The following is a 72,089-nucleotide window of genomic DNA, read 5'->3' as shown; positions in this document are numbered from 1 at the left end:
CTTTATTTCTCAACTACAACATTGTCCTTTATGAACTGGAATAGCAGTGATAGCAAACAAACAAACAAGTGAAAACAAAAGAAACCAAAAATTATTTTTCCTTGGATCAAAGCACTCCGTACATATGAATTGGTGGATAATACTGACCAGGTACAGTGCAACAGGGATCTCAGGTGTTTTCTGCTGAAAACAAAATAGGGAAAATAGGATAGTGTTAAACCTCGATCTATGTGAAGGTATAATGGCTACCTACTCACCTAATGTTTGGCTGGCACGTACTGGACCTTTAGTGTAAATTAGAAAATTTCTCTATCTGGGTGGGTGATTCACAAAAAGATATCCCTCTAGGTATTTGATGCACCAGAAGTTGATCTAATTTTAACAAACAAAGCTCCAACTACCCTGCCCCACGCTAAGCCAAGTACTTTCTCATTATAGTTTAACCATAGGGTAGTATCTAGAAATTCAGAATCCAGTAGAATAACGTTGTTCTTAAGTACAGTAAATGTTACAGAATATGTTTGTGTGTGGAGCAGGCGTCCTAAGCCCCTCACCCTCCCGCTTAAATTCTGATTACCAATTTCTCCTTATGGTAGGCTATTTTTGGAAAAGGCACAAAAATTGCCCCATATTTAAATCTGCAAAGGGATGGTGGAATGTTGGTTTAAATCTTTATTGTTCTTGTTTTGATCATCTCAGTCCTAACAAAAGACAGGCATGGCTGCAAAATTGCATGGAAGATGCAGACGGACACACAGGGATGAAATGTGCATGCTGTGGACTTCGACATGTCTACCTAAGCATTTCCAGATGCAAAAAGAAAAAGAGATGGCCGACTAATCAGAGAGACTTGCTTTATTTTACACATTTATAGTTGCTGCGTGTTTCTCTCCTCAAATTGGAAGAAAACCCTCACCATTGAGAAGTAGGAGGTTGAGAGAGGAGTGATGTAAAAATTCTGGATAACCGACTTCAATTTTTCAATTTTATAGTTTTCCAAACTGTTTGGAATATATCGTCCTTTTTAGATAGAGAACACAGAAGACTCTGATTTCCATCCAAATTTTAAAAAATAAAGTTTACTCTTCAAACTGATGAGAGAAGAGAGGAAATCGTTGTTTGATAAATCAAAAGCCATGTGACAATTGGAACAACTCCAAGCAAACACGCAATCTGGCTCTATTTCATATTTAAAATTAGAATTTGTAAGCGTCTTGTGCTTCACCTACAACTATTGCCTTGGAAAAGGTGCTTTGCAAACTGCTTACATTCCGTTCTTTGAAGGGTCTCAAGACAAAGTAACCCTCGTGACCTATTTTACATGGCTGAGAAAAATAACACTGTTCAAAGTGTAAATCTTCCCTAGAAAATATAACGATTATTGACAGAAGGAAAAAAAAAACCCTAAGATCAAATATCATGGTGACTGTGAACAAAGAAGTATACAATTTATATATAATTCATCACTTAATTACACAAATAATTACCATTTTTCATTGCTTCCATGGTTAGTTTCCACACTCGAGTACACTAACGCCCATCTTCTTTTTCCTGAATGTGATTTTTTTTCTGCAAGGCAACATAATCTTTGTTTCAACTGCATACTATGTATCCCATTTATATGAGCTCATAAGAATATTACTCAGCCCTGCTACTCCAAGGCATATGAAAGAGAGGAAAAGACTAGACAGAGGAACTGCTAAAAGAAAAATACAAGTCAGAGAAAATACCTAAGGAAAAAAACAGTCAAATATTAATTCTTGAAATGATTGAAAAAGGAAATAAAATGGCAAACATTTCTCAGTAGAAATTATTTCTGGACTGTCCCATTATAAAGGGTTTTCACCTGTTACCAAAATTCATTTAAAAGGGATTAAAAGGGGTACTAGGAATCCTTTGGGGTGATGAAAGTATCATATCCTGATTATGTTGGGGGTCTTACAGGCATATTCAACTGTCAATACTCATCAAACTGTACACTTTAAATGGATGCAGTCTATATTGCACATAAATTATACCTCAATAAAGTTGATTATAAAAACAAAAAGAGAGCAAAACACTTATTTATGGTGCTTACATTAGAGTTAAGTGTACTGAAAATAAATGATCTATAAACAATTGTTAACTTTCACATTTCCACAAAAGCTATTGCTTTTGAAAGTACTCTTATACTCCAATATTTCTCAATAAAATTTTTAAATTATGATATATGATAAATGTGAAGTATCACAGACATAACATTCATTTGCAATCACAAGAATATCACAAGAAAAAGTGAATAATTTTTTTTGTTATTTGATCTACAACTTAGAGTTATACCCTATTAATGCTGAAAATATTGAAATGTTTTCTATTTGATAGTAGATTATAGAGTCTATGGATCAGAAGATAAAAATACAAAATATGGTAACTATCAAGAACTGTGAGGGGTCTGAGAATTCACCCTATTTGCAAGCTGACAAGTTAGCCTGCCAAAAGTTTCATGGATAGAAGACACAAGAGTCCTGAGTCAGAGACAAAGGAAAGTTTATTAATCACAGCAGTAGTAATAGCCACAGTGTCCAGAGTTTTGGTGCCAGTTCCCCAGGTCCCTATTCTTGCAGAATGATGCAAAGAGGGCCAGATGACATCTGCATACATGGTGGGTTGTGTTATAGTAGAGGAACCCTGAATTTAGGAAACGTGAATCTTTTATAATGGGCAGTAAGCAAGCCTGTCCTTTGTCCCAGAGGGAAACACTATCTTTAGCTTCCAAGGCTACTCACAGGACACATATCCATGAAAAGATATTCCAGAGCAAAGGGCAGTCAGTCCCTCACTCACATGACGTCTAGAAATACTAAAAGCTTATGGAGAACTGTCTTCCAACAATAATTCTATTTTAGAGGAAGCATTTTAAGGTAACTTGGATTCTTTAAAGGAAATTATAACTCATTTATTAAAAGCCTCTCTTTCTCCAGATCCAATTTTATGTTAATAAGCTTATATAAGTGTGTACACATGGACTCAGTTTGAGTCAGAATACCAAAAACAAACAACTAAATATATATTAAGAGTCAGAAAACAGATATGGTAATGATCAGCCCATTATGTGAGGCAAACACTGAACTTCTTTGTAAATCACCTATGTAATCAATGATAAACCCAACTTTAACAGCTCTTTCAAATGATGAGCTGCTTGTCCATGAAATTCATTTCTTATTCCCCAGGGTAACAGGGGTAGAAATGAATCCTTCCAATCACCTGCTTGTAATCACAAAGTACATTTCATTAATATGTTAAAGGAGCTATAATTGGGGAGTTTTATCTGGTTTCCAGCCTGTCACTATTTAGAAATAAGATGCCAACATATTCGTTTTCAAAATAATTATATTCCCCATTAGCTCAATAACTAAAGCCAGAAATCTGTACATCATCCTAGACTCCAGAACCTCTTTACCCTTTTCACATGTGGTCAGTTGCCCACCCTTGCTGCCTTTATTTAATAAGCAGTTATCATATCTGCTTGTGAGCAGGGACTGTGCCTTGTATCTGAGTATTAACAGCATTTCCCATTATGCCAGACACATAGTAAGTACACAGTAAAAGTTTGTGGAATGAATGGATCTACCTCTTTATCAATATCAAAAAACAACGCACAGGGCTTCCCTGGTGGCACAGTGGTTGAGAGTCCACCTGCCGGTGCAGGGGACACGGGTTAGTGCCCCGGTCCAGGAAGATCCCACATGCCGCGGAGCGGCTGGGCCCGTGAGCCATGGCCGCTGGCCCTGCGCGTCCAGAGCCTGTGCTCCGCAACGGGAGAGGCCACAGCAGTGAGAGGCCCGAACACAAAAAAAAAAAAAAAAAAAAAAAAAAAAAGTGCACAAAGAGACATAGAAAAAAATAGATTTTCTTAGCAAGCATGGATTCTACCTAATAAATAATCACAGGCATTTTCACACAATTGATAACACAAGGATATATTGTGTTTAATGGTAACCTCAAAACCCATTCAAAAATGGCAAATTTCTTCTCTGACCCTTGATTAGAACATCCATCTGCACTTATTTGTTTATATTTTAGAAGAAGAAGGCACTGTCATTACAGGCCAGGTGCATCTGTGGATAAAACCTGAGATGTGAGCTACAGGATGCTGATAGCATTCTTGGCCCAGTCAATTTGTTGTTGTCAAGTCTAAGATCATACCAGAAATGCCCATTCATTAGAAGGTATTTGTATTTATTTAGGGCTATTTTGCTTATAACCTGGTGGTTATTCTCAAAACATACAGCTTCTGTTGGGGAGGGTATAAGGAGAAAAATCAAAGAAATTAGTCTCCAATTCTCATAGAAAAAATCTTACGAAAAGTTCTCCCCGTTAAAAAATAGTACTAAAAAATACTTTAGTGAAAAGATAAGATCCAGGCGTGTTATGGTAATTTCATCATTTTAACAGGATGTAGTAATTTTCTTAAATGTAGATGCAGTAGTATTTGCTACCTAGTGGGTTGATGACTTGGGAAAACATTTCTGGAAGAGCTTGTAGTAGCTGTGCCTGGCACAGAATTAACCTTAAGTACAACAGAGTCCACAGCATAAGCATTTTCACTATCCCCTGGACTCAAAACTTACTCTAAGGCAAGAAAAACACCAACAGTGTTTTCAGGATACAGGTAAGTCAAGACCCCATCCAAAAAAATAATTAAATGAATTTACATGTTTAAATTCACTTAAAATATCTATAAATCGTTTTACTCAATCTGCTTCTCGAGTGCTACCGTTCATTCTGTCAAGTGTAAACCTAAAACTGCTTACAATTCAAATAAGAAAAATATGAAGCATAATTAGAACTGGTAATTATCAAAAAACTCATTCAGAAAACTAATTATATTTATTCATAATTCTATCCATACTGTATTAGTCTGCTCAACATGCCTTAACAAAATACCATAGATTGGGTAAGTTAAACAGAAGAAACTCATTTCTCACTGTTCTGGAAGTTGGGAAGTCCAAGATCAAGGTGCTGGCTGATTAGATTTCTGGCAAGAGTCCTCTTTCTGGCTTGCAGATATCTGCTTTTTCTTGCTGCTCCTTCACATTGTGGGTGGCTGGCTGGGGAGAGAGAGATATTGAGAGAACACTCTGGTATCTCATGTTATGGAGACACCAGTCCTATAGGATTAGGGCCCCAACTTTATGCTTCATTTAACCATATTTACTTTCTAAAAGCCCTATCTCTAAATATGGTCACATTGTGGGTTAGGGCTTTGATAAATGAAATATTGCCCGCCATATCAGTAAACAAAGGATGTCACAGTCATCAGTGATTACAGCCATACAGACACCAGTGACGGTGAGCTGGTGAGCCCCCGAGGGAACTCAGGAAGGAAAAGAATACCTGCCATCTACCAACCATCAGACTGAAGCCACTCCCCATGGTGAGCCCTGAGGAAACTCAGGATGTGAAAACACAGGGTACTGGCCCCAGATAGCTGAGGTGCATGTCAAGGGAATGATTTCAGTGAGCCCAGACTCTTGCGATCTTCCCATATGTAGAAAAGCACTAAATTCCTTAACTTGAGATATCTAGCTTTCTTTAATTAACAGTAACCTTTTGTTCCTACTACCTGCCCTTTGTTCCAAAACTTCTATATATCCTACCACCGCCCCCCAACTCCTCAGAGCAGTTCTCTTGGGGTCACTTGAGATGCTGCCTCCTGGGCTTGAAGTCCTAAAAATTCCCACAAAATAAAACATAACTCTCAACTTTTCGTTTGTAAGTATATTTTTTTACTCAACAGCTTCAGCCTATGAATTTTGATAGGACACAATTCAGTCCACAGCACACACCATACAGTGTTTGTAATTAATTTTTCAGGCTTCGTTGCAATTTTAAAAATATAAATTTGGTATTTATATTTTAAATCACACAAGTATTACACAAATTCTCGTTCTCAAAAATTTAAATAAAATAACATTTCAGTCTACCTCCCCACCCTCATCATACACCTGTGAGCACTTTTTTTCTACACATTTACCTAGAAAGTGCTAGAATTATTAGAGTATCTACCATCTACAGAACCATTTTTTTCCCAATAGAAAAAGCTACCAAGAGTGAAATGCCCTGCATTAGAAGGTAGTGATTTGCCTGTTGCTGGAAGTTTTTAAGCAGGCACTTGACTGTGATTTGGGAAGCTGTTATAGAAGAAATCCAAAGTTTGGATGAATGGTTTAGAGTATGGATTTTAAGGATTTCTTACCTCATTCTCCATGATTCTAACCCATAATTGTCTCAAAGTTACCACACACACACACACACACACACACACACACACACACACCCTTCCTTGATCCCACTGACTACCCAACTACCTTGAACTTCCTGACTACCCAACCCCTCTTCCAGACAAATGGTTGCTCTCTCTTTGTAAGCCGCTCCTCTGAGCAGATGGCCAGAAGAGCATCTTTTCCGTGTAGTCATCACTTAACCATCTGGTCACTCATTAAAGAATTTAACACTGGCTCAGTTTTCCTTTCATCTCAAGCCTGCAGGGGCACTGGGCAAATTCAACGTCACATGGATGCATCGTCAACACCTTGGCCAGCAGGGTCCTAACTTGATACTCAGTGATTTTCCCATCACTCTACCTCAAGCCTCAACTTCCACAATCACACCATGAATTTGGTCATGATTAGAAACTGCACTTGAGATACCTCCACAATAACATACACACACACACACACACACACACACACACACACACACACAACCTACCACCACCACCCTTAACCTCTTCTCTTTCTAGTTGCCTTGTTGCTGTCCCCTCACTGCAACACCTCTCCCTGCCTCAAGACCTACAATCCAATGACACTACCACTTCCTCTCCAGCCACCAGCCTCCTCAACACTCCTCACCTCTCTCTCATTTCTACCCCCAGCTCCCGACTCCATATTTCATCTGCTCTGTTCCTACCCATCCTTAAGCTCTCATCTTGATTACCACTTTCTTATGAAGGATTATCCCAATTCCTAAGCTAGATAAAGTTCCCCTTTTAAACCATCGTATACGTTCTGTGTACCTTTTATTGCTTTTCCTCAAATACTGTAATTATCATATGGTAATTATATCATTATGGATTTGAGCATGTGAAGTTTATTTTATTCTAGATTGTAAATTTGTTGAGGGAAGAGACCATTGTTGCTTTATTCTCAACTGTATGTCAATTAGCATCATACCTGGCACATAGAAGGTACTCAAGAAGAATGTATGGAGTAACACATACACACGAACACATTCACACACATATACACACACTTACACAAAGTTTTCTTCCAGTGAATGAATATCAGTATTATGTAAGCAATGTTAAATCATTTGGAGGCTTTGTTTGCTGCCTAACACCAAAAATATTGCAGCCACTTTTTGAAGAATACAATAATGTATAAAAAAGCCTCTCTCTGCTGGATGGCTGAGAGAGATGTCCTACCAAGAGGTTCAGCACTCCTGTAGCAAAAAGTGTAAAGAGAAGCGGCAGGGATAAAAGAATACATGGAGGGGAAAGAAAATGAAAGCGTCCTTGCAATTCAAAGATGCCAAGAATAATCTTGCAATCAGAAGCTGTGTAACACAGGGGAGAGGAGGGAGATTATAGTTTTATTGTAAACAGCAGAATTCTTTAAAGATGACTACGTCAGTAATCAGAGCTCAAAGATGGTGGAAATACAAACACCTCCTTTTCATTCAGGGTATGTGGCTGCAGCGTAATTTCTCCAGCCTGGGGAAATGGAGGAATCTTACTTCCCCACTCTTCCAACTACATCTCTAACCCAATCCCTGATTCCCCAAGGAGGTCAACCCCACATCAGGCAAAACATTACAAATCACTGTTCACAGCATTTTAATAGTTATCTGCATCTAATACATGGTGGCGTTCTGAAAGAAGAGAAAGAGGAAAAAGAAAGAAGGAGAGAGAGTTCTAAAGTATTTTGCAACGACAAAAAATCAATTAACACCAATATACATGGAGAAACGAATGACCAAAATCACAAGAGCAATGTGTTTCCTCATTACTCCTTCAACTGACCAAGCCTAAACCAAGATATGTGAGCAACCTGAACAGCTGTATATTTTGGCACACCTTGCTATGTAAAGGTATCTTTAACATTTATTTAGAGGAGAGGATGTGGTGGGACCAGGAAGAGGTAAGAAGGGGCAGAAAATAGAGATGATTGGCAGGGTGCTCCCCTGCATGGCCACTGCCCTGAGCATTTCAGCTTTGGTCCCAAAGTTGTGGGCCCTACTAAGATGTCCTACAAGTCATGGGAACCTTTCTTTCTAGAGGCAGTTTAGCCTGTTCCTTTGGGATCTCTGCCCCACTTCTCAAGCGGTTTCAAAATACCCTCCATTTACATACAGTGCTCTCTTTGAAAGGAGTTAGGTAGATGTTTTTATACAATTTTACAAGTAGATTAACTGGAGTTCAAAGGAGCATATAATTGTAATTAGCAAAAAAAAAAAAAGTTGCATCTACACATTGCCAACAAATAGAACAGAAAATCAAAAATATACAATCATAGAAAGTATGGACTGGTATAGGCCAAATAGCTGAATGATTTAAATGAGTTGTTTTTTTTAATCAGTCAATTAAGCATTTCTTAATTCAGTCATTTTAGCAAGAGTCAGACAAATTCTTTGAGACTACAACAGACCAACAGACGGTAGAAACAGTAAATACCACCATTGTTCTCTTGGCAAGGAAGGTTACAAATAAATCTCCTAATAGCCCAGGCATAAAGAAATGTTCTAACAAGATCCACTTGTATAAAATCAAACCACTGGACTCAGGCATCTGATTTCTTACTGTTTACTCAGAGCAACAGGCAAGAGGAAGACAGGGCTTTGGATTTATTTATAAAAGGGTCAGCCACAGATAGGCAAAAGAGGAAGAAGTACAGTGCAATTTGATGGTGGATGAATTTGCAAGCAAAAGGTCTAAAAAAGAAAAATTATGCTGACCCAAGTCTCACAGTTTACTTTTTAAAGTTGTGGGGAAAAGAAATGACAAAGCTTTCTATTTTGGTAAACTTTTGTTCTAAAATATCAAATAAAAAATAACAATACCCAATCATCTCTAAATTACTTCCACTAAAAACACCATCAAATGTCTTATAACGTTTTTTAAAGGTTTTATTCTCGTAACTTCTTCCTTGGCCCTGAAAATAATGTTTTAAAATAATCTTTTTTACATTTTATTTCTTTACTGTCTTTCTGCATATACATTTTGAGATGCTTACTTATGGGAAAACCATTGCAAGCTTATCATTCATCATTTATGAAATCTCTCTACTTCTTTCACCTCAAACTGGCATGTGCCCTGTTTGCAGCAACATGGAAGACTTTCCAATAAGGAAAGACATGCCTTTGCTAGAAGACATTTTTAAAACATAACTAAATGTATTTGAAAATACATAACTGTGAGAAAGGGGAACACTCCTACACTGTTGGTGGGAATGTACGTTAGTACAGCCACTATGGAAAACAGTATGGAGGTTCCTAAGAAAACTAAAAATAGAATTTCCATATGATCCAGCAATCCCACTCCTGGGCATATACCTGGACAAAACTATATTCAAAAAGATATATGCACCTCTCTGTGCATAGAAGCACTATTCACGATAGCCAAAACATGGAAGTAACCTAAATATCTATCGACAGATGAATGAGTTAAGAAGATGTGGTACATATATACAATGGAATACTACTCAGCCATAAAAAGAATGAGATAATGCTATTTGCAGAAATATAGATGCAACTAGAGATTATACTAAGTGAAGTAAGTCAGAAAGAGGAAAACAAACACCATATTATATCACTTATATGTGGAATCTAAAATATGGCACAAATGAACCTATCTACAAAACAGAAACAGACTCATAGAGAACAGACTTGTGGTTGCCAAGGGAGGGGGGGCGGGAGAGGGATAGACTGGGAGCTTGGGGTTGGTAGATGCAAACTATTACATTTAGACTGGATAAATGACAAGGTCCTATTGTATAGCACAGGGAACTATATTCAATATCCTATGATAAACCATAAAGGAAAAGAATATAAAAAAGAGTGTGTATATGTTTATAACTGAATCACTTTGCTGTACAGCAGAGATTGGTATAATATTGTAAATCAACTATACTTCAATTTTTAAAATGCACAATTAAAAAAAAAATACATAACTGTGTTCCCAAGAGAGAAAGGGACTCAGATCGATGCCTGAAACAAGGAAAAGATTGAAAGTCAAATGTGGAAACATGTGAGCTGGCCCAGTGGAAGCTCTAAGTATGGCAAAGTACTAGTGTTATTAAAGTTGCCAATGCAATCCCCCGAATGACATCTGCATTTGTAGCTGCAGGGTAATATTCATAGCGCTGCAAACATCTGTCTAATATATCACATCTTCAAGAGAGGATGAAGTTATGACTGAGAATTGGCTAATTGAATATTTAATATATTAGAAACTGGGCATTGTATTTTCAAACTGTGTATATGTTACATTGTCAAAGGTTATTGCTTCAGAATAGAAAAGCAGTTATAAAATATTGGGTCAAATCATATAAAACTGCTAATATTTTACCATTTTTAAGCTACAAAATTACCAAACGAGAATATTGGCTCCAATGAGTTTGCTTCGCCTTATACAGCTGATCCTCTCCCTCAGGGAGCTTAGAAGTCCCTCATTCACTTCTTGGCTCCCCCATTTAATTGTCTTTCTTCCAGTTTATCAGAACATCTCCCCTAGGAACTTTCACCCCTCCAAGTCCCTCCTCTCTTTGCCTCAGCTAGACATCCAGACATTCAGTTCTGTCCAGTTTCCTCTAGATGGACCAATGGGGGAAGAAAAGGTATCCAATGCATAAGTGAAGCTGAAATTGAAGGGGAAGCAGGAAGAATTTGCACCTCACTAGCGTAATTCAGGGTCGAGCCATCTCCAAGACCATCAGACCTTCCACACTTCCATCTGATGCTATGTGACACTGTGAGTCTATACTTTCTCTGTTTTGAGTTAAATTATATTTCCCCTTTCTGTTACCTAGGCTTGGAGAGTGCCAGGCCTCAGAAAGGAAGTTATGGGAGAGGGTAAAAATTCCTTTCATATTTATTTGTGCAGAATCTTCACTTTTCAACTATATACCAGATGTAAAGAAGTGTTTTGCTCTAGTGCCATCTGTCACCTCAGAACTGGGATCGATTCACATAATGATATAGAAAAAAAAAAGAAAAACAGAAGTAAAACGACCTGATTTTAAATCTTGTCACTGCTGTTTCTGAGTGTGCTTAATTTCTCAGGCTATGATTTCCTTGTCTATAAAGTGGAACTTAGGCCAGGCCTAGCCACATAAATTCATTGTAAGGATTAAATCAAAGTCTGGTAAGTGTTTTAAAACGCCACGGTACAACCAGGTGGTCAGGGAAATTTACATGGAAAGCAGAGTTGGGATATCATGCTGGTAGAGAAACAAGAGAGAAAACCAGAGTGGACCCAAGTAAAGGATTCCAGAAGTTCAATTCCAAAAGGAGTATTTCTTCAGGACACTCAAAAGGGTCTACAGAAGTCACAAACACAGCTACCATACTTAAGGATAAAGACAGCCACTTCCTTAGACACTGGTCCACTGACTCAGTGGATGTTCCCCAGATCCAACACCTTCCCAGGTTCACATCCAGATTGACAGCCCCTCTTGCACTGAAGCTTGCAGGGCAGGCTCCACGCGCGGACAGCCAAATATCTCTCAGTACACCTGTTCCCCCTCTACTCGATATAGACAAAAAAGGAGAATCAAACCTTTCATGTACATAGGTCCCATGCCAAGACCTTTAAGGTCCCACTATTACCTGCAATACTCAACTACTGCAGTATTTCCTTATACAGTATTCACCTTAACAAATATTTGCCATATTGAAAAAAAATGAGTGATAAATTTGGCTGTTGGAGCACAGTCTTTATTCCTGTATATGACAGGAGTGAAAATTGCCAGAAAATATAATTCTCTTTGAACTTTTAGCATGCACATTTAATTTTTAAACTCTATTTGTCACATACATCCACACTTCTTTTGGTTGTAGAAAAACAGGTGATGATCTCCTTATAGGCTATTAGGTTGGAAGGACATAGCTGCCCCCGATTCTTAACAGTTGACCCCAAGGGGGCTTCCAGACTCAGGTAGAATGCAGTTGGTTGCAGCAAAACACATTCTTGCTAGACCAACTGAAAAATATAAATTGATTTCAAAAATCATGTTGAAAGAGATCAGATTATGGAAATGGAATTAAGTGAACAAAAATGCCATAGAGCAGAGAGCTTTACCAAGGTGAGCTGTCTTTTCTTCCATGAGGCATTTGCCAAGTCTGACTATAGTCTGAAGATCAGACCTCGGCCATGCGGAAGGACTGTAGGATGACAAAGGTTTGGGCATGTAAATAAGGGACCGCAATGATTCGGAAACTAAAGTGTCCCTAAATGCTTGGTCAGTTTTGCTCATAGTACCTTTGTTGAATTCTGGTGCTGAGCATAAGGTTACAAAACTTCTGTAAGGTAGACTAAATTCTCAGTATTCCCATAATAACTAGGAGTACAAGTCCCACTTGAGAAAATGGGCCTGGCTCAGAACCATGACTGGTCTCCCCAGGATATCCCTCAAATTTGGAAGTAGTGTATGCAAGATGCTAAAGAATCTTCTACAGCCTCTCAGAGCTCTCAATCAAAAGTGCAGGAGAGACGGGTCTAAGGGGAAAACGCAGAACTAGAGGTGGAAGGGGTCTTACTAAAACTCTCATCCCTGACCCAGCTCAGGTGATTAGCTCCAAGCTTTGTCTGCCAGAAGTAGCATCATACAGAGCTTTGACACCTGCTTTGTTTATAGTATCTGCAATACAGTAACAAATTACTAACATGAAAATAGGCAGGAAAATATGACCAGTAACCAAGTGGAACAGACAACATAAGCAAATGCGAATGAAAAAAATAGATATTGTAGTAAGCATCCAAAGACTTTAATACAATGATTAATATGTTAAAGAAAATATGGACAAAAGTGATGAAAGGATGTGGAACTTCATCAAAGAATTAGAATCCATAAAAAAAATCATAATTCTAAGATTGAAAAATACAGTGTCTGAAATTAAGACATCATTGGATGAGTTTAACAGCACAGCAGAAGGTTTATTAAATGATCCCCAAAACAGATCAGTATAAAACGCTGATGAAAGCACAGAGATAACAAAAAATACACATATGGGTTACATGCAGGTCATAGTGCAAAACTTTACATCCTTATTTTTGGAGTTCACTGAAGAAGAATAAAGAAAGAACAAGGCAGGAAATGTATATAAAGAAAACATGGTCAAGAATTTTCCGAAGTTCTTAAAGAGAACAACCCTCATAGGATAAAGGATATAACCCCAAATAGAATAAACCCTAAGAAAATCATAACTAGGCACATCACAATCAAACTGCTGAAGACAATAGATTCTCCCTGATTCCAATAGGCTGAATGATCACTGTGCCACAGACCTTGCTTTAAGCACAAGTGGAATGTGCTACAAATTATTTTTTTTAATCTTGTTAATATTAAAAGGGAAATTAACTTCCATAACTTCAAAACAAGAGCAAGTGAAAGATACAGAAACTGTGTTTACTGTTTGAAGATTTTAGCTGCTTTTGAAAAATAATAGAAACTATTTGTTTGAAATTGCCCTATAATCGAGATAAATAAACTCATTTTCAAGAAGAGTCTCCATGCCTGACTAATATGAGTACATTGGAACATTGAGAAAGCAATTCCAAAGATGTAGAGCTAAGAATACAAAGTCTTAACTCTTACTTCACTTATTAGCTTTAGAAAGAACAGATTTACATTTTACAAAGCTTGGTTAAAGATTATTCACAATAACAGAATGATAGAGAATCAGGCACAAATTGTGGGTGGAGTCAGAAGTAAAGAATCAACATTCACTGAGCTCTTAATAGGTGCCAGGCATTATTCTAAAGTCTTTACAGAGATCATCATGGATGTGAAGTGCACTTTACATAGATCATATGTGTATGTGAAAAGGAACTTATTTATCGCCTGAACCTCCATTATGTAAATCATTTCAGACAGTTCAATATCTTCTGGTCCATTTTTCTTCTGTTTAGAGATAAACATTTATTCTAGCTGCAAGCTTCTGGATTTTGTCTGGCGTGTTGTAGATCCCAGTGGGATCAGCCTGGGTTCCCACCGAGTCCTTTTTTCATGGACCAAATCTGCTCTCTTCTCCTTCCTTCTCCTCTCAGAAACTACCAGCCCCTCTCCCTTCCTTAAATTACATCATCCCCTCCCCAGCCATAAGCCTGGCTGTGAAATAGGATATAGTCTCCCGAATTTTCTCTTCCTTTCCGGCATATACAGCCATTTCCTCCTAAACTGTTTCTGCTGATCACTTCGGGAAACAGGGATAATTAAAATCATAAACATGAAGGAATTTAAAAACTCGTATCCTTGGCACAGTGCTTTCTGGAGTACTCTTTGCATCTGAAATTATAACTAAGCTCAGCTGGGATCTTGCCCCCACTCTCAGTCACGGAATTTCCTTCTCGGCCCTACCCCTTGATTAAGTTATATCCTGCTGATGTCATGAAAACGTCTGGTGTCTCAGTTCCGAGTACTCAATTCACAACTTGGAGAACTCTGGGAGAGGTCTCTGCTCTGACTCTACGAGCTATTTCCCCCATAACGTGGGACTCGCCAAGGTAAATGACCCATCAGTACCCAGTCTCTCTCATTCCCCTTCCCCCTTGGAGGGAAAAAAAAAAACATAAAATTTGGAAGAGAAAGGTTCTCAGAATCAGAAAAGTGACATTTTGTCCTAGCCCCTTTGGATGGACCCGTGTACCATCTACATAAGTAAACCTACACAAGAATTTTGTCAACTATTAAGAAAGTTGTAACATTCAAGTACGCACATCTACACTCAACTGAGTCATTATCTTTCCAAACTAGACACATAGGAGTTATTGTTCCCTCCTTCTTTATCCTGTTCATTTGATCTAAGGTTATTACTTATTCTATATATCATAGAATCACCCTTTCATCGTTACTGTCTTTTCTGCTGAGTGTATTTGCTAGTTATGTGTAGTCACTCTTGAAATAGCTTGTAAGCAACTGACACCAGTTGGGGCCTAAAAGATTTACTTTCTCTACTGCTCTCTAATTTCATTTTAATGATTGTTATTCTATTGTTTTAGGGGAATATTTTTTTTATCTTAAATAATTTTACATCCCCAAAGACAGTTTTACCCTGCTAACTCTTTATGAACAAAATAAAATTGAAAAGGGAGGTTATTTTATATGTACCTTCCACTATTTTAACTTTGATTCTTGGCATTTAGCATCAAGGGAAGCAAATACAGCAGTATAGCAGTTAGCAACTTTCATCACTTTCCATTCTTTCCTCTCCCTTATTGAAGCTGTCTTAAAAACACATCACTGACTGCTGGGAGATGTCAGGAATCAGAAAGGAATTTTAAAATTATGTAAGAAATGAACTCATAACCTCTATTTCCTTGCCTATTTGGTAAATAAATTGTGGTTTTCAGAAACTGGAAGCATATTTTAGAGTTCAAGAAAGCTTGGCAGTAAATTGTCCCAAGGCTTGTAAAAAAAAGTGCACACAGGGTTTTGCAGACACCAAATCAAATAACCAAAGTGAAATGAAACCAAAACAGAGCTGATGCGTGTATACACACGGCCTACCCCAGTCCCAGACCTGCCGACACAGTGGTCTATCTTCTACAGTGTACCATACATTCTGTAATATTAAATAGTTCAGTGATTAGGTAGGCTGTTCAAGTTGCCTCTTTTTTTTTTTTTTTTTTTTTTAGCTTTTAAAATATCCTTACACTCAGTTTTGAAACCTATAACTGCAGAATGACTCAGGACCTAGCAAGACCATTGTCCATTGCCTCTCATCTTCCACATGGGCTGAGGAAGGTCAGGAAGGGAAAGAGACTATGAGGATAGAGGTGGGGTGAGCAGAGGCACACACTCCGGCATTAGGAAATGAAAGCAAACATATCACAGGGAGTAAGAGGAACTTGGCTCAAACACATACTAACTTTTCAGTTTTATTTCCCTTTCTAGTGAAACACTAAGTGATTGTCTCAAGATCCCCCAACAGTTAGTGGAAGGAAGAGTCTCAGCTAGAATACAGAACCTGAGACCATAAATCCACTGCTCATTGGACATAGGCCCAGTTTACAAAACCCTTACAAGTAGGATCCCCTGTGCCCACCCACGACCTCCTACTGGTTTTTCTCAAGGCATCTACCAGAATGAGCTTTTTAAAAAATAAGCCAGATGATAAAGCGTGTTTACTCCTCTGCTCAAACCACCCAGTGGACCTCAGTATCACCCAGAGAGGAGTGAAAGTCCTTATGGTAGCCTTCAGGGTCACCATCACCCGGTGAGCCAACACCTTCACCCGACCCCTCCCACCCAATTGCCTGGCATCTCCGATCTTGCCTCCCAAAGAAACCGTTTTTCCCTCTATTCCAACCGTGTGCTGCTTCAGTGCGTTTGCACTCTTCATTCCTCCTGCTATTCCCCCAGATACTGCTGTGACTTGTTCTCTGCCTCCTTTAAACCACTGCCCAAAGAGCTCCTTCCCAGTGAGACCTTTATGACCATCTTATTTAAACTTATAAACTATGACTCCCCAAAACTCCTTATCCCCCATCCCACTCTGCTTCTTCCTACACCTTCCTTACCACCTTTTTTATATTCTATATAATATGGTTTCTTTTTTTGTCTCCCTCACCAGAATGTAAGCTCTACAAAGCCGAGAGGTGTTCTGTCTTTTGCTTACTGCTGAACCCCAACATCAAAAATAATGCCTAGTATACAGAAGGGCTCAACAGCTATTCACAAAACAAATAAGTGAAACAGAAGGACCACTTTCTTCATACTCCAGCATCATCATTAACTAGCTTTCTGATCTTAGATAACTGATATCTGAGATAACTCACTAGCTTTCTGACCTTAAACAAATAACTGCTCTGAGCCACTGTTTCCTCATTTGAAGATAATCATTCTTCCTTGTAAGGATCATATGAGATAATATATTACAAAAGCATTCCAAAAAGTATCAAATGCTATATAATTAAATAATGACTAGAAAAATTGTTGGTTTAATTGGCAACTTCTCACAGATGAACAATATAGCTTATCCAAAAGAAATAACATGTATCTATACACATAGATAAAAGGAGATAGAAATAGATATACAAGTATAGAAAACATCTATCTATCTATACAGCTATAAATCTAAGTATAAACATATAAAAATAAAGATATAGATGTAGAGAGAGAAGGTGGAGAAAGAGAGATAGAGAGATAGATACAGAGAGAAGGAGAAATCAAATATTCATGGTTAAATTTGAGAATAGATTTGTACAGTGACCATTTTTTCCCAATTAAGAAGTTAATGAAGGGCTTCCCTGATGGAGCAGTGGTTAAGAATCCGCCTGCCAAGGCAGGGGACACGGGTTCGAGCCCTGGTATGAGAAGATCCTACATGCCATGGAGCAACTAAGCCCGTGAGCCACAACTACTGAGCCCGCGTGCCACAACTACTGAAGCCCACGTACCTAGAGCCTGTGCTCTGCAACAAAGAAGCCACCTTAATGAGAGGCCTGTTCACTGCAATGAAGAGTAGCCCCCGCTCGCTGCAACTAAAAAAAGAAAGCCCGCCCGCAGCAACGAAGACCCAACTGCAGCCAAAAATTAATTAATTAATTAATTTTTTTAAAAAAAGTTAATGAAGAAACAGAAACGATAAAAACAAGTACTAAGCACAATATTATATTTAATTAAGGTTCTCTCTTTAATGACTAAAAATAATTATTGCTTCCTCTTATGAAATAAATTATCCGAAGAATGCAAGTTCCTTGGGGGCCAGGAATTTTGAAATATTCATCAGTATATCCTCTGAGTCTAAGAGAAAGTCGTTTGCCCAACATTTGAGTGAATAACTAGCCGGCAGAAGCAGTGAACTAGTGTAGTAGAAAAACAGGGACATTTCAGAATAAAGGTTGGCTGGTGACACAAGTTGAATTTGCGTATCTGGAAGCCATCTCTTCCTTGATTTGTGATTTTAAGAATGAGTAGACATTTTTGAAAAGGTACATGGTGGTTCCTTTGCAGCTCAGCATAAGTCATTGTAGACTCAGGGTGTCCTAGACACAGGGAACCATGAGTGGGTGGCAGAGGAGTTGGGAGCAGGGCAGTGATAACAATCAGGGTGCTTTGAAATTTCTGTTTGATCCAGCAGGTACTTTTTCAGAATCATAAAAGGTTGGCATTTCATTGCTTAATTAATCATTTAAATCCTCATGGGCATTCGACTTATTCAACCAGAACTTTAAACCACAAAAGAAAAAAAGGGGGGAAACGTTGGTGAATGTGGGCCTCTTCATACATAATAAAACAAAACTAAGATAAAACAAAATCAAAGACTAACGAAAGTTAACCTACTAATATTGACATTTCTCCAAAAAAAAATCAGCTTTAAAAAGACGGAATAGGGTGTGGAGTCGGGGCCAAGTGTTCCCTTATTGTTCTCTTTTCATCTTTTCACTGCTCCAAATTTATTTTAATAATGTGTCCAAAGACTGATTCAACCGCTCTCCCACTTTAATAAATGTTCATTAGTGGATTAGGAGAGATTTGAAACTGAGCCCAGTGGAGTCAGCAGAGACAAATTCCAAACAGCTACTCAGCGCATTTTGAAAAGTACCAAGCTAGCGACCTGGAAAAGATATACCAATAAAATTTGGTTGTACTGTCCCCACTGGACAGACAAACCATCTCCACTTCTAGATGGGCAAGAGTGACAGCATTACCCACTGAAGTTAACAAGGCAAAGATTGTTGTGTTCAATTTGAGCCCATCCCGACAAAATAAACACAGCCCATCAGCATGGAAAATAAAAACAGGAAAACTGGCCATCCAGCATATATTATTGTGATAAAAATAAGTGAATAAGTGCTGCCACCTGACCTCTGCTATTCTGGGATCCTATTGTTCCCTTTGAAATCTGCAAAGTCCATCTCAATAGTACCCTGTCCCACATTCCACCTGGCCTACAAAGAGATGGATCAGAGTGGAACTGGGGAGGGAACTGTTGACTTCTTCCTTTTCCCCCTATTTCCACAGGCTTGTTCAAAATTATTTCCAAAACTGATGACATCTTATAATACATGGATTAAAATTCTACATCGTCTATAAATATTACCAAAAATGAGAAGAGTAACAACTAATATTTAAGCATTTATTAATTTTTTTTTCTAAAAACTTTATAAAGAGATGAGGGATTTGAGGAACCAAAAATGTTAAGCAGTTAAGTGGTTCCATTTACCACCAAGATCAACTAGGTGGTAAATGGAAAAGGTTGGGTTTAAACCCAGGCTCTCTCCCACATTACTAACTACTATGACATGCTATGATACTCCTGACAAAAATTAGTTTAGAAATATGGTCATTTTAAAATCAAAATAAAGCAGGGATTTTCCTGCAAGCTTTTTAAAAGTATAGCCGTTATCATGATTACTTACTCAAGCTCTTTGCACAATTTTGTCATCAGCTACAGACTCCCAAAGACAAGTTCTGGATTGCCTCACCCCACTTGGCATCTCTGTTGCCATTTCTCCCAGGCAAAGTACCTATCCTGGATCTAGCCAACATTTTCCTTTAACTCTTCAATCTAAAATTATTTTAATCTGTAGAACATGCCAGTAAGCTGAAACTTCTCTAACTGTATTTATCTCTATGATACGGAAAGAAGGACAGGAAGGAGGGAGAAAGGAAGAGGAAAGAGAGACACAGAGAATGAGAAGGGAGAGGAAAGGGGGAAGGGCAGGAGGGGGGGAGGGAAGAAAAGAAAGAAAAAATGGAAAGGAAACACTATAATATCTAACTTTACCAAAATTGATACATGATGTTGCAGTTACTTTTTAAAAACTTTTTCCATTTGAAAATAATTTCAAAGTTACAAAAAGTTGCAAAAAAACATACAAAGATCACTTATTTAATCTTCACAGATTTTACTGTTGTTAAAAGCTTCCCTCATTTGCTATAGATGATAGATGATTGATAATAGATAGATAGATACATACATACAGACAGACATAGATATATGGATAGATAGATACATAGATATATAGATAAATAGATAGATAGACAGATGATAGATAGATAGATAGGTAAATAGAGAGATAGAGCAATTAATGAATGTTTGTGTCCCCACCCCAAACCCATATATTAAAACCACAATCTCAACATAATTGTATCTGGAGGTGGGATCTTTGGGAAGTAATTAAGTCATGAGGGTGGAGCCCTCATGAGTGGGATTAGTGCCCTAATAAGAAGAAGCCAGAAAATTAGCTGGTTCTCTTTCTGCCATGTGAGGACACAGCAGAAGAAGGGTGTCTATAAACCAAAGAAAGAGACCCCAATCATGCTGTCATCCTCATCTCGGACTTTCAGCCTCCAGAACTGTGAGAAATAAATCTTTGTGGGGTTTTTTGGATTTTGTTTTTGGTTTATTTCTGAGTATAATTGCTTTACAATGTTGTGTTAGTTTCTGCTATACAACTAATTGAATCAGCTATATTACATATATCTCCTCCCTCTTGGACCTCCCTCCCACACCCCCCATCCCCCCCACCTAGGTCATCACAAAACACCAAGCTGAGCTCCCTGTGTTATACAGCAGGATCCCACTAGCTATCTGTTTTACACATGGTAGTGTATATATGTCAATCTTAATCTCCCAATTTGTCCCACACTCCCCTTCCCCACCCTGTGCCCACATGTCTATTCTCTACGTCTGCATCTCTAGTCCTGCCCTGCAAATAGGATCATCTGTACCATTTTTCCAGATTCCACATATATGTGTTAATATACGATATTTCTTTTTCTCTTTCTGACTTACTTCATTCTGTATGACAGACTCTAGGTCTGTCCACATCTCTACAAATGAACACATTTCATTCCTTTTTATGGCTGAGTAATATTCCATTATATGTGTGTACCACATCTTATTTATCCATTCATCTGTCTATGGATATTTAGGTTGCTTCCATGTCATGGCTATTGTAAACAGTGATGCAATGAACATTGGGGTACATGTGTCTTTTTGCATTATAGTTTTCTCAGGGTATATGCCCAGTAGTAAGATAGTTAGTGATGTTGAGCATCTTTTCATGTGCCTCTTGGCCATCTGTATGTCTTCTTTGGAGAAATGTCTATTTAGGTCTTCCACCCATTTTTTGATTGGGCTGTCTGTTGTTTTGATACTGAGCTGCATAAGTTGTTTTTATATTTTGGATATTAATCCCTTGTCAGTTGCTTCATTTGGAAATATTTTCTCCTATTCTGAGGGGTATTTTTGTCTTGTTTATGGTTTCCTTTGCTGTGCAGAAGCTTTTAAGTTTAATTAGGTCCCATTTGTTTATTTTTGTTTTTATTTTCATTACTCTAGGAGGTGGGTCAAAAAAGATCTTGCTGTGATTTATATCAAAGAGTGTTTTTCCTATGTTTTCCTCTAAGAGTTTTATAGTGTCCAGTCTTACATTTAGGTCTTTAATCCATTTTGAGTTTTTTTGTGTGTATGGTGTTAGGGAGTGTCCTAATTTCATTCTTTTACATGTAGCTGCCCAGTTTTCCCAGCACCACTTATTGAAGAAGCTATCTTTTCTCCATTGCTTACCCCTGCCTGCTTCATCATAGATTAGGTGGCCATAGGTGTGTGGGTTTATCTCTAGGCTTTCTATCCTGTACCATTGATCTATATTTCTCTTTTTGTGCCAGTACTATATTGTCTTGATTACTGTAGCTTTGTAGTATAGTCTGAAGTTGGGGACCCTGATTCCTCCAACTCCATTTTTCTTTCTCAAGATTGCTTTGGCTGTCCAGGTTCTTTTGTGTTTCCATACAAATTGTAAAATTTTTTGTTCTAATTCTGTGAAAAATGCCATTGCTGGTTTGATAGGGATTGCATTGAATCTGTAGATTGCATTGGGTAGTATAGTCATTTTCACAATGTTGATTCTTCCAATCCAAGAACATGGTATATCTCTCTATCTGTTTGTGTTGTCTTTGATTTCTTTCATCAGTGTTTTATGGTTTTCCTAGTACAGCTCTTTTGCCTCCTTAGGTAGGTTTATTCCTAGGTTTTTTATTTTCTTCTTTTGCTCCAATGCAAAATTGTTGACACTTTATTGTAAGAGCTCTTTTTGTTATTTTTATTGTTGTTGTTTATTAATTAAATTCTTTGGTGAAATACTTTTCAGTCCCTTGAATAAAAGTCAACTCAGGACATCCCTTCTTGGGACTCAGACCTCAAGAACAGTTCACACTTTACCTAATCTCTCCCATATTCATCCTCTTGTTTATTCTTTTCACTCTTTTTTGTCACAGGAAGCAAACAGAATGTGATACCAACTTTAGACCCAGGTAAGCTGGGCTCCTGCCTAGGTCCCTGTGCTCCAAGGCCCCGCACTCCCTGTGCCTTCCATGAAATTGTTTAAGACTCCCTACCCCCACTATTCCAGAGCTGGGGTCTGGCTGGAGCTGGTAGTGTTGTCTGGGTAGGCTCCCTGAGCCCGGGCAGAGGTTGACAGGTATCTGTTCCTGTTTCTACCCTTTAGGGTTCTATCCCACCCTCCATTTTGTGCTTGGGGTGGACTCGGTGCCCCAAATTGCTCCAAAACCTGTTCCTGTGAGGTCACCCTGGGGCCCTGGAGTTGGGCTGCTGCTCCAGGAAAGCAGGCTGGTGAGTGCTGGTCTCAAAGAGCTGACAGGCACAGAATTGCTTTCATGGGATGGGGTGAGATTGGGCTGCTAGAATGGTGCTGACACTCTGATTTTGAGTGATTCTCACTCACTTGGACACAGGATGAGTTCAGGACTCTGGGTTTGTCCACCCTTGAGTTTGAACTGCATGTGTGGTCTCCTGCATCCTCAATCACGCATCATGCTTCCACCATGGTGCTGCCTCTGGCTTTCAGCACCCAAGATGGCAGGTATCTTTTACCCAGTGCACCCCCTGCTGCTGGCACTCAGGGCAGCCACCTCACCCCTCTGCAGGCTCTGCACTCTATGTAATACAATCCTCGGGTGGCGCCACCCATCTCCTCCAAGGGCTTTTGAGACACTTGCTCTACAACATCAACCGGCCCTTCTAATTCCTGTCCTCTCTTGTCTCCAATTGTTGTGCTGACTTTGTGCTCTCCCAGGTTAAGCTGAGCCAGATGGGAGTCAGGGATTCCCTGCATGAATTAGATGACTCATCTTCCTCTACCTACAGGCCCCTCCCCTATCTGCCCCACCAGTAACTGTAAGTAGAAACCAAGAGTATAATCAACATGGAAAGAGATCACATTTTAGGAATGCTGTGATTACAACCTAAAGAGTTCCAGAGGAGACACAGCTGGAAAGTGTATTGTTATATATATATATATATATATATATATATATATATATACGCCATAAAATTCCAAATGATAAATTTAACACAACCATAAAAAGAGTCACTGTTCATATTTTCCTGCATACTGTGTGCATTTGTGGTCACCTTCAAAGAGCACAGGACCAGCCTTTGAAAGAGCCATTGGAAGCCAGTATTCACAAGGAGCAGAATGGATGGTGCAGCATCATGAATAATGGTGTAGCCAACATGAAACAAATGGCATTAGGGAACTTAGAGTCAAGAAGAGCTATAAAGTTTCAACCCAGACAGGTTCTGAGAGCTACAGGACTTGAATAACAACAGCACTGTTACCTTTTTCTCACGATGGGAGATATGAAATTACCCAGTAACAGCACATTTGGCAGTAAAGAATATGAAGAGTTGATTCCTGGATCTAAACTGAGATGGTGTGTGGATACTACGGAGAATCAAGTGCTCTGATTGGACAAGGAACAAATACATCAGTACCTCTTTTCTACCCATCATTCTAAACCTTTAGTGATAAATCACTATGCCTTATAGGTTCACAAATTTTGCAAAGTCTTTTTAAATGAAAATGATTATATAAACAAGGGACCCACACACAAAAAATGTTTACCTGGGGTCCCATACACCCTAGAGGTGGCCTTGAGGCAAGGGGTGGGATGTAGATATCCACCATGTCCCAGTTCTAAAAAATGCATCACAAAGGATGAGGACATCACAAAGATGACTGGGTTTCTCTGACATCTTGATCGAGTCCCATTTCTCTTTAAGAATCATGGGAAGTAGAAAAATTACAGTTGGAGACTTTGTCTTAGGTTCTGTAACAGGCTGAAATGCCGGTTGAAACTTGAAGGTAAAGTAGGAGAGATGCTGATTTCAGCCCAATAGGGTGAAGTCACCAAGGCCACATAAACACCCTTTGACCAAGGAAAGAATAAGGACAATATGGCTTTGCAGCTGTACAGCTTGAAGAAGTAGTATATGAGGGCTAGGCTGCCAGTCCAACTAGAGAATGACGTATATAATAACATTACTGCAAGCTAAAGAGAAGGACAATTCATTATAACAAGAAGTTTCTGTGGCAATGTCTAGGGAGTTGCTGTGGTTTTATTCACTATTAAAACAAAACTTGGAAAAGAAGTTGAGCTGTTTTCAAGACCTGTTGAGTCCTAGTCCCCTGTTCTTTGGCAACTGCCTCCTTCTCTTTCCACTACTTTTGTACCTATATATTGATAAATGGAATATTGCCCGCCATATCAGAAAACAAAGGATGTCACAGTCATCAGTGATTACAGCCATGCAGACACCAATGACGTGAGCTGGTGAGCCCCAAGGGAACTCAGGAAGGAAAAGAATACCTGCCATCTAGCAGCCATCAGACTGCAGCCACTCCCCATGGTGAGCCCTGAGGAAACTCAGGATGTGAAAACACAGGGTACTGGCCCCAGATAGCTGAGGTGCATGTCAAGGGAATGATTTCAGTGAGCCCAGACTCTTGCATCTTCCCATATATAGAAAAGTGCTAAATTCCTTAACTTGGGATATCTGGTTTTCTTTATTTAACAATAATCTTTTGATGTTCCCAACCTGCCCTTTGCTTCAAAACATCTATATAACCTGGCTCCAACCCCACCCTGTCCCCAGCCCCCCAACCCGCCTCCTCAGAGCAGTTCTCTCAGGGTCACTTGAGATGCTGCCTCCCGGGCTTGAAGTCCTAAAAGTTCCCACCAAATAAAACATAACTCTCAACTTTTAGGTTGTGAATAATCTTTTAAATCCACAATATACAACATATTCCTAGGGCACTGAGTCCACTGCGCTGTACTGTGAAAGCTCAGGCAAACGCAATATGTTTCTTCCTCACTCATAGCAACCTGTGTACTCAGAAGTGCTAACATATACACGGATTCTTCTACCATCAGCTTCATTGCTTCAAAGCATAGTCGTTTCCTCCTTGGCTTTGTCATAATTACATCCATGGGTATCTCCACTCATTTTCCCAAAGAGCAGTGAGAACTGGATAACTCTAGAGCAACAGAAACATAACCCACTCCTACTTCCTTTTTTGGGGATCCCTTGCTTAGGTCAGGGATAACACTTGCTGTATTAATATTCTGTGGGGAAGAATTACAAAAGTAAATAAATTCTATTTTCAATAGAACTCTGATTATCAGCCATTACTGGAAATCACAATTAATTCAAACACAAAGTATGTGCAGTGGCTCTGACATTTAGAGAAGACAAGTTATGTCAACTTTACTTTATTTAGTAAAGGATGCTCTTCTAAGATGTTACTAATCTCTTTTTCTTTCACTGCATTGGCAGTGGAAATCTGACAGAGGCTGCAACTTCTTTTGGCAAACTTAAGACAGGGAGAAGGAAAAGAGCTAAAGAAAATAAGGGAAAATAAAGAAAATATGGTACAAGGAAACTATGAGCAGGGGGGAGGAAAAAGGAAATAAAAGAAAGAGGTGCATTTGATAGGAGGGATTGGATACCACAGTGCCCATCTATTAGATAGAGACCCTTGGGCCATAGTTACCTGCCACGTGTTATATACATGTAGTATATAGAACAGGAGAGAAATAGCACAGGTTGTGACTTGAAAATGAATTGGCTAAGGAGGATTGCCTATCTCACTTAACACATATGTAAAATTTCAAGGCTAGTTGTTACAAATCAGTGTTTTATTCAGTGTTACATTTCATTATCCCTCTTTAAATAAAACTGAAGGCTGTGATGCGGTGAAAATGAAGCCTGGGTTCACCTGGCACAATACCCTTTGTTCAGCAATTCTATTAATATCACTATAATTGTGCCAAATGCCAGACAGAAGGCACTGTTTTCATTCTGGTTTACAAAGACTTCAGGGGTGATTCCCTTGCTTCAGTTATTTTTCTGAAGTTTGTAAATACTAGCTGCCATTTAGTGAGTGTTTATAATGTTCCAGACGTGCTTTACAGTATTTAAATACACCATTTGATGGAAACCTTGCAACGGTCCTGCTCTCACTTTGCAGTTGAGGAAGCAAAGGTCAGAAAGCCTGAGAAACCCCTCCCAGAGTGTCACAGTAAGAGATGGAGCTGGGTTTTAACTACAAAGCAGTTTATTCAGAGATAATTTTTGAGCTCTCAGATATTCCAAAACATTAAGTAAATTAGCATCAGCTAGGGGCAAAACAGCAACAACAACAAAAAAATGACTTCTTGATTTGGTTCTACTTACTGCACCTGCAATTAATGCCATTCATCTACAAAAACCAATATGCTTTCTCCCTCTCATGATTTTTAAAGTGCTGTGTTCCCCCCCAGATCTGGCCAAAGCTGAATATTCATTCAGGAAGCAAACAACTGGTGGAATCTATTCACACTCTCTTGGATAGTTTAGTAACTGTTAAGAAACCACAAGAACCTCAAACCTGGACAGAATATGAAAGAACATTGTTCCTGGCTCATTCTCTAAAATAAGTCAGAATATCCCAGGGAAAAATCAGCAAAGATTTCTATTGCCTGTATCAGGTGGCATGTGGTATGCTGTTAGGTATGTTCATCTGGACATGGGTTTCATTTTCTTTGTTCCCCAAAATGAAAGCCAGAAGAAGAAAATTCCTTAAACCAAGCACCCCCATACAGCTTTTATGGTGAGACTGGTGAGGTGTGAGATGCTGTTCTTATTTAATTCTGAGAACTAACACACATAATGGAAACCTGATCCCACAAAACTGTACTTTGGGGACATCATCACCTTCCAGTCTCACAACCCTTAATTACCTATATAATTCATGCCTTTATAATGTAATTATGGGCTGATATCACATTTGCACACAAACTTCACACAGACAGTAAAATGGGCATAAATCAATTATAGCAGCCTGAACAATCAAACACACAGAAGTAGCCACTTATCCATATATCTGTTTAGAAAAATTTCCCCTTCTTTTTAGTTTCTCCAAGGGCTAATAGCCTAAATCAAAAAAAAAAAAAAAAAAAAAAGAAAGACCATCCCATCATTTCCATGTCCATTTTTTCCAAGGAGAGCTTCAAATTCAATTTTAGAACTTTTTCTCATTAAAGAGTCTCTTAATGGTAATATTCAAATAAACATAGAAATATTTAATATCAATAACCAATATTTGGTGGGCTTTGCAGTTTGCAAAGGAAATTCATGTATTATTCTTATAACACTCCAAACAATGCTATAAAAGGTCAGACCATGTGATCACCAATACTTTTCACACACAAAACTGCAAACTGAGAGAGGTGATGATACAGTTAAGATTCAAACCCAGCTTTTCTGAGGCTGAAATGTTCAGCAAAAATCCACTTGTCTATGAATCAGTCCATATCCGCACAAATTTTATTAAGCAGAAATCAAGAAAATATTCCAAGGGTAGACTGTAAGCGTTTCCCTAAGGTATTTCCTGTCAATTCAAGCCTAGTACAACTTACCACCACATAGAAGACAAAGGAGCAAAACCAAACTCAAAATGAAAACCAACAGAGTTATTTTTACTGCCCTCGGTGTATAAAAGGAAAGAAGAGGGAAAAGCTGAAAGATCAAATAACAAAGAATTTTCCAAACCTGTCACTCAGTAATGTATTGTCAAATTCTTGGTGTTTTTATCCCAGGAAATTTAAATTCTGCGTACCACTATCAAAAGGTTCATACTCCATTCATTCTCTGTCTCTGTCTCTCTCTCTTATTTCTTCTTTCTCTCTCCCTCTCCTCTCTCTAAGCCACCTTCTGGAGCACAAGGAGAGAATGTCAGGCTTACTGATTACTGCATGTATAATTCAGAAAAGTAGAGGGAACTGTTTCCCAATCTTTGACATTTTATCTTTTCCTCCCATTTTCACTAATTTTCCAGGGATGATATTGTCTAATGAAGACACGGGGGTACCGCAGAGCCAGATCAAACACAAAGAACATAATGTTTGCCTGGAGAGATGCATCTGTACACACAGAAACCCACCCCTGAGCTTCTTCCTTCTCCGTATCTGCATTTCAGACTAGAAAACTTTGGTGGGCAGCTGGTAATTCTTTCCAGATCCATATTTAACCTGAAGTCACATTAGCTGACAGGGCTTTGGCGTTTATTGCCTCAAAAACAGATCAATATACTCTATATTTTGAAGGGCATCAAAGTCTCCCCATTGGGAGCAGAGAGGCTGTGGGCCGGAGGAGAGCCAGAAGCAATCACGTCAAGCCTCTCTGAGCTGCCTGCACCAAACGGAATAGAATTTTTCTGAGGCTTGTGTGGTTTTACTCGCCTGGCAGAGGTTGAGATGGTGCGTTTATGCTGGACACTCAGAAGCCCATCAACCTGGGCCAACAAATCATGGCCAAAGCCCAAACTAATCACAGCCTGTGGGTGGGTGGAGCAATCCCCAAAATAGCCCTGTGATTAGGCCTCTGGGAGGTTCTGAGGTAGAAACATTTCAGCTGCTGCATCCTCCCTACAGCATCTAGGTACCTTCAACACGCTGTCGGGCAAGATTTCAGGAGATTCTCCCTTTCTGTCGTATTTATTTCTGTAACAACTGAGTCCTAAAATAATAAGTAGATACCCTTCTTATCAGAAAGAAAAAATAAGATGCCAAAAAATTACCCCTAACTCAATACTCTTTCAAGTAATTGCATACTTTAAACACCATGTACAAATGAAAAATATCTTGCCTCTGTTTAAATTGAGTCATGGCAAATCAGGGCTGAGATGCTTCCAAGCATCTGTTTCTGGACTGCATGTCAGAGAGGCTGTGCCATTCTCAACCATGAGTAAAATGACAACATGTGAGTGAGTAAAATGCACTGTTGCACACTGTTAGGAGCTGAACGGTGTTTCCTAAAAGTCGCATGTTGAAATCGTAAGCCCAGCACTTCAGAACATGGCTGGTTTTGGAGACAGGGCTTTTAAAGAAATTACGGTAAAAGGAGGTCATATGGGTGGGCCCTAATCCAATGTTCTTACACAAGGAGGAGATTAGGACACAGACACAAGTGGAGGAACAACCGTATGAAAACATAGAGAGAAAATCATCCACAAGCCAAGGAGAGAGGCCTCAGAAGAAATAACCCTGCCAATACCTTGACCTGGGACTTCCAGCCTCCAGAACTGTGAGAAAATCCATTTCTGTTGTTTAAACCACTCAGCTTCTGATATTTGTTATGGCAACACTAGCAAACAAACACATACACACTGCATTTTGGCTCTGTCATTAGAAAAGCTGAAAATTCTGAGTTAATTCTGGAAATTTCTTCAATCGAGAGAGCTGGAAAAATTCCACTAAATTAAATTTATTTTATAAGTAAAATAAATGTATAGATAAAATAATTTTATAAACTTGCCACATCTCACCCGTCAGAAATGCTCTTGGGTCTACCTTCAAAGACTAGCCAGTACCTTAACTACTGCTCACCACTTCCATTGCTATCACACGAGCCCAAGCCAATATCTTTCACCTGGATTGTAGACTCTTTATGGATCCGCTATAGACCCCCAATGTCTATTCAAAACACATGACCTTCTGAAAACATGTTAGATCATGTTACTCCTCTGTCCAATGCCCTGCAATGCCTCCCTAGTTCCTCCAAGGAAAACCAAGGCCCATATAAATGACTACCATGGCCTACTTGAGTTGATCCCAATTAGACCTCCCCTCCATCCCTCTGATCCAGTATGGTGGATGTCTTCAATCACACCTTTGCTCTGGCAACTCCCTTCTCTGGAAGCCTCTCCTTCAGATACCTGCATAGCTAAATCCCTCTCCTTATTCAACTCTTTGCTCAGATTACTCAGTTTCAGTGACAGCTTCCTGGACCGACCTATTGAAAACCATAACTATGCCCTTCTTCCCTCCCTCATTATCCTACTGTACTGTTTCTTTTTTCTATTGCATTTAGTCTCTTCTGGAAAATTATATAAATTACTCCTATATTATTTATTGTTTATCCTATGTCTTTATTTGGTCATCTCAAATCACCTGGAGACATGCTTGACCTCTGGTAGGAGGTCAAATATTTGATTAATAAATGTTGAATGAAAGACCAGTTGGTTTGCGGTACAACTGAAACTAACAAAGCATTGTAAATCAACTACAATAAAAAAAAATTTTTTTTTAAAGAAAGACCAGTTGAATATGGAAACTAGAATTTTCCCTTTAAGCACTATAACTTTTCAAACTTTCCCCAATTTAGAAACAGTTACCAATACAATCCATCGTGAAGGTGAGGAATTTCCTTTTTCTTACTTGCAGTTCTTACTATTGATTCAGTTCTCCAAGAAAATCCCCAAAGGAAGGAAAGAAATTTCAGTCCTTCTCCTTCTACTCCAACCACATCATACTTTTGGGAAAGACAAAATGGAAAGTAGGTCCCTAAAACTTGAACTTGAAATTTTTCAATTGTGCATGAATGCTTGCTTATGTGAATGTACTGCTGGAATGGCTAAGAAACTGTGGCAAGTCAGGGGAAGCCAGTGAAATATCCAAAATTCAACTGGAGAGCATTTAAAATATTTACCCAAGTCATAAAGTTTTAATACCATGGAAGAATGCAGAATCAAATCAAGATTTAAAAAATCATTTAATAGAAAATACTTAATATCTTGAGATTTTATCAAATAAAATGGCCTTAAGAAACTGAGGGGGTCTTCCCTGGTGACGCAGTGGTTGAGAGTCCGCCTGCCGATGCAGGGGACACGGGTTCGTGGCCCGGTCCGGGAAGATCCCACATGCCGCAGAGTGGCTGGGCCCGTGAGCCATGGCCGCTGGGCCTGCGTGTCCAGAGCCTGTGCTCCTCAACGGGAGAGGCCACAACAGTGAGAGGTCCCCGTACCGCAAAACAAAAACAAAAACAAACAAAGAAACTGAGGGAAAGTATATTTACAGATCTTATGACCCAAAGATATGTAAGCATTCATCAAGTGATCAACCTGGATGGAACCTGAAGATTTCTGTGAACAAAGAGAAGAAGTAGGGAACGTGTATGTAACTTGGAGCCAAACACATGGGCTTCAGGACTGAAGAGACGTACTATTTGAAGTTTTAAAGCTCACGACATAACAAATACAACTTAGGGCCCCAGAGCCTCTTGTAAGATGGGACGTTTGGCAGATATGAGATTGGAAATATAAATTTCGACAATATGAATTTGAAAATATCAATATTAGTATAGAAACATGAACAAAAAGGCATAAAGTAGTAGTCCTCAGACTTGAGAGCGCATCAGAATCACAGGCAGGCATGGCTTGCTAAAATACCGATTTCTGGGCCCTACCCTCAGCCTCCTTCGGTAGGTCTTGGGTGCAGCCAGAGAATCTGCTTTTCTAACAAGCTCCCAGGTGATGCTGATGCCACTGGTTCAGGGACCACCCTTTGAAAACTACCTGGAATAAGCGGCTCTGCGTTCAAGTAACTTGTAAAATAGAAATAATAAATTGTTTTAAGGTGTGAAGAAAAAGATAGCTTGCTATTAGTACCTATTTGTAAAGGCAGTATCCCTTCAGAAAGGATGCTATAATTTACCGAGTCCCTTTTGTACATCACCTGCCTTAGGGGCAGGAAGGCATCCACGGCAGCCTCCTTCCCCTCTCCTATTGCTGAGGCGGCCTCGTCACAGAGCGGCTGCCAAACAGGGCACACGTTAGAAGCAAACAGTGGTGAAAAGGCTCCTAGCTGGCTGCAGACAATCAGCTTCTGTTAACATTCCCGGTTTGAGACAAACCATTCAGGTCCTCGCTGGTGGGCGTGAGTGGTGCTGGCCCAGACATAGCCACGCTGGAGATGATCCGAGGCGGAAGAAGCTGGCTTAGGGTCTTAGCAGTGCCGGCTGCTTTGTGTGCGGTCCCTCGGGCCCCTGGGCCTGTGTGGCTGCAGCTAGCCTTCCATCTGTCTGATCCCAGTGCAATTTACAGACAGGGTGATAGGGTAACATGAAGGCCAGTTCTGCATGATCCTTTGCCTTTCTTCTTTTTTTTACCAGCTACTGATGGTTGGCAAAGAGATGAAAAGCAAAAAATCTTAGACCTCCTTTTTCAATCCTCACAGCAATGAATACACAGAAAAAGGTACTTTACGGGAACTACAAATAGCTATCAGATAATTACACACATTTAACTTGAACAGTGAGCCTGCTATATTTACTACACACTCCCAAGTAGCTGTCCTTCCTATGCTTGTCCTTCATATGTCCTATGTTGCTTTTAATAAAGTTTCGTGTTCAGAATTCAGGAAGAAAGTAAATATGAGATATTAGACATTTGTATTATTTTTCTCTAAATAACTTTTCAATTAAAAAAATAGTAATCTAATACATGGAATGGATAAACAACAAGGTCCTACTGTATAGCACCAAGAACTATATTCAGTATCCTATGATAAACCATAGTGGAAAACAATATAAAAAACAGAAAAAGAATGTATATATATGTATAACTGAATCTCTTTGCTATGCAGCAGAAATTAGCACAACATTGTAATTCAACTATGCTCCAATTTAAAAAATTGTAATCTAATATTTTGTTTGGTAGCTAATGTTTTGGGGAAGTAAAACAAAGAAAAATATGTTTACCATAAGCCTGGAAAAATAATGAAGCATATTACTGTACAATAACATTTCTTTTACAGATGGTCTATCTTCTATGTAAAGTTTGACTTAAGTAGTATGTTTTTTTAAGAGGTACATGCCTGGTAATCAAACTTCAAATTAAGCAGAGAATAATGTGCTTCCGCGTCTACAAAAGCTGCTCTCTTAAGTCTTCAAGATAAGCAAGGATTTCAAAGGAATTATTTATGAAAATAGTTTTCTTTTGAAAGAACCAGTAAAAACAGCTAACCAGATTAATGAGGACAGCTCCAATTTTAAATATGCTTCCTTCCTGTCATACTTTGTGTGTGCGTCTTTCATTTGGACAATATGGCATTCTGACAATGGCAGAGGTAAAAAACCCACACTGCATCACAGATCCACTCATCTGACAGCAAAGGACACTGAGGGTGAGAGAGGCTTGAGAGAGATACCCAGTGGGTTTGTGTAATAACCAGAGCTTCTAGCTCCTAACTCAGCGTGCCTTCCTGAATTATGAAAGTATTTCCCCATTTCTGAGGAAAAGTCACTCATGAATGTATACATTTGTGAAAGCTAACTTTGAATCACCTACTTAGCCAGCCCTTTCCTCACTGAGAGAAAAGTGGGCTGAGCTGGGGTTGAAGTAAGATTTCCACTAGAGTCTGTCTCCACGGTCCCTCGGGCAGAAAAGCCAATATGTTCTTACCATTATTTTCTGAGATTTCCAGGTGACAGAAGTACACACCCAGAATCCTCAGTGGGAAGGGGAAAGGGCATACAACCTGTCTTTCTCCTCTAAGCTGGCTTCTCACCTAGGTCTCAGTTGAGAAAGTGGGGGGGCTGGAGGTCGTGTGACTCTCAGTCTATTCCTTCTCACCCCAAATTAGCTAATATTCCAACATGGAGCCCGGATCCTTGGGTCTCAGCCCACATCAGTGTGGGTCACCTGACCCTCCTGGGCACTGCACAAGAAGGGAGGCTAGTCTGTGTCATCTCTTACCTGACAATTCTAACAGCTCCAGCAGGTCCTCAGTTAAAGAGAGCACCTGGTGACCAGAGTCAGAAATATATAGACCGTCCCCCTCCTCCTTCCTCGTGTCTTATCTACTTAGCAAATCCTTCTTTCATGTATGTCAGTCCATGAGCTCCACGAAGCAGACATGAAGATGAAATTAGATATTTGCGATTTGGATGGGGGTGGAGGGGGAATCCCAGTGAAGGAGCGAGGGGAGGATATGTTACTGACCAGGGTTCTTGGCCTCCTTAATCAATAGAAATTGATCAGGCGCCAGACAGGAAATTCAGGCAAGGCTTTACTGGGGCCCCAGATGCAGCAAGGGTAAGCAAGAGCAAACAACAGGTTCCATTGCTTGCTCCCTGGCTGAGGGAGGGCAAGCTTGTTTCCTATATGGGGTGAGGGTAAGGGTGTGTCCAAGGGTCAAGCCAGCGTGGGTGATTGAGGTGATTTACCCACCCCCTTTGGTAGTGTTGTGTTTAGGGCCATGCTCAGTACTTTGCTTTTGCTCCCGACCCCCTGCCTTCGTTCACTTCAGAAGTGGCAGTTGGGCTTTTTGGTCTCTTTGTGTCTTGTTGACCAGAATTTGCCCCAACTGCTCATGCGCGCAGTTATTTTTAGTCCCTTATAATTTCTTTGTATTTTGTAGCACAAGGATTTGTGTACCTGTATTTGTTTCACCTGTATTTGTCCAGGTGAAAGCACTGCAGCACTGCAGCAAAGGATCCCAGGTCCCAGCCTGTCGCAGAGAGAGGAGGGATATTCTGGAGACCGTCTTCAGACTGAGCCGCAGTTCTGACACCTGTGAAAGGAAAGGAGACTCAGCCTGCAGAGGGCTCTGAGAACATCTTGTCCAGGCTGATGGTGAGCCCTGGAGCAGAGCTTACCCATCAGAGGACACCGGCCTTTTGCAGCCATGCACTGGCGCTAGTATTGCTCACCAGCCTCCCACCTCCCAGCAGATTTTCTCGAAGGGATTGCGGGGCACCTCACCCCATGGCCCCACCCCGCACGTGCATCTGTCAGCTTGATGTTGGGTTAGCTCTGGAATAAAGCTCCCCCACGTGAAAAGGATTCATTCTGCCCCTGAAGGAGGAAATAGCATGAACCGTGTATGGTGTAGGCACACTGGTAGTACTTCTTAATTTTTTGGCTGAGAAAATGATTCTTGTTACGAAATAAGAAGATCACATTTCCTTCACACAATGATTGTATTTTAGGGCTAAGAGGGGGCTTTGGAAACACTTGAGTCAGTTTATACATGAGGTCCAATTTTATTTAAACAGGCTTTCTCCCTTACCTCCTAACCCTCATATATGTTAAAGCAGGCTTCCTGGTTCTTTTTTCCAGAACTTTCGCCCAGAAACCAGGCATCTAGGTGATATGGTTTGACCGTCCAAATAGATTGCCCAGAGGAATTCCAGGACTACACTTATTTTGGCACAATTCTACTAGAGACTCATGTATGGCTTTGACATTCAGTGAATGGACCGTTCTGGACCTCACCTAAATTCCAAGACCTCACCTAAATCCTACCTCGTAGAATTCCCCCAAATTGTGCATTTTAATTGAAATCAACTAGGCTTACCCTTTTCCTCTGCTGCAAATGTCTGTGACATTGTCCCTTCTCTGCCCCTCCTTTCCACTAAAATCCACCCTCATGCCTTCCATGTCTCCACTGCTCTTTTGCAATAGCCCAGAGCGTGTATGTTTTGAGTTCTCTGGTCTTCCAAGCTCAGCGGTAGGATTTTTTCAAAGCTCAGCAACCTGATTCAAATTGCCCAGAAAGCTTTGAATAGCGGCTCGTTTCCACGACACACTAACGCCAGATAGGTCCCACAGCCTGTATTGAACACTGGAAAGACCATTTTTGCTTTTTTTGGCACAGGATAACTGGAACAATCAGATCATGTATTTAGCTGGCATCGCATCCGAACACATTTGTTTCCTTAACCTAGAAAAGATATAGGAATATTGCACTAACTGACTTGAAAACTAGAGCGTGCGTTCGTTTCCTATATGAGATAGGCTTCTCAATGTTTATGTAGAACCCAGGACATCTAGTCATAGAATATTAAGTTTCAGGACAAGGACAAGTCATTATAAAAATCTCTTACCCAGGACTCAGTTGTTTACTTGTCTGTCTTCGTCTCGTATAGTGGCTGAACTTTGGACTTGGCTCTTCTCCCATTGTACTCTCACTTTTCCCCGAAGGTGTTTAGGTAGTTTACAAAATACTGAGTACTTTCTAGGTACGAGGTGCTGTATGTTGGATGTGCATACAGTGGTAAGCTGAGATCTTTTGACTTATATACAGCTTAAGTTCCAAGTGAGGAAGGGCTTCCTTTGTTTATTACTGTGCCTTCTGCATCACAGGGGAGAAGTGCTTCTTACGGCCAAAAGACTCACCACCATTTTTCCCAGGAGTGATTGTAGGTTGGAGAGCAACCTAGTCAGATACCTAGATACAAATAGCTATCGTTTATTGACAGCTTATTATATTGATAAGCACTGTTCTCATATCTTTATATATTTATATCTGTATAGATAGACAATACATTAATATCTATGTGCATCTATCTAGATGTATACATACATCCATTTATATCTGTATCTATCTATATTTACATATATATAATTGATTCTCATTATTTGTAGCTCTCATATTCTGTAAAGTCACCACAAATACTAAATTAGCAAATAATGAACCATTGCTTTTAGGGGAAATACAGGGTTAGCTTCCTGCAAGCACCTAGTCACAACATTTTCATTATCTGATCAATAGATTATCTTGTTTCTATTTGAAGACACTTTATTGAATACATGTTGGTGATTCATTAATATTCATCTCACAGCCAATGGCACCACAACTCACGACTAAACAAAGCTTATCTACACCACAACTCATGACTAAACAAAGCTTATCTACACACTTATTTTCTCCATACAATACTTCACTGCCTTCTAGCACTTAGGAATGCCAGACCAGAGGGATCTCAGCGCTGCACTGTGGGCCATTCTAACCAGCGAAATCATCAACAAAAAGCACAAAAATGTGAAAAACATGGCACTAAATATATTGAGAAAAGGACACTTCTTTGTATTATGAAAGCTGAAACTAGAATGCAGAGCATGGCCTCATTCAAGATCACCGGGAACACGGGCACTGAGCAATTCAAGTGTGTCGCCTCCCTGTGCATGTTCACAAATGGCCCCAGAGCGCCATAAATATTGGTTTGAATGTTACAAGTAAAGTTTAGCAAGTAGGCAGACTCACAAACAGAGAATCAGCAAACGTTGAGGATTGACTCTGTATGTATATATACACATACATACACGTGTATATATGTACATATACATATGTGTATATATGTGTTTGTGTATGTGTCTGTGTATATAGAGAGAGAGAGATTGCTGCTATGAGCACAACAGCCATCTATAGCAAATAATAACCCTGTCTTTATTTCATAAATGAAGAAAACTGGGGGATAGAAAAGTTAAGTAGCCAACTGAAGGTTATAACACTGATAAATTATTTGAACCCAGGGATTCAAACTCCAGAGCCTCTCTTCTTGATACTCAGTGTTAGTTTTTTTATTTTTCCTCTATTTTCAATACATTTTTATTGAGATATAGCAAAAAGCAGAATTATGCTCATAACATAAGCAGACAGATCGATGAATTGTCATAAAATGAAGAAAGCCATGCGACCAGCACTGGGTTTGAGAAACAGATCGGACACACTTGAAGCTCCTTGGGACCTCTTCCACTCACCAACTCCCGACCCCACCCCAAGAGCAACCACTGTCATGACTTCTTAGTAGTAGCTACGATTTAAAATGTGCAAAATGTGATTCACACCACCTAGATCTTAGTTTCTAATATCATTCTCCAATGAAAAGAAACAGGGCTCCTTGGAGACGTATCTGATTCTAGGACTAAAGCAGGAAACATTCAAGATGAGCCTAGAGCATCTTGTAGTGCCAGAAAGTAAAAAAGTACTCAAAAAAAAAGAAAAAGTCCACAATGACAGGCATATCAAAAGGACACAGGAACCAACTAAGCAAGCTCCCAGAGGCCAAATCCTGAACAATTTGAACAAGATAATAAATAAAATCTATTGGTTTATAACCCAAAGTAGAAAATAAATACACATGAGTTCATGCTGATATAAATAAATGAATTGAATAAATAAATCAGTGGGGTAGAACAGACAAATCTCTTAGGCAGAAGAATTCCAAACAGTTTATGTAGATAATCAGTCCTCAAGAAGGTGGAAAATAGCTCTCCACTCCTTAAGTGTGAGCTATGCATAGTTACTTCCTTCTAAAGAGTCTAGTCCTCCAAGGTTGCCCCAGCCCTGAAGGCAGTCTGATCCTTGCTAGTAGGCTTTTCGACTCCCCCATGCGCAGGAAGTATCCTCATTTGCTGAAACACATCAAACTAAGAGCCAAGAGACCTTGAATAATTGTCTTAATTCCAACACATACTGTTGGGCAAGTCATAAACTTCGAATCCTCAGATCCCTCTTTGCAAAACTTAGGAGAGAATTCCCTTTTGTCCTAATAAATTTGCCAAATTGTGGTTACAAGTACAGGCTCTCTAAGTTCAAATCCCAGCACTGCCACTTACGAGCTGTCGGAACCTAAACAAACCTGACTTCCTTCAGCCTTGAAATCCTCATCTCCAAAATAGGGATAATAGCAGTGCCTACATCCTTGAGCTTTAATGAGGATTAAATGGCAAAATATATAAAAATTGTGTAGCAGTTGACATTGAAAACAACCTGTACAGGCTAGAGATTAAACATAATAACAATAATATACCTGTCCTTGGAAATAGAGTATATTCCTGGTTCAGAACGTCCTCTCTCTCAGACAAGTCTTGACTGAACAGCGCACAGATCTCCTTTCTCTGGATTTCCTCTACTCAAGCTTTTATGTCTCCTCAATCCCCCATCTGTTGGACGCATTCTTCCTTAAATATATGGGTACATTTGATTGACCAAGAGTTGAGTTCAACTAGCTTAGGAGTCATTTTGCCCTTAATCAGTATTTTTGCAAATCTCTACTCTGCCCCCTTATAAGTCAGTGTTACAGTGTACTCAGAGGGCCTTCGCATTTTTCCTAAAGTCACGTTCTTAAGGGACTCCTGGCCTCCAGTTTTGGCCATATGCTCGGACTGGAGAATCTCTGAGGTTTCTTTGAATACACGAAAACTCCTATGATAAGATTTCAGTTATATAATACCAAATGTCTACATAGAGATCTTTAACACTTGATCTCTAGAAAGAGATAAATCAATTGAAAGAAAAGGGTATATAAGGCTGTTACCCCTGAAAATTGAATAAAAATGTTAAGCACACTGATTTTTTAACAGACAAAGCCAGGCAAAACTGTAATATCTCATTATGGGTCTTTATTCACTGTGTAATTTATATATATATATATATATATATGTCATATATCCTAGAAAAAATTAACTGTAGTTCAAATGACACTAAACCCATATGTACTTTACTTTTACATTAAAATGTTTCTTTATTAAAGAACCAAAGTAAGCTATTCACCCTCTCCAGCTAAGACACAGACCACCTGGGCAGGCAATCATGATTACAATCCTTTAACCTCTGTCTTCTCTCTCATATGAATGCTTGCATGCCAAATTTTCATCAATTGTGTGATTTTACAAACTTTACAAACTAATCTGTTTTCCTATTGGTATTCATTATTAAATGTTTACAATGCACAAAAAAATAAACATCTATGTAACAAACACTAGTAAAAAAAAATGGAATGTTGATAATAAATTGAGCCCCACCCTACGAGCCCCTCCCCACTCAACAAGACTGTGAAATATGCAAAGAGGTTAATATAAATTATCCTCTTATAAAGATCAGTAACTTGCTGAAGTCATAATGAACTAAAAGAACATTTGATGACAAGAAATTTTCATTCCCAGAACTTGTTAGAAACCAGGAGCAGAATGACTCCAGAGGGTTATGAGAGAAATAGGGCTTCAAATAAGAGTAGAGAAAGTCTGCATAGTGGATAATATATGGTTTTTTTTTTTTTTTTTTTTTGGCTGCATTGGGTCTTCGTTGCTGCACGCGGGCTTTCTCTAGTTGTGGTGAGTGGGGGCTACTCTTCGTTGCGGTGCTCGGGCTTCTCACTGTGGTGGCTTCTCTTGTTTCAGAGCATGGGTTCTAGGCGCGTGGGCTTCAGTAGTTGCAGCACGCAGGCCCAGTAGCTGTGGCTTGCGGACTCTAGAACACAGGCTCAGTAGTTGTGACACATGGGCTTAGTTGCTCCGCAGCATGTGGGATCTTCCTGGACCAGGGCTCGAACCCGTGTCCCCTGCATCGGCAGGCGGACTCTCAACCACTGCGCCACCAGGGAAGTCCTGATGATATATGTTATTACTTCACAGTCTGTGTATTTATTTTCCAAATTATGACTATGTGGAAAGAGAGCCAGGCCAAGAAAACACTGGGCTTTCAGTCCAAAAACCTGGGTTTAAATACTTGCTATTACTTCCTTATCCAACGTGAGACTGGGAATAAATCAGGAAAATGTTACAATGAATCAGTTAGCGTTAACCGCCAACAGGAGCTTAAGCAAGTCAGATATTTAATTATCTCACATATGATCAAACCTGAGGTAAGTGGGTTCAAATTTGGCGAGGTAACAAAGTGATGTCATCAGAAAGGTAAGTTTTTTCCTATCCTTTTTATCTTTTTTCTATCTTCTATCATCCCAAATATGATGTATTTTTGTTCTTAGGCATTTTGTCTCATGGCCCCAATGAAGATGGCTGCCACTGTTCCATCACTTTCTCACATAACCACCTTCAGGGCAGGAAGACAGAGAAGGGGTAGAACCGGTGAGCTCTCCTTTTGCACCTGACCCTTTCGTGGAAGAGCAAAATCTTTCCCAGAAGCCCCAAAGTGGAGTTCTACTTATGTCTCATTGGCCAGAACACATGGTCTGTCACATGGTTACCTTAACAGCCAGGGTAATCATTTTTCAATCCTCCATAATTTTCAAACAAGAAGAGGAAATGATTCAATTGCTTGTTATTCAAGTAACAGTGCCCATCAAGGATATATCTTGTCATTAATGAAGCCTTGTGTTAATATACACCTATACATGTACACACACAGTCACATATGTTTTGGTCATAAAATAATTGAGGTCCTTGTGCCCTTTTTGCAGCTCACTGAAACAAAGTAGATATAATTGAAGGAAGATTCCTACCTTCTCAAGGAAACAAAAGAAAAATTTGAGACCATTTAAGATGACTTTAAAAATTAATTTGACAATAAAAAATTACTCTTAAATATTCCTTAAACTTTGTACACATGCTTAAAAATAATAAAACTGTACATGTGATAATCACAATTTTAGTCATACAAGTCTTCACAGAATTTGCAACAATCACTGGGGTTTTACTACACCTGTAATATTTTAGTTTCATTTTTTAATACATTACATTGCTATGTTATTTTTTAAACAATTGGTTAGAGGAAATATGTAACCTTTTACAAAAGCAGTTTGGGTTGTAACCTGAACTTTTTCTCATTTCAACTCTGATTGTTTATTGCTGTGGAGGAGATTAACGCAAATTATCAAAAAAATAATTACCTAACATGCTCAATTTCTACTGGGAATGAGGAAAATTCACTTCCTCTTATAAAAGGGAAAAATTATATAACGACAGAGACTGGCCTAAATAATGACTATAGGCCATTTGTAAAGAAATATGAGGTCCAAAAAAAGAAAGAAGGGCAAAGACAAATCTTCAGTGTGTCAAACAGCTAAAAAATATGTGAGAAGAAAACTCAACAACTAAACAAAGTAATTCAGGGACTTTAATGCCATATTGCTTAGGGAACAAAGTCTATGTTTCTAAAATGTGTAACAAATTCTAAGAATTCAAGAATAAAAAGTAAATGCAAGTTAGATTAAGCAGGGGTCGTTAATGGTTAAGGATTAGTGATCACTCATAGATACTGATCTATTTACACCTTGTACTACACATTCATCTTTTAAGATGATGTGTTATAATGTTGCTGTAAAGGGTTGCCTATTTTGGGGTTGCTATTTAAAGGAAAGATACAAATTAAGCATTTTTTTTTAAATCTTACTAACATTCCACACCTACTGGAACATGAGCTCCATGAAAAAAGGGACAGTTTCCAACTTGCTTCCTTTTGTACCTCCCTCATGTGACATAAAATAGCACTCAGTAAAGATTGATAAAATTAGCAAATGTTCATGAAATCATGAATACAAAAGGGCAGTGCCCTTAAAAGCAAATGGATGGAAATCAACTTTTTGTGCTAAGATTAGAGATACAGTAGCATGTAAAGGAACAAATATCTCAGGAGTCCAGGAAATATCTGCAAATATCTCAGGAGTCCAGGAAAAGTATTAAAAAAATCTGGTAATCAGGATCTGTTTCTCCAGAGAACAGTCCTAACTCTTTATGCCACATTTAGTAACCATTTACTGAGCAACTACTTGCCTGAGACTTAGAATCATTTAGGTGAAAAATTCGGACTCTCTTCCCTTAAACTTTGACATATCTCAACCTTCTCTCAAGAGAAGACAGCTTGGCTTCCCACCCACTTCCGTGTACACAGAACCTCAGGGAGGAAGTCTTCCAGCTACTTTCTCATTGCTCCTACAGACCAGAGTTCCCCCACCTGGAAGTAAAAACATCAGTGTTGAAACTTACTTTATCTAGCCCTAGCAATCTCTTCCGTCAAATTCCCTGACATTTGTCGAGAATTTGGTTATCTACCCGCTACTTTTTCTTCTCTACCTCTACCCCTAAAAACTCTGTATGACATCCGTGGCTTACGATAGACGATTGATCTTACACCCTGGTACTTAATATCCTTGATCTCCTCCATTGCATAGACTTTTCCCTCTAAACCCAACTTAGACAACCTCATTCCAGGGCAACTGTAGGGATTTATCCTTTCTCTGAAATCTTTAATTGAACTTTGCCTTCTATTACCACAGACTCCTGTTCTTCATGTCATTCCATGCTTAAACTTCTTTATTACTTTGCCCTAGATTTTAACATCTAAAGTCTCACCTTGGCTCATAGAGCCCTCTGCAATCCATCCACTGCCCAACTTGACTCACTTTCTTTCTTAACACCACAACCAGGATTTCTTTACAGACATCCTGAAAGACATGTTTTTCCAATGTGGCTTCAGGCTTCTTAAGTGGTGTGTCTCTTGTTCTGCTTTCTTTCCTTTAGTTTACTCCTGTTCAGTTCCTCAAAACTGGTCTTAAAGTATCCATTCCTGCTGGAAGCCTTTCCGTGCCCCATCTGCCCAGTCTAGTTTATTTGCTCTTCCTCCTGGTTTCGAGAACATTCTTTGTACATGTCCAGCATACACTGCCTAAAGCAGGGAGCTCACATTTGTAACTGCAACACCTAAGACAATATTAGGAACCTGGTAGCTAGTTCAAGCCTTGAGGATACTTTCCATAAAATATTGAAAACTAACACTAGGGAAACTGAAAAATATCAGTAGTTCCAAGTTTAAAATTTTCCAATTATAGCTTTATATTGGTCTGCTAATACTTTCAGGTCTTACAACTCACCCCTAGATAGTGACTGCATTTTTCTTTCTTATCGAAGATAAACACTGTATTGTTAGTACACAAAGATGATGACGATATTTAAGAGTTGAATGGAGGATGATGAAATGAGGCTAGGCTTTCAATTTGAAAGAGAGAAGGGAAAAGGGGAAAACGTAAGTTTTCCTATAAACCTTAAAGAATCGACAAAGATAATTATGTCTCTTTCTGAAGGGGTGTTGTATAAAATGTGAAGAGACTCACCACTTGGTTAAAATTTTAGTTAACAACTGAATTATTTAAAACAATAAATTTGAGAATTCCCTGGCTATCCAGTGGTTAGGGCTCGGAGCTCTCACTGCCGAGGGCCCAGGTTCGATCCCTCGTCAGGGAGCTAAGATCCCTCATGCAGCGATGCGGCCAAATAAACACACACACACACACACACACACACACACACACACACACAAGAAATGTGAGCTTGGTTCCATTTTCATACAGAAAGCAAATGAGCAAAACAGATCTTTAGAATTACCATACAATAAGAAGAAGAAGAATGCATTAATTTCATGCAATCAACACATTATTATAATGTTATTAAATAGACATTACACACAAATATGGGTGATAACTGTCATGTAAGTATTTGTAGCTTAAAATAAAATTAGATCTAGTACATACAACACTTAGAGTCTTCTCTATACCAGGTCTTTAAAATCACCATCAGCACCCTAGTGGTCAAAAGACTAGAGTTGAAACTCAATCTGTGCCATTAATCATGGATTCCCACATTAGTCAACTAACCTCTCTGGGTCTCAAGTTTCCTCATTTGTAAAATGAGAAGAGATTAGATTTTTCAAACACCTTATTAATGGACAGAACTCCCTCCTTTTTTCCAAAGGAAATCTTACTGAGAATCCTCATAGAAACAATCTAAGACATAACAGCTCTGGTGAAGGCAACATGAACATTTGGTCTTTCCCTTCTCCCTCCAGGCACACCCCAGAGCTCTGGGGCAGGGTGCTGGAAAACTAGCAGCACAAGTGACCTTTTGGGTCTTTTGCAACAATTCTGGCAGGTCCTTCGGTGATCTGGTGAGTCTGGTTGAAACCAGGGCAAGTCTGCTAAGCTGAGCACTCACCTCAGCTCACGTAGAAAATAACACATTTTTCCTATTTCTCTGAAAGTGGAATGGGAGTTTTGTCCTGAAGTGGCCTTGGAAGACTCTGTCCCCTCCTCCCTGATTATGGTGTTGACTCCTTGAATGGCATTTCCGGCTGCCTACCTGTCTTGCCCCTCACTTATTCAGTTCCTCCAAAATCGCCCCCTGCTGGCTCTGTCCCCTGAGCCCCCTTGGCTTCATTGTGCTCCACTCCAGGTGTTGAGGAGTTCTCAACACCTGCAGCAGGTGCTATGATTCAAGAAACCTAGGTTATTGTCACCAGGAACGTCAGATTCCTCGATGACAATGGAAGGAGGCTTACAACAATGACTTCATGGCCCTATTATGACCCCAAATCTCTAAATCTCTGTCTTGCTCAATTAAAATGACCCAGGGCTTTGCTTTTTCTCTCACCCACATTCAGAGATCCACTGCAGATAATACTTAATTTTCTTCACTCTTATCCCTAAAACAAAGTGAGATAGTGCTTTCAAAACTAAATTTGGCTCATTGTAACTCTTTGGGGGAAAAAAAAGAGAGAAAAATTTCATTTGGTTGCTTCTATAACTTGTTTCAAAATTTGCCAAAGAATCGCCACAGAACTACTGCAGTTTAAAAAAATCTATTCACCTACAAAATGTCCACAAATTTTTCAGCACCCACAGCCCAATCGGCAGCTGATGCTCCATGGATCACCTATTATTTTCCCACCCTGGGATTCACTTGTAAAACCCTTGAACACACAAATAAACAACGGTCAGAGAGCAAAACACAGAGCTCCCTCCAAGCTCAAGGAATCCGTATTCTCGGGCCTTTATCTGTCCACTGTCTAAATGTTTACCTGTCCCGTCCACATTGTGCACATCCCAGACATGTGCCTTACACGCCTGATTTTTAAAAGGGAGAAGAAACGTAAAGCATTCCAGGGGTGTCCTGGGTGATGGCCACCCAGTCCCTTTGCAATGGCCTTGATCCCCGCCAACTGTTTCTTCCTGCCCCTTCAAAACTCTCTGCTGGGGCTCAGTAATCACTCCTTCCAAGGGGACCGGAGATGAGGGGACGTTGAATTCCAGATCCTGGACTTCCTGTTCTGATGAGGTTTGTTGGGGCCCATCTAGTCAGTAAACAGCAGGTAGGGGAACAGTGGTTCTGCTCACTGGGATGATGAAATAACAGACTTACTCACCGACTTCCCCTTGCTAAAGTGCTAGCTCACCGCAGGAGTCAGGCAGTGCCCTGTGGGAATGGAGAAAAGGATGGCTGATCAATAATACATGAGCCCAGGAAGCCCTAGGAATGTGTGCTTAAAGCCTTCTTGAAATGCGGGAGGATGGAGAGAGGGATAAGTCACGTAAGTGGTCAGGGTATCAGATAAAAGCTTTCTCGGAACAGACACACATTCTGCTAAGAATTTCATTACACAAACTGACTTCTCTCCAACTAGTCCATCTACCTTCTGGTAGATTTCATACTCAGAAATCCTGAAACAGGAAGAGTAGTAAATATAGCTCTTTCTGTAAAAAGGCAAGGGAAGGGAAATTAAAAAATGAAACAGAAGAACATTGATCAAGTGAGTGTGTGTGTGTGTGAGTGTGTGTGTGTATGTGTGTGTGTGTGTGTGTGAGTTTTATGTCATCTTTATTTTTACTCCTTTCATTCTTCAGCATTTATATCTCACAAACTGCCCCCACTGTGTAGGTACTAATTTCAAGGCAATGATTTTTTCCCTAGAAATTTAATTTTCAATATTTTTATCTCAATAGTAAAGGACAGCATAATTTCCACATCAATTTTTCAACATTTCAAGGAAGAGATGGCTCTAGAGAACACTTTCACGTATCACTGAATTTAACCCTTTCACTCAAACTTTCACTTTTACATTAAATACCTTACTTATTATAAATTTCTTTTCCTTCTTTAGTGAAATATACAAGCATAATTCAAACGTTTCCTGATAGCTAAAGATCTTAATTATGAGCAAGTATTTTATCGTGCTATAATATAATCAGCTCCTGATGAGTCAAGACGTATAGGATGGTGAGTTTTCCTCTACCCAGACCGGGCAATAGCCGTCCGCCACTCTCACTGCCGGCTATGCACTGATAGCCTGGGTAAATCACCATCTTCATTTTGGGCCAGTCACCATTTCTGTACCTTCCCACCAGGCTGTGCCTCCCTTATTTTATTTTATTTTAGTTTGCACTGCTTTGTTTTACCCTACATCTGCCCTCTTCTCTAAGCTTCTTTCCCTGCTCTTCTCTTCCTTCGGCTCTCAGGCCGGCTCCAGCAGAAGGCTGTGCTGCTGGGTTCCGCTCTGATAAGCGACAATTTCACCACACGGAGGTGCAGGGATCCCCCAAAGTTTGTCTTATACCACTTCGCTTTCAGGAAAGACCTACATTAGTACCTGTTTTTACTAACCTAAAGAAATCCAAAGAAGATTTTTGATTTTACAAAAAAATAAGAAAAGCGAAAAGAGCGGTCAGCGTTAATTTCACAGTGAGCCTTTATAGAGGCAGCTCGGACGCTGAGCAGGGAGAGGGGCCCCGCCCAGCTCCTTCCGCCAGAACCACACTCAGTATCTCAGCATCAAAGCCGCCATAGCTTTGAACTGTGTCTGTGAGCATCTGTGATTCATCTGGATTTATTCTGTGCATCTGTTAGCAAGATGTGTCCTAAGGTAGTCGCTTCTTCACTTTATACCATTTCAGCTTACGAAAGACTTCCTAGGAACCTGTGCTTTCAGACTGCGGGGGAAGCCTGTATTTAGGTGCCCACTCCCTTTTTTTTTTTTTTTTTTAATGATCTTAGCTCATTTTGCTGCCAGAAATGCTTTCTTTGCCTCCCTCAGCACCTCCCAGTTTCAGGTTTGGTGCCATTCCGAGAATGAAAGACTGCCTCAAACACCCTCCAGATCATCCAGACTCTGCAGCTGAAGAAATCAGAACTGGTGGCCCTTTTCTTAAAAATACCCTCACTATAAAAAGAGATGGAGGGGCTTCCCTGGTGGCGCAGTGGTTAAGAATCCGCCTGCCAAGGCAGGGGACACAGGTTCGAACCCTGGTCCGGGAAGATCCCACAGGCCGCGGAGCAGCTAAGCCCATGCGCCACAACTACTGAGCCCGTGAGCCACAACTACTGAGCCTGTGCTCTACAGCCGGTACTCTGCAACAAGAGAAGCCACCGCAATGAGAAGCCCACGCACTGCAACGAAGATTAGCCCCCACTCGCCGCAATTAAAGAAAGCCCGTGCGCAGCAAAGACCCAACACAGCCAAAACTAAAATAAATAAATAAATTTATTTTTTTTAAAAAAAGAGATGGAATAGGCACATTTGGAGATGAATTAGAATTTTTGCTCTAAAAATGAAAAGCCCATTATAAAATATCGGAAGTGAATTCAGCAGCATATACGCTACCCGAGCCTGAAAGTTGCATCTGCTCCTACCTGGTAACCCTCGATTAAACAGTGTATAGAATCCATTGCCCAGCAGTCTCTCACTAGCCGTATTCACCCTCCATAGTTAGGGAGCACCATCTTACCCATGTTATATTTCGTCCTTTAAAGGGGGCACATCTGAGGACTGAGGCAGCCTGTTTCACCTTCCACAACCCTCAAGCTACCAAAATTGTACTTGACAAAAGTTTGCTGAAAATAAACAAAAATGCCAAGTTTTCATTTGCCTACTCAAATGTCCAAGCTACCTTCCTTGGGAAATGTTAGTTTCAATTACATTTGACTTCAACTTCAGAGTTGGGGAGGGGGAGGGTGCACCCGTGAATTTTTCCTTCATTTCCACATTGCTGTTCCTTTAAACACTAAGTAGACATAATGATACTTAGGCAAGCCTAAGAAATAAGTTGAACTCTTCTGGAGAAGTACTAGTATATAATAATATCTTTCAAGGAGTTAATTTTCAAATCCCTTTAATGAATATAATCACCTGCCACCTTTTTTCTCCGCTCCCCAGTCCATCACTTAAGTAATTAATTCTTTCATGGAAACAGTATTTCTGGCCCCTAAATGAGTTGGGAACCAATTTTCCTGGCCCACTAGGTGCCAGGCACAGCTGTATGGAGTTATTCACACCTTTGCCCTGCCCAGGCCACAGGTGGGGTGTGGAGCCATGGTTAATGAAGTGCTGGCTGACTGGAAGAATGGCATGTGCTTGATTCTAATAGAAAATACAGAAAACTTGTCAATTCAAATGCTAGATGAATAACCACATCTTATTCCACCCTGAAAGGTAACAGTGCTTTATCAGGAAAACATGCAGCTCACCTTAACTATGACCAGATCGTGCACAGCTGCACACCTCAACTGTTGGTTCACCCACTAAGGGGGCAGGACTTTGACTACCAAAACCAGCATTACCGCCAAAAAAAAAAGTGATGGGATATCACTTCTAAGATTAGGTTATAAAAAGACTGTGTCTTCCATCTCTCTCTCTCCAAAACCAGCATTAGCTTGTCATCACAATAGCTGTCAGGATTTGAAGGAGATTTTGGAAGGCAAAGACCTTATATATGGCCAGAAATAATACAAATGTCAATATGAACAATCTTAAATGAACATTTAGTAGAAGTGTACCGTTGTGAAATGCTTATAGTAAATGAGAAGTCGCAGATTCCTTCTGGAGTCTACGACAAAGAAAAAGATTTACAACCAACCAAGCTTTGAGCCACAAAAGCTGGGTTGCTCAGTCCAACTTCAATTATTTACTGTATTAGTTTGCTAAAGGTGCTGTAACAAAGTACAAAAAGCTAAGTGGCTAAAACAATTGAAATTTATTGTCTCATAGGTCTGGAGGCTAGAAGTCCAAGATCAAGGGGTTGTCAGGGTTGGTTCCTTCTGGGCTCTGTGAGACTCTATCTGTTCCATACCCGTCGCCTAACTTCCGGTGCTTTCTTTGGTGGAAATCTTTGGTGTTGTTGGCTTGTGGAGGCATTGCCCTGATCTCTGCCTTAATCTTCATGTGATATTCTCACAGTGTGTGTATCTGGTAACTAAATTGCCCTTTTTTGTAAGGACACTAGTGAAATAGATTAGGGCCCACCCTAATAATCTCATCTTACTAATTACGTCTGCAAAGACCCTATTTCCAAATAAAGTCACATTCTGAGGGTTAGGGTTTCAACATTTGAATTTTGGAGGGACACAGTTTAACCCTTAACATCTGCTCTATGAATGGATGCTAAGGTCCAAGAGAGGGGGCAGTGATGCACATCATGGTAGAACCTGTCAGCAGGCCACTAGGCGTGTGTGTGGGGCGATGCGACGGAAACTGAGACATACAAATGTGTAACTATGTGGGGTCTGTCATACCCTAACTTTGGTTTAAAGTTAATGAGTTTATTATATTCCATATTTAGAATTGAGCTTCACTTCATCTGAATACATTCCAAAGAATGTGCAAATCTCCCTCCACTTACTTCCACCATAATCCTGCATATGTCAATATGGTTCTGTGCTTCAGACAAAAGATTCAAGAGTGTCAATATGGCGTTAGACACGCACTCTTTATTTTTTTGGGCTGCTTTGTGTCTTTGTTGCCATGTGCAGGCTTCTCATTGCGGTGGCTTCTCTTGTTGTGGAGCATGGGCTCTAGGCACACAGGCTTCAGTAGTTGTGGCACATGGGCTCAGTAGTTGTGGCTCGCAGGCTGAGTAGTTATAGCTTGTGGGCTCTAGGCACATGGGCTTCAGTAGTGGTGGCATGCAGGCTCAGTAGTTGTGGCTTGTGGGATCTAGGCACACAGGCTTCAGTAGTTGTGGCTCGCAGGCTGAGTAGCTGTAGCTTGCGGGCTCTAGGCACATGGGCTTCAGTAGTGGTGGCATGCGGGCTCAGTAGTTGTGGCTCACGAGCTCTAGAGGGCAGGCTCAGTAGTTGTGGCGCACAGGCTTAGTTGCTCCACGGCATGTGGGATCGTCCTGGACCAGGGCTTGAACCTGTGTCCCCTGCATTGGCAGGTGGATTCTCAACCACTGCGCCACCAGGGAAGCCCACAGACACCCACTCTTTACTCGGGACAGAGACAATAAGAAAGAGCTTGCACTAAGGCCTTTGTACATGGTATTTCCTTTCTTCACACACACAAAATACAGGTCTACTGAGGGTAAAATCCTTAAAGTAAAAACACTATCAAAATATGATTTTGAATTCCAAATAATGTATGTAGATACACATCCTCCTCCAGGAGGTAGAGCGTAATCCTTCCACTCTGTTAGATATGAGCTAGACTTAGCAACTCACTTCCAAAGAAAGTAGAAAATAATAACTCTACAGTGCAGAAACCTGGTAAGCATGATCTTAACCAAGTGATCAAATTAACGTCACCAACAGTGAGTCATGGACATCATGTAACCCCTGATACTTTGTGATGAGAAGGGCATTTCCTCTCTGGTTTTCTGCCCCTAAACCCATAACCTAGTTTAATCATGAGGAAAACATCAGACAAACCCAAAATTGAGGAATATTCTATAAAATATATGACGAATACTCTCAAAACTATCAAGAAAATGAAAAACAAGAAAATACTTCACAGACATGGGAAACAAACTTATGGCAACCAAAGGGAATGGTGGGGCAGGGGAGGGATAAATTAGGAGTTTGGGATTAACAGATACACACTACTATATATAAAATAGATAACAAACAAGGACCTACTGTATAGCACAGAGAACTATACTCAATATAGTTCTTGTAACAACCTGTAATGGAAAAGAATCTGAAAAAGAATATATATATATATATATATATATATATATATATATAACTGAAAAAAAAGAACATGCTGAGAAACTATCACAGAACAGAGGAAACGAAGGAGACATGACACTAAATGCAATGGGGTATCCTGGATGAGATCCTGGAACACAAAAAGAATATTAAGGAAAAACTGGTGAAATCTAAATATACTTTGGAGTTTTAGTTAATAAGAACGTAGCAGCGTCGGTTACCTAGTTTTGACAAATGCACCACAGTAATGTAAGATAATGACATAAGGGGAAATTTGAAGCCAGTGTAGGGGTATATGAGACTCTCTACGCTCTCTTTGTAACTTTTCTGCAAACCTAAAATTATTCCAAAATAAAAAGTTTATGATAAAAATATATATGTATAGATATATATGTCATTATGAAGCAGAACATCAAGTCTCATTTCCTACAATATTCGTGAAGCTAAATATATTGATAAAACCACATTTAAATTCCTGTATATAATACAGAGTCTGAAGTATAATACTTCACGTTGGAACAAAAAAGTAACAACATACTGCTACTTGTTTACTTTATTAAGACTTAAAAGTTTTCCTGTATTCCAAAATGTTAAAGGGTCATGGACCATGTCATGGAGGATTATTCATGACACAAAACATACTGAAACTCCCTGCTCATAAAACTAAGGCTCTTATTCTTGAGATAATTCAAAAGATATCCTCTATCACATGTCAACATTACTCACCCTGAACCAAACAAAAAATATCCCAGTGGGTTTTTAAGTGCAGTTTTCTGCCCTAGATCCTGAGAAAAACTCAATTGAATGGCTAGTCATTAAAGCTAGCTCTGGGAGTGAGAACCACAGTAGAGTTTACACGTGTTTTTTTCTTGAATCTCTGGTTTGAGAAAATTGAGAAAATCTCAATTTTCTCATAGTTGTTCAAAATTTAAAGCTCTGGTTGTTTAGATTCAGTAGAACATTTTGTTTACACATATATGGAGAATACTAAATAAAAAGAATTTATTTCAAGGTTCATGGAATTTTAAAAAGAAATAAAGCAGACATCCTCTGTAAAGTTGATGTGTCATAAACTAACAGAGCATCGCACTCAGACCAGAGGGGAAAATAGTTTTTATGTTGAAGAAATAAAAAGAAAAAGTGCTTCTATGGAGAATCTACCCTATTGCCTACACCACACAACAAATTTGGAAAAACTTTTAAACTGGCTTCCATGGGCATGTCAGCCTTTCCTAATTGCCTATTTTGGACCTTGAAGTTGATTCATTTAGCCCAGTCACCATCCACCTCTATAACAAAGTAGAAAGAATATTCTCTTCTACCCTCTCACCATCCTTAGATAATTTAAATACCTGAATAAGGCACTTCTGAGCCAGGCCACATATAATGCAAGTTATGATTCTAGATGTTCCACCTCCTTTCTAATAAGTATCACTCACTTACTTCAAGTTCCCCAGGGTATTGTCCATGTTCCTCCCAAATATCATATGGTAAGCAAACATCTGAAGACAAAGTCCTGCTCTATAGCTCCTCATTCACAGGTCTCCAGTGATACATTCACATGTGTTCCTAATATTCATTCATGTTACCAAGACCTGCAAAATTCACAGGGTCCAGTTCCTACTGTCTTCTATCTCTCGCCTCCAACCGTCCAACAAACAATTATTTATTGAGCACCTAATATGCTTGAGATTCTGCCAACATATAAATGCTACCAAATCTAGAAAAAACTGTCGACTTCCTACATTCAGAGAATAGTGTTTCTTCTCAAAATTCCCTAGGAGCTGTGATGGGCAGAATAAAGCTACTGCCCACCCACCCAAAGATGTCCTTGTCCTGGTCCTCAGAACCTATGAATGTTTTGGGTTCCATGGCAAGAGGCGATTACTGTTGCAGATGAAATTAAGTTTGCTTATCAGTCAAACTTAAGATAAGGAGAATATCCTGAATTATCCAGGAGGGTCCAGTATAATCACAAGCATCCTTAAATGGGGAAGAAGAAGATAGAAGGTCAAAATCAGAGAGGTTGCAGTATGAGAAAGACTCAACTGACCATTGCTGGCTTTGAAGATGGAGGAAGGATCCGTGAGACAAGGAACACAGGCAGCCTCTAGAAGCTGGAAAAGGCCAGAAAACAGATTGTCCCCTAGAACCTCCAGAAATGAATGAGCCCTGCCAACACCTTGACCTTAGTTCAATGAAAATCATTCCAGACTTCTGACCTCCAGAGGTAATACATGTGTATTTTTTAAGCCAATAAGTTTGCTATAGAAGTGATAGGAACCTAATAGGCACTTAAGTATAATCATTTTAAGGTTCTGTTTTGTTCATTGAATTTGTCCTCCAGAATTAATCCTTGGATTTTCATCTTGACGCTTTTCTTCCATGCTGGCAATCTTCTTTAAGTGTCTCAGGTTCTTTGTTAAATGTTCACATTTAGGAATATAACCTGACATTATAAGACATTGTATAGTTCTGTTTCCTCTCACCTGATTGGCAGTACTGAATCCTAGCTCTGTGCACATGGCCAAGAAGTAGCAATGGAAAAGCCCTCTCTGGAGGGTAAGTGTTCACACTGACCACCTTGGTGGCAGAATATCTGCAAAAATGGTCACCAACAATCTCTACCATCCATGTCTATGCATGCTGTATGAATGAGTGTTCTCCAGAGAAACAGAAGCAATAGGATATGGAGAGAGAGAGAGCAAAAGGGATTAATTATAAGGAATTGGCTCACATGATTATGGAGGTTGAGAAATCTCAAGATCAATAGTCAGCAGACCCAGGAGAGCTGATGTGCAGTCCAAATCCAAAGGCCTGAGAACCAGGAGAACCAAAGGTGTAAATCCCAGTCCGAAAGCAAGTGAGCTCGAGAATCAAGAAGAGCTAATGTTTCGGTCTGAACTCAGAGGCCAGAAAAGACCAATGTCCCAGCTCAACAGTCAAGCAGGAGGGGTTCCCTATAACTCATCCTTTTTGTTCTATTCAGGCCTTCAACTGATTGGATGAGAACCACCCACATTAGGGAAGGCCATTTGTTTTACTCAGTGGACCAATTCAAATAATCTTCTCCAGAAACACTCTCACAGACACATCTAGAATAATGTCTGTCCAAATGTCTGGCACCCCATAGCCCAGTCAAGTTAACACATAAAATTAACTATCACCCATGCCATTTCTCCCATCAAATGGTAGTCTCTTTCTCCCCTCCCTGAACATGGCCTAGCTTTGTGACCTAATATGACAAGTGGAATAGGGTTGAAGTGATGCCCTATGACCTTGCATCTCCCATTCAGCTACACTGATAGAATACTGGTGAAGAAGTTGTAAAACTAGTATGCTTGTATATTCCTGATAGGATTGCCAACTGATAGGTAATTTGATCATATATGGACACAAATAACAAAGACACCTAGCTCATCTAAGTTCTGCATTCTCTAGAAATGGACCTAATAGAAAGACTTGGGCCTCTGAGACCTTTTCTCTGTTATGGAATTTTGCCCATTTTGCCAGTGTGGACTGGTCCATAGCAGCTCCTGGACCAAGCCAGGCCAGGATTAAGGTAGTTCTCTAAGACCTTTTCTCTTAGAGTTAAATCCTGTCTCATTACTGGTAGAAACGTAGAGTTTGGAGAGGTTGTGCTCCCTCTGGAGGGGGAAGGGAAAAAATGCTGACCAGCAAATGAATGAAATGAGGCTGACCGCTGAGCCTTGGAAAGAAATAGTCAGAAAAAGCCCTGGGACATTTAAGTCCCTGGTTTCAGCCTTCCAGATGTGCTTTCCCTTCCTACTGTTACATGCACGATCCTTTGCATCTAATAAATCCTCCCTTTATTTCTAAGCTAGTCAATGACACTTGAAAACAAATAGGTCCTTTTACATCAAATATCATTAAAAAGAGGTTTACAAATTTTTACCCACTAATTTCCTTTGTAGAATTTTCTCCTAAGAAAACAGTCAAAACCCTGGAAGAATCTATGTGCATAAAAAAACATACATTGCAATATTTGTTTCCTTCATAATAACATAACAAAAAAATAGAGTCTAGATAGCCGGTTATATGGGGATTGTTAAATAAATGATATATTTTCATAACTAATGCCATTAGGATTGTAATGAGTCATTGAGTATGGTTCATATTTACTGTGTTTCCAGATTTTTTGTTATTACAAGCATAAGTAACATTTATAACACTACGTTTTAAAAAGTCAGGGTAAATTATAAGTACAACATGATTACAACTGTTCTAAAAAATATGCACTGGAAAAGAGTCTAAAAGAAAATAACCAAAATTACAGTGTGAATAATGCATGTTAAATCTTCTGGCACCATTTTACATTTTTACAGCAAGCAATCATTGGAAAAATGTTAGAAAATTAATAGTTATCCATTGCATAATTGAAGAATATGGCCTTTCTTTCTTTCAACCCTCACAGGCTCAGGAAGTTGAGAGGATATTTTGGTCATATAGTGGTATAAATATTATATTCTAATTTATGAATTCTTAATCACCATGTAAAGATGCAAATCATGTACACTGCTCTTTGGTATTCAGTTAACCTATTTGTGCTTTACAAAACCAAAATGCAAATTGAGATCACTACCAGGCAAGGTTCATGTTATCCACACCATTACTGTTCCTTAATCATGCAGTTAACCACCCAGGGTGACCAGTTTTTTTATGTCACATAATCATTCCGTTGGGGTAATTACAGATCTCCAGTTTCATTTTTAATCAGCTTTTCAATGGAAGCAGAAATTCAGCAACTTAAGCCAGTTTTCTTTTGCCATGTGCTTCCACCACTGAATAAAATCTTCTCTCTGTCCAACAATTATTAGTAACTTCCAAGTTACTTTTAAAAACTCTTAAGAATTATTTAATATTAGTGTAAACTACTCATCATTGTATTAAAAAAGAAGAATGAAAAAAATGAATCCCTACCCAGTAATTAATACCTGTGACTCACTCCCCCAGAAAGACAAACAAAGAAAAATGCTAGATAACTTTCCAGGGGACTCAAATTACTGCTCTAGAATTATTAAGGTAGTTATTACAAGTTAATTGAGTATCAGTTGATTATACAAAGGAACATTTACTGAGTCTTGTCAGAGTGAAAGGATTAAATTTGACAAGCAGCCAGCTATTCAGGTAGCAATCTGTTTTTTTCTTTTTCTTTTCTTTTTTTTTTTTTTTTACTTCCACCTCAATGTCTAGCTATCCTATGTATGACCCAGTCACTCAAGTCAGTTAATACATACCTATTTAGTGCTTATTATGTGCCATATACACAGTGGAGATCCAGAGAGGATTTTCCTGCCCAGATGATATTGACTCTCCACCATCCTCTGATGTCTCCATTTGCACTCAGAATCTCATATAAACTAATATTCACACATTGCTTTTTGACGGAGCCTGTGGCACCTGCTATAGGCCCAGGGCCCTGGACAAGTCAGAAACGTGTTTGTAGACCTAGCACCTGGGAAATACTTCTGAGTTCTTTGGGAAGCTTTTTATTAAAGGGCTAAAATTTCAAACTATTAGAGCTTTGAGCTACACAATGCTATGTTCACCCAGAGTGAGGCTGCCCATAGGAAGCAAAGCTGAAAGTGACTAGCATATGGACAGCTTCCAAGAGTACCAGCTCTTTCCTCCCATTCTTCTGTCAGGTCAACGTTATGTTAAGTCATCAAGAAAATCTTGCATCTTCTAAAATAATCAATCTTTTTCTCTCCCAAGGAAAAGTTTTGGACCTAATCAATTCCTCATCTATGGCAACTAGCTTGGGGTAAGTTTGTAAGACTCAAACTGAGAGCAAATAAGGAGAAATTTATATATAACTAACAGCCAAAGTATTCACAGAAAAATGCATAGTAAGATATCTAACTTTGTATTTATCAAATATGATGAAAAGGTGTTGCTTTTTTTGTTTTTGTTTTTTTGCAGTACACGGGACTCTCACTGTTGCGGCCTCTCCCATTGTGGAGCACAGGCTCCGGACGCGCAGGCTCAGCGGCCATGGCTCACGGGCCCACACGCTCCGCGGCATGCGGGATCTTCCTGGACCGGGGCACGAACCCACGTCCCCTGCATCGCCAGGCGGACTCTCAACCACTGCACCGCCAGGGAAGCCCGATGAAAAGGTTTTAACTCAGAGAACAAACATGTTTTTATGTTCTGTAAGCTGCGTAGTCTGTTACTCTGCCTATGAAACAACGGAAACATGAAGATATCACTGCCACCACAAGCAAAGAACGAACCTCAGAATTATACCAGTGGAGCCCAGACGTGGAGACGCACGGTCCTAATGACCACATTTCAACGCCTGCTGCATTCTACAAGAAAAGGAAAGAAAGTGAAAGCAAGACAGAAGCCAAACATACAGATGACCAACAGGCACATGAAAGCTGCTCAACATCACTAATTATCAGAGAAATGCAAATCAAAAGTACAATGAGGGATAACCTCGCATCGGTCAGAATGGCCACCATTAAAAAGTCTATAAATAATAAAAGCTGGAGACGGTGTGGAGAAAAAGGAACTCTTCTACACTGTTGGTGGGAATATAAGTTGGTGCAGCCACTATGGAGAACAATATGGAGGTTCCTTAAAATACTAAAAAGAGAGTTACCATATGGTCCAGTAATCCCATCTCTGGGCATATATCTGGAAAAGACAAAAACTCTAATTCAAAAAGATACATGCAACCCAGTGTTCATAGCAGCACTGTTTACAATAGCTAAGACACAGAAGCAACCTAAATGCCCATAAGCAGATGAATAGATAAAGAAGATGTGGTATATATACACAATGGAATATTCCTCTGCTATAAAAAAGAATGGAATAATGCCATTTGCAGCAATATGGATGGACCTAGAGGTTATCATACTAAGTCAGACAGAAAAGGACAAATATCATATGATATCACTTACATGTGGAATCTAAAGAAAATGATACAAATGAACATATTTACAAAACAGAAACAGACACACAGACATAAAAACAAATTAATGGTTGTTAAAGGGGAAAGGAAGGAGGGGTACATAAGGAGTTTGGGATTAACAGATATACACTACTATATATAAGATAGATAAACATCAAGAACCTACTCTATGGGACAGGGAACTGTATTCAATATCTTGTGATATCGTATAATGGAAAAGATCTGAAAAAGAATATATATACATATATATATACTTATATATCTGAATCACTTTGCTGTACACCTGAAATTAACACAACATTGTCTATCAACTATATTTCAATTAAAAAATAAATGACAGAAATCACAGTCTTTTATAACCTAATCATGGAAGTGACAACCCATCACTTTTTTAAAAGGTTTTTTTCATTATTATTATTATTTATTAATTAGTTTATTTATTTATTAATTCTTATTTTTGGCTGCCTTGGGTCTTCTTTGCTGCACGTGGGCTTTCTCTAGTTGTGGTGAGGGGGAGCTATTTTTCATTGCGGCGCACGGGCTTCTCATTGCAGTGGCTTCTCTTGTTGCGGAGCACGGGCTCTAGGCACATGGGCTTCATTAGTTGTGACACGTGGGCTCAGTAGTTGTGGCTCGCAGGCCCTAGAGCACAGGCTCTGTAGTTGTGGCGCACGGACTTAGTTGCTCCGCAGCTTGTGGGATCTTCCCAGACCAGGGCTTGAACCAATGTCCCCTGCCTTGGGAGGCGGATTCTTAACCATCGCGCCACTAGGGAAGTCCCACAACCCATCACTTTTGCCATAGTCTACTCATTAGAAGCAAATCACTAAATCCAGTGAACACTCTAATGAGGAGCTTGCACAAGGGCACATGATGGGTCTCACTGGGGGCCAATTTGGAAGCTACCTATGTAGAACAAAGAAGCATACTGAGCTCACATGAGATGATTTGCCTTGCAGGAAGAGGAACATTTCCTCCACCATAACTGAGTAGGAGAGGAACATATAGGTACAGGTGGGGGTAGATTATTATAACTGGTGGTAACAAGTTGCAGGATTAGGTCCGATAGCATTCTTTTTTAAATCTCCATGAAGAATGATGCAAAGTCATCTGATGAAGGAGAAGATGTGGTGGTTGAGTGCAAGAGGAAAGCGTGAAAGGACAACCTCAGCAAATGGGTAACATCTACTAAAGAAACACAGTAGAACTACCAGGCCGTGCCAACCGAAAGTTTAAAATAACTTGAAGTAAAAAAAAAATAGCTCAATTGCGCAATTTTCTCCACCACCTTTCAGCTGCCAGTGTACTTACTAGCTTAGAGAAAGTAGCAAGAGATGTACACCAGCTCTGGGGTGGACAAAAATGTTTCAGCCGTGTATGAGTGCAGCCAAGAAATAACTGTGAATTATACTCATTTATATTTCTCTCCATCTGATTCTTCAAACCCACCCTGCCCAGCAGGTATCTTTCTACTGAGCAGGCCAACAAGTTAAATAGCCTGGTGTGTGAGCTTTTGATACAGCTCTCTTGGACCTGTAGTTCATGCTAATTCCCTGGTTTTATTCCTCCCTGCACCGTGTATAGCTGCTCAGTGAGCAAAACTCTCCAGGACTTCAAAGGAGATCTGTAACATGGAAAAGACCCAGGGGCTCTGTCTGCACATTGCAGATAAATATTGGTGATAGCGACCTTCAAAATGCCATTAAATCTTCCATCCTAAAACTGACTGTTTAAATCTAGCTAACATCTCTGATAGGAAACATATACCACTTATGAAATGTGTACTCCTGTACACTGTTAAGATGCCCAGAAGTTTGTTGGTTAGTTGGTTAGCTAGCTGGTTGGTTAGTTATCTGGTTGGTTGGGTTTAAATACATAGAAAAAAACAAACCAGAGAAATATAGCAAAAACAGCACCACTCCTCAACCAAATGCATATTTGTATTGGTCATCTTGGGTTTGGCCATAATAAAATAGCATAGGTGGATGGCTTCAACATCAGACTTTTGTTTCTCATAGTTCTGGAGGTTGGAAGTCCAAGATCAGGGTGCCAGCCTGGTCAGGTTCTGGTGAGAGTCATCTTCCTGATTTTCAGACGGCTGCCTTCTTACTGTGTCCTCACATAGCAGGGAAAGAGGCTCTCTGGTGTTTTACAAGGGCACTAATTTTATTGGATCAAAGGCCCACCTTTATGACCTCATTTAACCTTAATTACTTCTTTACTCCAAATACAGTCACACTGGGGGTTAGGGATTCAAAATATGGATTTGAGGGGCACAGAAACATTCAGTCCATAACAACATTCCTGCTGAGATGACCAGCTCATCCCAGTTTGTCTAGGACTTTGCTGGTTTTAGCACTGAAAATCCTGGGAAGCCCCTCAGTCCTGGAGTTAATTACCTAATTAACCTGCAGATGCTCTCAGGAGTGGTCCAGGAGCAAGGCTGTACCTGAGAATATTCCTAGGGCTGATCTTGTTGCAACATCTTCTGATTCACAACCCAGCCCAAGCCATAGCTCTTGCTCAGCAGCTCTGGCCCCTTATGCAAAGCTGACAGGACTTTCTAGAAAGAAATGATCTCTCAGCTTATCACTGTATTCACTTCAGAGGTAATCAAATTCATCCAAAAAGATTTATTGCATGCTTATCATCTGTACAGTATGGTACCAGACATGGCTGAGGACACTGAAGTGTAAAAAAGTATTCCTGTCCTCAAGGAACTTTTTTGTGAATACAACAAAAATTTGTGGGATAAAAAGGTCAAACAATAATAAAACTAATATGACAGAACAAGCATTAAAAAAAATTCACAGAACAGAATATGATTAATTGCAATCATGCCCTTGGAAAATTAGTGACTTTTAGAGTCAGGAAGTTTGGGGGTATTTTGGTTTTGTTTTCTACTAAACAAAGGTAGCACTTTTAGTGACTGTTCCCATTGGTTGAACAAAGCATAGGAGAGAGATGGGTGTCACTTCACACAACTTTTCAAGCTTGAAAATTGTGGACACAAGCTTTCCAACAAGGCACAACACGTCCCAATGTCATCGTTGTTACATACTATCTGTTGGGAAACTTGTCAAAACATCCTTTCCCTCAGCCGAAAAATCAGGATAATCTAATTCCATCTTAGAGCTGTGAGAGGATTCCATGAAATGAGCTTCAGAATTACTTAACACATGACCTAGCATATGTCAGGTACTCAATAAATAGTTGCTATTATGATTTGTGTAATTATTAATATGATGCTGGCACATGTTATATCCTCTTCTCTCCACATTTCACAATTGCTTTAATCTGGACAGTCTGATGCAATTTAAATTTTATATTAAGTCACAAATGATGTTTCATTGTCCTTTAAAAGGAGCAAAGGAGTTTTGCTTGTTTATGTCTGAATGCATTTTCATTCAAAACACTCTTCCTGTTGAAATGGCCAAGGTAAGGTCATGTGTAATGCAAAAATTAGTGTGGTCAGCAATGCATTTAAAATTAATTTATATTTATGAACTTGTCTTACCCCTTAGCTATCGCATTAGTTATCTACTGCTGCATAACAAATTACTCCCATAATGGACCAACTTAAAACAGCACACATTTATTATCTCACAGCTTCTGTGGGCCGGGATCCAGGCATGGCTTTACTGCATCCACTCACCTCAGGGTTTCTAATGGGCTGCAGTCAAGGTGTGCTCTGGGCTATGGCTCAAATAGGGATAGGTTCCAAGCTCATGGGATAGGTTCCAGGACTTGGTTCCCCACAGGCAGTTGAACTTAGGATCCCACTTTCTCACTGCTGTTGGCTGTAGGCACCTTCCAATCCTTGTCACGTTGGCCTGTCCATCATGGCAGTTTGCTTCAATCACCATGTTCAAGCCAAGAAGGCAGTGAAGAGAGTCTACTAGCAACATGGAAGTCACAACGCTTTGTAACCTAATCCTGGAGGAGGCATCCCCAGACCTTTGCCATAGTTTGTTCGTTGGAAGCAAGTCACTAGGTTCAGACATGCTGGAGGGAAGAGAGTAACACAAGACCATGGACCATGAGCCAGTGATCGTCATGTGCCCGCTGAGAAGCCAGCCTACCACAGCTGCCTCTTAGAGGCTCTCAGTCATGCCTGGACTACAATAAATCTGAGTAACACAAATAACAGTGAATAGCAAATTGATACAACAAGATGCAGGGAAACAACAGAGACAGAGTCACATGCCTTTTTCCTGAGCTAGCTGCCCCATTGATGCACAGTGTTCACCAGAACTAGACCACTTTGGTGCATCCTACAACACAATAGTTTCTGTTATATGTATTTTTCTAATATTTCTTCAAAATTACATTATGTAATACTTTCTAGTGTAATTTGAGTAAAGTTGAGTTTGCTTGAACTGAATCTTAATAATTTGAGGAGTATCACCATCAGTGTTAGAAGCACCCATGATCAAGACAGAACCTCCTAGAAACTGCTGGAAACTTGCCCCAAGTCACAGAAAGCAAATCAAAATATTTGGGGCCAAGTGACTTAACCACTGAATCTCAGCTTCCTTCCAAAACTGTAAATGCTATTCCAGATCATCTATCCAGTTCCTTTTAACTCCAAAATGGCCCCAAGATTTTACAACCAACTGTTGGTCAAAATATTGCTGTGTGCTAAGGAGTCTTTCCCAAACTCCAAGAGCCACCCACCAAAGAAGGTATAGCCCTGGGAGTGAGACTAGGGGGCCATTTGAAATTCCGGGTTTTCAAAAGCTTCATCTTCAGAGCAGAGCTGTCCCTCATTTTGCCACCCAGAAAGCTCATGAAATATATCAAAGCTTTTCAGAGGTTGAATGAGCATCTGGCAGCAACAGGACCACATCAAACACTGAGAAAGACCCAAGTGCGGGAGGGAGCCAGGGAAAGGGCCTGAAGATATTTCCAAGTGGGAACTGGTGCTGACCCTGGCTCTCTCCCAACAGGACCTGCACACTGGCATTAGCTGTAGTGGGTGCACAATGGGTCCTTGCTGACTGAACAAATAAGAACACATATTTGGTGTATGCTGGACATTAGATCTGTTGTCTTTCAAGTTTATATCCACAAGTAACCAAATATGTAAGAGGAACAAATATCCATTGACATACGTCAATGTTCATTGACTCAGTCAACTCAGAAATGCCATGCAAACGTATAAGAGAAAGGTAGAACTGTCTTTAGTAAGTGGACTGGTGAAGATGGAATTAGAACACAAGAAGTAAGATTAACAAGAAATTTAACCTTGTTGGGCTATGACCTCTAGAATAGGGGCAGTGACAACCTTAGCAACTGACGTTTGTTGACTAAAGCTCACTTTCCCTAGATAGTGCTTAGATGGGTAATATCCTGTCTGCCTTGTGATTCCCCTTTTATCCAGGCTTCCAAGTGCACTGAACCTCCCTGCAGAAAGATGGTGTAACACAGCTAAGGAAAGAATGTTTTCACTGGGTTAGAGGGTCCTAAGAGCCATGTTGTCTCTTTTAAGAATCCTTTGTATAGGATTATTCTAATGCTACATCAGCTGATTTCAAAGTGTAACTCTCACTGGGAAATCTTTTTTCCCAAATTCCAGGAAAACAGGAAACAACGCGCCCCAAGTACTAACAGTAACACTGGCAACTCAGCACCCGCAGCGAGCTGAACTCTAGAGCAAGTCTGCATTCTTCCAGGAGCCACACAACTAAAAAAACAGCAATCAAAGCACAGAGACTCTGTCCCTTCTACCAGCTCTTAGAACACATCATTGATAAATTGCTCCATTTGTCAAGGAAAAGAGGTCAAGATCGTGATCTTCAAGCATATACATAGAGATAGTCAAAATGTCATGATTTGTGTGGGCACATGACAAAACGATCCCTTATTTGAGTTCTCTCTATAATGAGAAAAATACAAAAATGGGAGAAATATTCCTGTCCAATTTAATTACATCTGCATGATTACTTATATGCACATGAGCAATAAAAGCTAATGTAAAGTGGATATTGTAATGAAATTTCCATAGCATGGTTTTGTTTTTTTTTTTCTTTACAAAGCTATATAAAAATGCGCCTTGCCCTATTGTTGGGACCATTCAGAAGCCTGGGGACAATTACACAGAGTGTATTGGAGTCACCACACAAATCTCCTAATGGCAGCCTGGCCCGGAGCCAAGCTTTAAGTCAAGCCTCAGGGAATTCAAATTTAAAAGTCAGCTGCATTAGAGGTAGTGATTGACTTTGGAGAAGAGATCGCCTTTCGTGATTTATTACAGCCAGCGCTTTCAGTACATTTAAAAGATGATCTGGTTTAGTAGCATCTTCAAGGGAGCAGTACTGCACAAAATGAGAAACATCTGAACCGGGATTAACCAGAAAGGAGAGACTTGATTACAGCTTGAATTATGTGGAAAGCACATCCTTTTTCTTAGAAATAAATCTTCAAATGCCCCAGAATCTACAAAGAGGAGCTACATTTTCAACCCCCAATATCTAACTTGTAATGGATGGGTCTGTTATGGCCAAGTATTTTTATTTTTCTTTTCTTTTTCTTTCTCTTTCTTTTAACATCTTTACTGGAGTATAATTGCTTTACAGTGGTGTGTTAGTTTCTGCTTTATAACAAAGTGAATCAGCTATACATATACATATATCCACATATCTCCTCCCTCTTACGTCTCCCTCCCACCCTCCCTATCCCACCCCTCTAGGAGGTCACAAAGCACCGAGCTGATCTCCCTGTGCTATGTGGCTGCTTCCCACTAGCTAGCTATTTTACATTTGGTAGTGTATATATGTCCATGCCACTCTCTCACTTCATCCCAGCTTACCCTTCCCCCTCCCCGTGTCCTCAAGTACATTCTCTACTTCTGCGTCTTTATTCCTGTGCTGCCCCTAGGTTCTTCAGTTTTTTGTTTTTGTTTTTTTTTTAGATTCCATATATATATATATGTGTGTGTGTGTGTGTGTGTGTGTGTGTGTGTTAGCACACAGTATTTGTTTTTCTCTTTCTGACTTCACTCTGTATGAAAGTCTCTAGGTCCATCCACCTCACTACAAATAACTCAATTTTGTTTCTTTTTATGGCTGAGTAATATTCCATTGTACGTATGTGCCACATCTTCTTAATCCATCCATCTGTCGATGGACACTTAGGTTGTTTCCTTGTCCTGGCTATTGTAAATAGAGCTGCAATGAACATTGTGGTACATGACTCTTTTTGAATTATGGTTTTCTCAGGGTATATGCCCAGTAGTGGGATTGCTGAGTCGTATGGTAGTTCTATTATTAGTTTTTTAAGGAGCCTCCATATTGTTCTCCATAGTGGCTGTATCAATTTACATTCCCACCAACAGTGCAAGAGGATTCCCTTTTCTCCACACCTTCACCAGCATTTATTTGTAGATTTTTTTATGGTGGCCATTCTGCCTGGTGTGAAGTGATCCCTCATTGAAGTTTTGATTTGCATTTCTCTAATGATTAGTGATGTTGAGCATTCTTTCAGGTGTTTGTTGGCAATCTGTATATCTTCTCTGGAGAAATGTCTGTTTAGGTCTTCTGCCCATTTTTGGATTGGGTTGATTCTTCTTTGATATTGAGCTGTTTGTAAATTTTGGAGATGAATCCTTTGTCAGTTACTTCACTTGCAAATATTTTCTCCCATTCTGAGTGTTGTCTTTTCATCTTGTTTATGGTTTTCTTTGCTGTGCAAAAGCTTTTAAATTTCATTACGTCCCATTTGTTTATTTTTGTATTTATTTCCATTTCTCTAGGTGGTGGGTCAAAAAGGATCTTGTTGTGATTTGTCATAAAGTGTTCTGCTTATGTTTTCCTCTAAGAGTTTTATAGTGTCTGACCTTACATTTAGGTCTTTAATCCATTTTGAGCTTATTTTTGTGTATGGTGTGAAAGAGTGTTCTAATTTCATTCTTTTACATGTAGCTGTCCAGGTTTCACAGCATCACGTATTGAAGAGGCTGTCTTTTCTCCATTGTACATTCTTACCTCCTTTATCAAAAATAAGGTGACCATATGTGCATGGGTTTATCTCTGGGTTTTCTATCCTGTCCATTGATCTATATTTCTCTTTTGGTACCAGTACCATATTGTCTTGATTACTGTAGCTTTGTACTATAGTCTGAAGTCTGGGAACCTTTTTCCTCCAGCTCCATATTTCTTTCTCAAGATTGCTTTGGCTATTCGGGGTATTTGTGTTTCCATACAAATTGTGAAATTTTTTGTTCTGGTTCTATGAAAAATGCCATTGGTAGTTTAATAGGGATTGCATTGAATCTGTAGATTGCTTTGGGTAGTATAGTCATTTTCACAATGTTGATTCTTCCAATCCAAGAACATGGTATATCTCTCCATCTACTTGTATCATCTTTAATTTCTTTCATCAGTGTCATATTTTACTGCATACAGTTCTTTTGTCTCCTTAGGTAAGTTTATTCCAAGGTATTTTATTCCTTTTGTTGCAATGGTAAATGGGAGTGTTTCCTTAATTTCTCTTTCCGATTTTTCATCATTAGTGTATAGGAATGCAAGAGATTTCAGTGTATTAATTTTGTATCCTGCTACTTTACCAAATTCATTCATTAGCTCATGTAGTTTTCTGGTAGCCCCTTTAGGATTCTCTATGTATAGTATCATGTCATCTACAAACAGCAACAGCTTTGCTTCTTCTCTTCCGATTTGGATTCCTTTTATTTCTTTTTCTTCTCTGATTGCTGTGGCTGAAAATTCCAAAACTATGTTGAATAACACTGGTGAGAGTGGACATCCTTGTCTTGTTCATGATCTTAGAGGAAATGGTTTCAGTTTTTCACCACTGAGAACGATGTTGGCTGTGGGTTTGTCATTTATGGCCTTTATTATGTTGAGGTAAGTTCCCTCTATGCCTACTTTCTGGAGAGTTTTTATCATAAATAGGTGCTGAATTTTGTTGAAAGCTTTTTCTGCATCTATTGAGATGATCATATGGTTTTTCTCCTTTAATATGCTAATATGGTTTATCACATTGATTGATTTGCATATATTGAAGAATCCTTACATTCCTGGGATAAACCCCACTTGATCATGGTGTATGATCCTTTTAATGTGTTTTTGGATTCTGTTTGCTAGTACTTTGTTGAGGATTTTTGCATCTATATTCATCAGTGATATTGGCCTGTAGTCTTCTTTCTTTGTGACATCTTTGTCTGGTTTTGGTATCAGGGTGATTGTGGCCTTGTAGAATGAGTTTGGGAGTGTCTGTCCCTCTGCTATATTTTGGAAGAGTTTGAGAAGGATAGGTGTTATCTCTTCTCTAAAACTTTGATAGAATTCGCCTGTGAAGCCATCTGGCCCTGGACTTTTGTTTTACGGAAGATTTTTAATCACAGTCTCAATTTTAGTGCTTGTGATTGGTCTCTTCATATTTTCTATTTCTTCCTGGTTCAGTCTCGGAAGGTTATTCTTTTCTAAGAATTTGTCCATTTCTTCCAGGTTGCCCATTTTATTGGCATATTGTTCCTTGTAGTAATCTCTCATGATCCTTTGTATTTCTGCAGTGTCAGTTGTTACTTCTCCTTTTTCATTTCTAATTCTATTGATTTAAATCTTCTCCCTTTTTTTCTTGATATGTCTGACTAATGGTTTATCAATTTTGTTTAACTTCTCAAAGAACCAGCTTTTAGTTTTATTGATCTTTGCTATTTTTCCTTCATTTCTTTTTCATTTATTTCTGATCTGATCTTTATGATTTCTTTCCTTCCGCTAACTTTGGGGATTTTTTGTTCTTCTTTCTCTTATTGGTTAGGTGTAAGGTTAGATTGTTTATTTGAGATGTTTCTTGAAGTAGGATTGTATTGCTATAAACTTCCCTCCTAAAACTGCTTTTGCTGCATCCCATAGGTTTTGGGTTGTCGTGTTTCCACTGTCATTTGTTTCTAGGTATTTTTTGATTTCCTCTTTGATTTCTTCAGTGATCTCTTGGTTATTTAGTAATGTATTGTTTGGCATCCATGTGTTTGTATTTTTTACAGCTTTTTCCCTGTAATTGATATCTAGTCTCATAGCTTGTGGCTGGAAAAGACACTTGGTACAATTTCAATTTTCTTAAATTTACCAAGGCTTGATTTGCGACCCAGGATATGATTTATCCTGGAGAATGTTCCATGAGCTCTTGAGAAGAAAGGGTATTCTGTTGGTTTTGGATGGAATGTCCTGTAAATATCAATTAAGTCCATCTTGCTTAATGTATCATTTAAAGCTTGTGTTTCCTTATTTATTTTCATTTTGGACAATCTGTCCATTGGTAAAAGTGGGGTGTTAAAGTCCCCTACTCTGATTTTGTTACTGTCATTTTCCCCTTTTATGGCTGTTAGCATTTGCCTTATGTATTGAGGTGCTCCTATGTTGGATGCATAAATATTTACAATTATTATACCTTCTTTTTGAATTGATCCCTTGATCATTATGTAGTGTCCTTCTTTGTCTGTTGTAATAGTCTTTATTTTAAAGTCTATTTTGTCTGATATGAGAATTGCTACTCCAGCTTTTTTTTTATTTCCATTTGCAAAGAATATCTTTTTCCATCCCCTCACTTTCAGTGTGTATGTGTCCCTAGGTCTGAAGTGGGTCTCTTGTAGACAGCATACATATGGGTCTTATTTTTGTATCCATTCAGCCAGTTTATATCTTTTGGTGGGAGCATTTAATCCATTTACATTTAAGGTAGTTATCGATATGTATGTTCCTATTACCATTTTCTTAATTGTTTTTTGTTTGTTATTGTAGGTATTTTCCTTATCTTATGTTTCCTGCCTAGAGAAATTCCTTTAGCATTTGTTGTAAAGCTAGTTTGGTAGTGCTGAATTATCTTAGCTTTTGCTTGTCTGTAAAGGTTTTAATTTCTCCATTGAATCTGAATGAGATCCTTGCTGGGTAGATTAATCTTGGATGTAAGTTTTTCCCTTTCATCACTTTAAATATGTCCTGCCACTCCCTTCTGACTTGCAGAGTTTCTGCTGAAAGATCAGCTGTTAATCTTATGGGGATTCCCTTGTATGTTATCTGTTGCTATTCCCTTGCTGCTTTTAATATTTTTTCTTTGTATTTAATTTTTGATAGTTTGATTAATATGCTTCTTAATGTGTTTCTCCGTGGATTTATCCTGTATGGGACTCTCTGTGCTTCCTGGACTTGATTGACTATTTCCTTTCCCATATTAGGGAAGTTTTCAACTATAATCTCTTCAAATATTTTCTCAGTCAGTCCCTTTCTTTTTCTCTTCTTCTGGGACTCCTATAATTCAAATGTTAGTGTGTTTAATGTTGTCCCAGTGGTCCCTGAGACTGTCCTCAATTCTTTTCATTCTTTTTTCTTTATTCTGCTCTGTGGTAGTTATTTCCATTATTTTATCTTCCAGGTCACTTATCCGTTCTTCTGCCTCAGTTATGCCTCAGTTATGCTGCTATTGATTCCTTCTAGAGAATTTTTCCTTCTAGAGAATTTTTAATTTCATTTATTGTGCTGTTTATCATTGTTTGTTTGCTCTTTAGTTCTTCTAAGTCCTTGTTTAAACGTTTCTTATATTTTCTCCATTCTACTTCCAAGGTTTTGGAACATCTTTACTCTGAATTATTTTTCAGGTAGACTGCCTATTTCCTCTTCATTTGTTTGGTCTGGTGGGTTCTTGCCTTGCACCTTCATCTGCTGTGCGTTTCTCTGTCTTCTCATTTTGCTTAACTTGCTGTGTTTGGGGTCTCCTTTTTGCAGCCTGCACGTTTGTGGTTCCCGTTGTTTTTGTTGTCTGCCCCCAGTGGCTCAATTTGTTTCAGTGGGTTCTGTTGGCTTCCTGGTGGAGGGGACTGGTGCCTGTGTTCTAGTGAATGAGGCTGGATCTTGTCTTTCTGGTGGGCAGGACCGTGTCTGGTGGTGTGTTTTGGTGTGTCTGTGACCTCATTATGATTTTAGGCAGCCTCTCTGCTAATGAGTGAGTGTGTGATCCTGTCTTGCTAGTTGTTTGGCATAGGGTGTCCAGCACTGTAGCTTGCTGGTCGTTGAGTGGAGCTGGGTCTTAGCGTTGAGATGGAGATCTCTGGTAGAGCTTTTGCAGTTTGATATTACGTGGAGCTGGGAGGTCTCTGGTATAACAATGTCCTGAACTCGGCTCTCCCACCTCAGAGGCTCAGGCCTGACACCTGGCTGGAGCATCAAGACCCTGTCAGCCACATGGCTCAGAAGAAAAGGGAGAAAAAAAGAAAGAAAGAAAGAAAGAAAGAAAGAAAGAAAGAAAGAAAGAAAGAAAGAAAGAAAGAAAGAAAGAAAGAAAGAAAAACATAAAGTTATTAAAATTAAAAATTAAAAAAATATTAAAAATGAAAAATTAAAAGTAATAAAAAGGGAAAGAAAGAAGAGAGCAACCAAGCCAAAAAACAAATCAACCAATGATAACAAGTGCTAAAAACTATACTAAAAAAAAAAAGACAGACAGAAGCCTAGGACAAATTGTAAAAGCAAAGCTTTAAGACCAAATCACACGAAGAAGCATACACATACACACTCAAAAAAAGAGAAAAAGGAAAAAAAATATATATATATATATATATTAAAAAAAACATAAATGGAAGAGAGCAACCAAATCAATAAACAAATCTACCAATGATAATAAACTCTAAATACTAAGTTAAGATAAACATAAATCCAGAAACAAATTAGCTGCAGAAAGCAAACCCCTAGCCTACAGTTGCTCCCAAAGTCCACCACCTCAATTGTGGGATGATTCGTTGTCTATTCAGGTATTCCACAGATGCAGGTGACATCAAATTGATTGTGGAGATTTAATCCGTTGCTCCTGAGGCTGCTGGGAGAGATTTCCCTTTCTCTTCTTTGTTCGCACAGCTCCCGGGGTTCAGCTTTGGATTTGGCCCCGCCTCTGCATGTAGGTCGCCGGAGGGGATCTGTTCCCCGCCCAGACAGGACGGGGTTATAGGAGCCCCTGCTTCAGGGGCTCAGGCTCACTCAGGCCGGGGGGAGGGAGGAGTACAGATGCAGGGCGGGCCTGCAGCGGCAGAGGCCAGCGTGACATTGCACCAGCCTGAGGTGCACCGGGCGTTCTCCCGGGGAAGTTGTCCCTGGATCCCGGAAACCCGGCAGTTGCGGGCTGCACAGGTTCCCCGGAAGGGGGGTGTGGATAGTGACCTGTGCTCGCACACAGGCTTCTTGGTGGTGGCAGCAGCAGCATTAGCATCTCATGCCCGTCCCTGGAGTCCGCGCTTTTAGCCACGGCTCGCACCCGTCTCTGGAGCTCGTTTAGGAAGTGCTCTGAAACCCTTCTCCTCGCGCACCCCGAAACAATGGTCTCTTGCCTCTTTGGCAGGTCCAGACTTTTCCCCGGACTCCCTCCTGGCCAGCCGTGGCGAGCTAAGCCCCTGCAGGCTGTGTTCACGCCGCCAACCCCAGTCCTCTCCCTGCGCTCCGACCGAAGCCCGAGCCTCAGCTCCCAGCCCCGCCTGCCCTGGCGGGTGAGCAGACAGACCTCTCTGGCTGGTGAGTGCCGGTCGGCCCTGATCCTCTGTGCAGG

This window comes from Monodon monoceros, unplaced genomic scaffold, assembly GCF_005190385.1.
Source record: "Monodon monoceros isolate NGI ecotype Baffin Bay Population unplaced genomic scaffold, NGI_Narwhal_1 Super_Scaffold_12, whole genome shotgun sequence".
Lineage (NCBI taxonomy): Eukaryota > Metazoa > Chordata > Mammalia > Artiodactyla > Monodontidae > Monodon > Monodon monoceros.
Note: the sequence above shows the minus strand (reverse complement) of the source record.